Below are 72,089 nucleotides of genomic sequence, written 5' to 3'. Positions count from 1 at the left end.
TCTTATAATTGTGGTTTTTTTTAATGTAATACTTTTTACTATACTATGTTAGTCACCATACAGTACATCCCTAGTTTTTGATGTAAAGTTCCATGATTCATTACTTGCGTATAACACCCAGTGCACCATGCAATACGTGCCCTCCTTAATACCCATCATCAGCTTATCCCATTCCCCCACCCCCCGTCTCCTCTGAAGCCCTCAGTTTTTTTCTCAGAGTCCATAGTCTGTCATGGTTCATTCTCTCTTCTGTTTACCCCCCCTTTCTTCTTCCCTTTTTCTCCTACTTCTTATGTTCCATAAATGAGTGAAACCATATGATAATTGTTTTTCTCTGTTTGACTTATTTCGCTTAGAATTGTGTTTTAAAATCTGTTTCAGGCATCTTACTTATGTCTGTATTGGTAAATCTCTGTGTGCTATTTCTTCCTATTCTTTTTTGGGAATGAATTTCTGTTTCTTGTCATTTCATCTAAGCAGCTGTTTTGTGTGTATATGATTATTAGGAAAGACTATTATATTTCAGCTCCTGAGAGTAATGGCTATAGAAGAGGTCCATAAATAAAAGCAGAGGGGTTCTATATGCATTCTACTGTTATTTTTTGGCTGCTGCTACCTTCAGATCAATCTTCTGTGGAGTTTCTCCTTGCCTGCCTCAGTGGGTGTCTCTATCTTGTACACTGTGACAAGTTTTAACTGGGTGTGTTTTGGTCTGCTTGTTAAAGGAAGGCAAATCATAAAGAAAGTAAGAGAAGGAAGGAAGGAAGGAAGGAAGGAAGGAAGGAAGGAAGGAAGGAAGGAAGGAAGGAAGGAAGGAAGGAGAGAGAGAAAGAAAGAAAGAAAAAAAGAAAGAAAGAAAGAAAGAAAGGAAGAAAGAAGAAAGAAAAGAAAGAAACTAGATCCTGTTTCCCCTAGAGCTGAAGCTTTTCAGTACTCTGTGATCAGCAGACTTGGTAATTCTGGGTGGTATCTGCTAATCTTCTGGAGGCAGGGCCTGCCACACTGATTTTTAGGTGTACTTGCCCTGGGGGAGATGCACCTGAAGGACTTTGGGAGGTGGGCCTTGGTGCAAGCAGTTCAGGTCTGCACTGGGGGGCGGGCACGCTGTGTTACTCACTGATGTTGATCCATGCTGATGGGCAGGGAGAGGAAAGAAATTGCAGTACCCTGCTCTCTCATCCCCAGAGGGGAGTTCACTCCCAACACTCTTCAGAAAATGCTGACAGAAGAGCAAAGAATCATCCCTCTTGTGTCTCCAACTTCTGTCAGTCCCCTGCCTTTCCACTGTCTGTGTCTGAGCTATCTGTCTGTCATATGGTGCAGCACTCCCATGTTTTATCTCAGACACATAACTGAGATTCAAAACTCCAGATTTAAAGACCTGCCCATGTGGCATGGACCTGTTCTGCTCCTCTGTGGGAGGGTCTCATCATGCTTTTGCCATTTGCAGTTTCTCCCAGAAAAGTGGTTGTATGACCACACAGCACTTTGGGGTTTATGGTAAAGCACAACAAAAAGCCAGAACCACGTTTTGCTGTCCTCAGCCCATGTCCCTGTCCTTGTGCTAATGAACAGGGCAGCACATTGGCATCACCAGTTCTTTTGTCCTGAGTCAGGCCATGCCACCACTCCCATATACACTACAACAAGGGAAATTGCTTCTCCCCCAAGCAACCCTGTAGATCCTCCCACCATACTGCCCAATCTCAGGTCTCTGCCCTCCTCCCCACAGGTCCACTGCTAGGCCCACCAGGCATGATCCGTAGCAAAGACTTTTAACACTTCAGACTCTGCTCTCCACTGCTCATAATAACTTGTGGTAGTCATCCCCTATCCTTTTCCCAGTCAATTGTTTTGGGGAAGATTTTTTCTTGTGCATCTGTTGCTTCTCTCTCTCCCTTCCTCTCACTTTTCTCTCCGTACTCAGGGTGCCTCCCTCTGCATTACCTGCAGTTCTTTTCTCCGCAAAATCAACCCTTCATAAATCCTACCTTCCATGAGGTGGTCATTTCTCTATTTTTGATGTACAGTTTTTTTCTCTCAGTTCTCAGATTGATTTCTTGGTGTTCAGAATGATATGATATATATCTAGCTGTGTTCCAAGGACAAGGCAAGCTTAGGGTTCCCCTATTCTCTGCCATCTTAAATCCTCCCTGATCTTCTAATTTTTAATTATAGCAGAATTTCAGGAATTTCAGCATAGTGAGATTGTATTGTCTGTGTATCTGGAGGATACATCTGGAATAGTTAATTTTTGCAAATTATTTTTGTCATGAATTTCTCCTTTGGCTGAATTTTTCCACATTTTCTAAATCTTATTCTACAGTACAGTATAATGTTAGTGGAAAGATGCCTCACTATGCTACATGGATTTTTTCCTTAGCATTTACCTATGTCCTCTAGCTAAAATCCACCAGTAAAAAAAATCAATAATTAAATGGATTGATATATTTCTAACTGTGATAAAGGAAAAAACACATTTTAGGGAACTTTGGAGTGTCTGAGTGAGGGGGTATCAGAGGTGACTAGAGTGAGAACATTTTTACTTAATTATTGTTGTAATGGCTACATTTATTTTTCATTATTACTATTTATTTTTATTGTTATTTTTGTAATGGAGTGAGAGTTTTTAGTTGGTCATTGTGATGAACTATGATAGAAAACATTTCAAGATCACTTTTCCCTCATTAGTTCTTCAAAGGCCCCCAAATTGCTGAGGAAATTTTTCTTGCTGTTACTTTGAGGAGGGTGAAATATGTCTGTATTTTGGTTTCTCAAGATTCCTTTCTCAGCCAACAGGCATCCGATAGACATAATCTAATTTCCACTAATATGTATTCTCTTTTGCAGGCAGCATTCCAGAAGAGTCCTTTCCCATGGACCATATTCTAGTCTTCAGAAAACATGAGATCTTCACTCTGAAAAACTAAGTACACCAGTCATGCAATGCAGCACTCCTGCATCACACTACAGAGTAGCTGCTGGCCCTTCTCTCACTCTCAACATCCCAGGCAGAAGGTGAACATAGGTCCACTGTGTTCTTTAGATTTCATGGGATAGGTTAACTAAGCTTTATTTTTTCCCCCATAAGTTTAAAGTGAGGAACAGGCAAACATACCATGCCCCAATTTTCCGGTACAGTATCTTGGAATGCACCTACAGATCTTTCCTGAAGCCTCCATGTTCTCTCTTGACTTATTACATATACCATGCCCGTAAGCAGGTAGATTCATGTAATCCGATTAGGCCACCTCCTTTAAAATAACCTATGACGATGGGGTTGGTATTCATTTGGAATAGTTCACCTATTATTATTATCATCATCATTACTATTACTATTATTATTATTGCTCAAGGATTTCATTTGAACCTTTCTTTACTTATATTTTAATTATTTTATTATAATACACCCAAATGGTCTGTTGGTGGCACAAAGAAAATCCATTTCAACTCAGCCTGTCATGTTGCTTCAGCTACTTACCTTTGCAAACTACTTTAAAACCATTCTGACCCAAACTCATCTGAGCCCTGTAGGTGTTCCTCTACTTTATCACCCAGGACCACTCTTTCTGCATTTCACATGTTGTCTTTAATCAAATTATTTCCAACTATGCATGTGGTAAATTCCATCTTTATGCATCACTTTCTCAGCGAGAGTTTTTCTGATAGCTAGATTTAAGAGAACCCACTCATTATCATTCTCTATCTCGATACCTTGATCATTTCCCACTCAACATTTTGAAACTAGAAATTGTCAGCTTTTACCAGTTTATTGCCAGTGCCAGATACACAGTTCCAGTTACAAATACACAATCTACAGTATTGTAGATAATGGATATCTAGAACACATCTATACAGTGCCAAATAATCATTTGTTGAATAGATCAATAAATGGCAGTGTTCTATTAAATTAAGTTGGAGATTATGGTCATTATAACTGCAAAACAGCACTGAGGTGAAAAGGTAAGGAAATGAATGTCTGGAAGAGATATTCACTTGAAGATTTTTTTTAGACTGAACAGTAAGTAAGTCCAGGTATAGAGCTCTATTGTCAAAGCAATCATGCTCCTCTAGGTTTAGGCACTATCAATTGGGACCCAGTCAATTTCCTGATGTTACAGAGTAGAACCCACACCCTCTTTCATTTCAAAACATGAATGAAGGAGAAGTCACACCTATCAGGGATCAACTGAGAATTAGCTTTCCTTTACCACTTGTAAAAGTAGATATTTCCTTTGGCTATTATATGTATGTCTTTTGGCCTGGAATTGTCAAATAAATTTTATAGCATGTAATTCAAATCAAATAATTCTTATTCATTAACATATAGACATAATGAGGACTAAAATGGTAAAAACATATAACTTATGGCATCAAAATGATTTTTAGATTTATTTGAAGGATGAAGTCCAGCATCCTGATCATTCAAAAATAAAAGATATATATATATATACACACACACACATATATATATATATATATGTATATATAGTCTTTATATATATATATAAAGTCTCAGCAGATTCACAATAGATCAGTTTTTCCTCAGTCACAAAGAAATCTTCTTCCTGGCTTGTCTAAATGACTGAAGGGCAGGATGGTCAGAGGGTTTCCATTTTGACCATTGTAGAGGGGACCAGGATAAAAGTATGGTCTCAAGGCCTCTGTGAAGCACTCTTTGTAGGTGTAGATGTGAGACCTGGTGGTCACATTATAAAAGGAGACCTTCCCAGCCTCATAGTCCAAGAAGATTCCAATAATCTTAGGAGGTTTCTCAACGTGGAGTACTACTGGTGGATTTGCAACAGCTTGGTAGTCATTACTTTTATTCAAGCACAGTGTCCAGAACCCGGTCTCTGGGGACACTGTGATTTCTCCTTGTCTGCAGACAGAATCTTTACAAATGCCTAAAGTCCATTCCATTTTATTATTCACACTCACTTCCCAGGAGTGTTTACCTTCAGAAAACATTTGCTGACCTAATACACAGACTAGGTTATCAAACCGCTGTGTACTTTTGGGTAGATCCTGCAAGATAACACCTCCTTTCACACTTTTGTTGTCTTCAGCAATTTGGAGATATGGATGAGCTGTGTCTGGATCCAAGGTAACATTTTCTACGGAAGAACATGTTGTCAGTCTTGGCTGTGATCACTAATAATCCACAACATTTAACACATTATACAAGTGACCCTCCTTTGTCTTGGATCTTTCTACAGCTTTCCTCAAATGAAGCTGCTCCTTTCCCTCATGTCATGCTTTTTATATCACCTCTATTTATCAACATACACACTTGATAACTTGATAATGAGCATTTGTTCAGAATGGAAAAAAAAATGGGTATCTAAACATCTAGATTTTTTTCTAGTCAAAATATTTTTTTGAATATGACCAATGTTACACTGAACACTTATTATGTCCCTAGTGCTGTTTGAAATACATTTATACATTTTTAATTTTAATAACAAATAGTCAAATGGAGAAGTATTTTTATTTTGTAGTTGAGACAACAAGATTTAGAGATGTTTGTCCAACTATAATTATTAATATCCATTAATGTTTGGATTCAGGTACAGACCTGATTTGATTTATGAACTGATGAAAAAATTGCATATATTTACTTCAAATCTGAATGTTTTTGACAATATTCATGATAAAATGGAAGTTTCAGAGGAAAAATAAAAGAGGTGTGTGTGTGTGTGTGTGTGTGTATTCTATGTGAGTTTGTGAGTGTGTTATAGTCTCCTTCTATAGTGACCCAGTATGCTGGCTAAAAGTAAGAATCCATATCCAAGTACTTCAGTCTCTAGTTACCTGCAAATCTCCGAGCAAATTCCAACCCTAAAATTAAAAGAAAAAAATTATAGTTTTGAAACCAAAACTTAGCAGTGAGTAAAACAGGAAAGAGATGAGTGGTCAAAAGGCAGGTACAGGAGTCAGGGCTAGAGGTGGCCATTTCCGTTGCTCATCTTCTCCCAGGATTTTTATCCTTTTTTTTTTACATTCATGAACTTTTATTTTTTATTTTGTTAGTCATAAGAGTTATCTCACAACATTTAAAAAATAATTATACATTTAATTTATAAAATACGTTATTCAGTCTACAGATATTGCAGCTTGCATTTCTTGGTTGTTGAGGTTCTGTAATACAAGTAAGTTGGAAACCATCAATTTTTATTGTAAAGCTCTTGGAACTCAGGCTGCATTTTTTTATCATAATATTTGTATTATATTATGTTATTCACCATACAGTACATCCTTGGTTTTTGATGTAAAGTTCAATGATTCATTAGCTGCGTATAACACCCAGTGCACCATGCAATACGTGCCCTCCTTACTACCCAACACCAGCCTATCCCATTCCCCCACCCCCATCCCCTCTGAAGCCCTCAGTTTGTTTTTGAATGAATGGGATGTAGTGAGAGTTTGCTTTGAAATATATTTACATTTCTATTCTCAGAGAGAAATATTACTTATCAAATTCTTCATGAAGCTTTCCCAAAAAGCAAAACAGGGAGAAATCCTTGTGAGAATGTGGCTAGGAGCTATTAACTAGACTCTTTTTCTAATATTTGCACATGTAAATCATTTGTGTTAAGAAAAAGACAATGGGTGGATTAAAGTTACAGGTTTGGAAAATAACGGTTTAAAGCCTTTTGGTTGCCATTGCTTTAGCATAATTCAAAGGATCATAATGCACATTTTTTTTGCCCAGAAATACCCACTCCCAGGTGTTTTCATTAAGCACATGGAATCCTGCAGACTGCACTAACAAAAAAAGTACATATTTAAGAAGGTAGCACTGAAAGCATCAGTGAGGTTTGGATATAATTTTTTGTTTCTCTAACACCTGAAGAATTAAAGACTAAATGGAGGGGCTCCTGCACAGTTAAGCATCCAACTCTTGGTTTTGCCTCAGATCAGGACCTCAGGGCCCTGATCTCAGGGTCTTGAGATCAAGCCCCACATCTGGCTCCACACTGAGTGTGGAGTCTGCTTGCATCTCTCTCTCCCTCTCCCTCTGCCCCAACCCTTCTAAAATAAATTTAAAAATCTTTTAAAAATTTAAGAAAATAACTAAACACAGTGACTTTTGCTATAATGTTTGTTTTAAAAACGCAAATTTGCCCCAATATGATTAACATATTAAGAAAGAATTTGAGTACATGGTGAATTTTGCAATTATGTGTCATTTTATATTATGAAAATCTTTACCCCACTGAATCTAGAGGTGTAGAAATACATAAAATATACAAACACACGCACACACAAATAAACACATATAGGCACACACCTCAGAAGGACAATGACATACACCCAACCACAACTGGTATTGCAATTTTCCTCATGGTCACTTCACTGTGACTATAAGCCACGACCCTCACCACACTGGTGCACAACTCCATGCCTTTCCTGTCTTTGGTTTTTTTCTATATTTCTTTGCTGCTCTTTTTCTCTCTTTGTTTCTAGTTTCTCTCATTATTATCTATTTATTTTATTCTCTTCCTTTGCACAAGATGCTGGGCATGGAGGTGGAGGTAGGGGAGGTACATGGACCCACATATAAACTTCAGGTCTCTTTCCTAGCAAAGTCCCATATTACTGTAGTGTGTAGGTATTTCCTAATAATTTAACAAGTATAAAATTCTATAACCATTTTGCCAGTGTTTCTTTTTTTAACCTTTCACCAAGAAAGTGTTTGACTACCTTGCCTGTAATGTTATGTTATGGACTGAATTTCCTTCTAGTAAATTATTACTTTAAAAGCCTAACACCTGGTGTAATCATATTAGGAAGTGTGGGCTTTGGAAAGTGATTTGGTCATAAAATATTGGTGTCCTCATGAAGAGGATTAGTGTTCTTATAAGGAGAGACATGAACACTTGTTCTTTTTCTCAGCTTTCTGCCATGTGAGAACACAGTGAGAATATGACCATCTGCAAACCAGAAAGTGGATTCTCAGATACCAGACCTGCTGGTGCCTCGACCTTGGATTTCCGAACTTCCAGAACTGTGAGGAAAAACAACAAAATGAAATGACATCATACAGAATGGCAGGAAATATTTGAAAGTCATGATAAAAGAGTTAATATCCAAAATATATAAAAAACATATTCAACTCAATAGCAAGAAGCAAACAGTCTGATTAAAAAGATGGGCAGAGGAAATGAGTACACTTGCACAGAGGATGTACAAATACCCAAAAGAACAACAGGCACATGAAAAGAACCAACATTATATATTCATGTGTGGTGTGTGTGTGTGTATATCTGTACATACATTATAAAGAATTATATATAATGTGCACAATTATATATATATATAATTATAATTAATTGTGTGTATTATATAATTATATATTATGTATATATTATTTATACTTATATATTTTTATATATAAGTTTATAATTATATATATTTGTATATATAATTTTATTATTATTCAGGCACTAAAAAAATGGAAATGGCTCTTGTGACCTCATGAATGGAGATGATATGTGAATGCATTATGATATGTGAAGTCAAAAAGAGAAAGAAAAATAATGTATGGTATCACATATATGTGAATTAAAAAAAAACTGAAGTAATAGAAACAGAATAGAATGGTTATTACTGGAAGGTTGGGATGGGGAGAACTGGGAAGATGGTAGCCAAAGAGTGAAAACTTACAGCTAGGATATGAATAAGTTCTGGAGATTTTTGCACAGCATTGTGATTGTAGTCAACACTAAAGCATTATCAACTTCAAAGTGGCTCAGAGGCTAGACCTTAATTGTTCTCACTCAACAAATGAATTATAATCATGCAATTTTAAGGAGGTGTTAGCTAATAAGGTGGTTATTATATTACAATATGTAAATGTATCAAATCAACATGTACGCCTTAAACTTACACAACGAAATATGTCATTTATATATCAATAAAAAACGTAAGGCAAATAAGCACTTATTTGCTTTTATTTATGTTATAAAGAACTATTTCAAAGTTGCTAAGAGATTAGATTTTTTTTTTAAAGATTTTATTTATTTATGTGACAGAGAGACAGCCAGTGAGAGAGGGAACACAAGCAGGGGGAGTGGGAGAGGAAGAAGCAGGCTCCCAGCGGAGGAGCCCGATGTGGGACTCGATCCCGGCAGGCCGGGATCACGCCCTGAGCCGAAGGCAGACGCTTTAACGACTGCGCTACCCAGGCGCCCCAAGAGATTAGATTTTTAATGTCCTCACTTCAGGGCTGCCTGGATGGCTCAGTTGGTAGTGTCCAACTCTTGATTTTGGCTGATGTCGTGATCTCAGGGTCCTGAGATGGAGCTCTGAGCTGGTGTCCAAGCTCAGTGGGGAGTTTGCTTGTGATTATCTCCCTCTGCCCTTCCCACACTCTGCCAGTCTCTCTCTCTCATATAAATAAATAAATAAATAAATAAATAAATAAATCTTTAAAAAATATGTCCTCACCACAAAAAAGAAATTATAATTATAAGAAGTGATACAGATATCAGAGGTATTAGCTAATGCTGGTAGAGCCAACATACTGGAATATAGAAACATCCCAAATAAAAATTAAAAATTTAAAGAAAAATAGAATTCTTATGTACATGAATTTTGCCAGATACATTACTTTGCATATTACGTTTAATATGTGTTCAATATAGTGTTCAAAATGTACTTATAATCATACATGACTTAAGAATATTTAGCATCCAGTTATCAACAGAGCTCTTTTTTTTCCTTTGTGAAAGTTTTGTATTTACTAGAAAATAAAGTTATTTGATTTTATTTATAGGTTTTTGTATTTATTTGACAGACAGAGAGCAAGAGAGCACAAACAGGACTCTGCAACAGAGGCAGACGGAGAAGCAATCTCCACTCTGAGCAGGAAGCTGGATGCTCGCCTCAATCCCAGGACTCCAGGATCACAATCTGAGCCAAGGTAGATGACTAACTGACTGAGACAACCAAATGCCCCTAAAGTTAATGAATTTTAAAGAAAGTCTACTATAAATATGCACATACATCATGAATTAACCTTCATCAAAATGGTGATTTTATTTTAAAATGAAAACAACAAAATACTGTTCTAAGAAAGTTCTAAGCATAATTGTTTATCATTTCAACACATTTAATTGTATAATGCAATCAAGATATATCATTTAATCTTCTCTAGCTGTTTCTGTATGAGCTACATACATTAGGACAAGAATATAGGTACTATAAGAGAAATCAGTTATGTAAAATGAAGAAGACATTTATATTGAAAGATATGGCAGAGTTTTAAGATATTACTTAATTTTTAATTTTTTTTAAGATTTATGAAACTGAAATTGTCATGCAGCTAAAGAAATAACATTTATGTCAATAGATAATACAACTATAAGCAAGAGATTCACGGCAGTCAAAAATATTTGTATGATTCCCTGAATTTCTTGCATAATATCCAAATTTCTGTTTCCTGGGCAACATTCAAAATTCATAGAATGGTAAACACTGCATTTCATAACCTTTGTCTACCCTACAGTCCTGACGGGATTTTCTGGAAGGGAATCAGCTGGATATTATCTCTAATCTGATGGAATCATGGGCTCACATCTGCCCAGTCTTTAGAGTCTCCTGTGCTTCCTGCTTTCCACATGCTACTGCTCTCTTTGACTGAAATGTCCTCTTCACTACCATGAGTCTCTTCTCTGTTGCCTCTTCTTCAGCAAATCCACAACCCAGGACTAAGGCCAATCTCACTGTTGTATGTGTTCCTGGTAACACTAACCCTCTTCCACAATGTTTGTGAGAATATTTATTTCCATTTATTATTTAAATGTGGAATGTGCACCTGTCCTGAGAGAGCAACTTCCAAAGTGAAAGAGAGTCATTTTTTCCCTCATTGTTTCCTAAGCACTGACTATGGACTAGGCAGTTAATAACCATAGACACAAAGAATGAGGGCCCTCACTGCATGGAGCACATGTCAGACTTGAGTTGCAGCCCTCACCAGCACTACCTGACATGTCTGGTTCTTCTGCATTTACGGCTAAAACTTTCCTTGTGTTATGACTACTTTACTTTTTGAAAAGTAGCAGGAAGATATTTTAGTTGTTTCTTAACGTTTTTAGATCATAAGTAGTGGGTCTGAATTTTGGCTTTTTTATAATACTGAAAGAGCATCAAGTGTGGCACATTCAAACACTGTTTCAGTCAAAAATAAATATCACTTACCATTCTCTTTTTCAGTTTTCTCTAATCAAGAAGTAAACAAAACAACAGTAAGTTAGAATGTGACCTCTTTCTTTAATAATGATTTTTTATTATGTTATGTTAGTCACCATACAGTACATCCCAAGTTTTTTATGTAAAGTTCCATGACTCATTGTTTGCGTATAACACCCAGGGCACCATGCAATATGTGCCCTCCTTACTACCCATCACCAGCCTATCCCGTTCCCCCACCCCTCCCCTCTAAAGCCCTCAGTTTGTTTCCCAGAGTCCATAGTCTTTCATGGTTCATTCCCCCTTCTGATTATCCCTACTCACAGAAAATCTGTCCCAGAACTGGGTCCCATTTCACAACAAAGACCCTGAGACCAAAGACTTGATGATCCAGTGTATATCTCTGACACAGAGAGAGACACTTATTTTCTGAATAATTAATAATAATCAATAACAAAATAACAATCTAAAAATGCACACATTGACTTGTAAATGTGTTTATAGAAATAAAACAGGATATTTAAAAGGGAATCTTTTGGATGATGTCTGCAAGTTGAAAAAACAGGTGCCAAAGACCTGCCAATTCCATTCAGTTTTCTGAGAATAGGAGGTAGCCTGAAACTGGCCTTCCTTCAGATCCCTATTTTATCACAAGAACATTCACAATTCCTGGAAGATGATGAAACGAAATGAAACACAAACAAAGAAAAATATACTTCCTAAGGATTTCCTCAGAGGGAGGGTTTGCTTTAGCTAACCTTGCATTAGTGAGGTGGTTTCTTTAACCTGTTCACCTCAAGCAATAGAGCCTTTCTGTGAACAACCATAAACACATACAATGTGTCTCTTGAGTGTTAGAAACAGAGTGGTAGTTTCCTCATCCACAACATAAAATGCTCCAAACCACAGGTTGTTTAGTCCGACAGTCCTGGAGACATCACACATCATCTGAACCTATTGCTGATTTGTCCTGCAGATTGAAATCTCCATGGCTGCAGACGTAGAGTCCATGAGAAGGCCCATGGTTTTTACCCTCCAGCACATCAGCATAACTCACTGTGTTGAGTAATTCAGGTAAGAGTCAGAAGTGGCCTCACAGGGCCTTTCTTGAGAAGTTTCTTAAGTAGATAGTATAGTATGGTTCATGAACTGGACCAAATTCATTTAAATAAGGACATTTTCTAAATAGCTATTTATTAAACATTTGATCTGAGAAACTATACAACACACAGCTCTATGTGCCTCCATCACTGATTTATAGAATAACCTGGGAATCATCACGTGTATGCAGGAAGCAACCACATTTAATCTCACTATTAGCCTTTCAAATGAAATTCCCAGAATTGTTTTTTCCATATAGGTTTTGAGAATGAAATTGTCCAGGCCAAACAACGACCCTCGCCCCTCCTTATCTCACCTCCCGTGAAGCTTCTAGTTCCTCAAGGGAAAAGAGCTGAAGATGGAGCAGAGTGTACGTTGTGGACAGCAACGAGAAAAACTTGTCTCCCATGAGCATCCTCTGTGTGTTCAGATGCTGTAATGTTCACTCTTTCTTCTGGGGAGGATTTTGGGAGATTCCTCAAGGTCCTCCCTCCCAATTCCCAACCTACTTATATCCTTTCATGGGGAATGAGTACTTGGTAAGTCTCTTAGGAACTCCTTCCTCCCCATGATATTCCTGAGGTCTCATAGAGCATCCCCCAAGTCTCAGAAAAGTCCAGTTCTAAGCAATCATCACCTTGCCTTACTCATGGCTCAGAGAAATACGGAAAAAGACATAAGATTCCGAACAATAACAAAAGCAGTGAGTAGAAGAGATTAATTATGACAGAAGGAATTCTGTGACAATTAGGTGTTATGTGATCTTTAAATCTAGACCAGGACAGAAAACAGATCTCATGTTCTTTTTTCCTACATAATCTAGAAAAATAATGAGCAAAACAAACAGACAAAGAAGAATGCAAAAATAAGCACCAGTTTTTCCACCCAACAGGTACTGGTGGACTGGCCACACTTAGCTCTGTACTGATCAGGCTACCGACTCTGAGGAAAGAGGGACACATTGCCCTGAGCAGTTCCATGCACAGAACACCATGCAAAGCAATAATGAGGGGATGCATGTCTGTGGGTTCCCATAGGGTACTCAGATCCCTGTCTGAACTAGTGAGGGTTCACCAGGTTCTCACAGGGAAAGTGGACAAATTAGGAAAGGGCCACAGAAAGGATATATTTCAGGAATAGAGAGAGACTCATGCAAATGAACAGAAATCAAATTACTATAAAAATATTCCCCTCAGTAACAATGTCAAGAGTTAAAAAATAAAATAAAAAGAAACATACATGGATACAGCTTATGAAAGCATACCTATGGTATATTTCAACAATTAAACATACCATATGACAAAATGTAAAACCTTCAAAGAACCAAAATCTCTTGTTGATATATTTGGCTGGCATATATAATATAAATGAACATCAATTATTCTTTAATAATGAAGAATATACGAATCAGGGGAAAAAAAACTAGGAGAAAACCTTGATTTGCATTTTAAAAGTAATAGCAGATAAAATCATAAAGAATATCTCTTTATTTTACTGTTTAAAATTAAATCATCTACTGAACAAAGGAAATGTTTTTCAAAAAGATGCCATAACGAGACTGTTTTAAAAGGTAAATTGGTTGTACTACTGTAAGCATAATGTGTCAAAAGTAAACTGACAAATAATCATATATAGGGAGACCATTTACAAGAATTGATAGTTTCTGATGTGGAAATCAAATGCCTATATAATTTTCAAAGGTCTAATGTATTTTTCTAGGGTATCTTCACCTCTAAAATACACACTAAAACCTATTATGTGTATCTGCAGTTAAGTCTTCTGTGTAAAAAAAAAGGAAGAATAATTATTCAACAAAGTACCTGAGGAGGAATGTCTAGAGAAGCCCAGTCTACTCTGTTCTTTCAAGCTCTGACTTGGTAAAATATTTGCCAAACTAGGTGAACAGAAGTGATCGATAAGAGACACAGGGAAGCACGTGTCATGAAAAATGCCCATAATTCCATCATCTACAGTCTCCATTCCTCAGGAGCTAAGTCAGTCCCTGCAGATCCATATGATGATTGTGTGGAGATCATCCCAGGAAAATCCCCTGAGTTTACACTGATTACATTTTGTGTGTGTCTGAAATGCAAGAGACTGGCACAGGATCTTTCAGCCTTTGGAAGGGAGAGGCTTCCAGAGCGAGGAAGAACCCGATGCAGCCAGTCTGGCTTCATTGCTCACCCAAGAAAGGTAAATTTGAAAGTTTCGTCGTTCTTAATATGTTTCCACTTCATTAGCTGAAGTGTGGTATAATGGCATTCTTCATGGTATGGCCCCTGGCACAGCAGCTGCAGCATTACGAACGGGGACCTTGTGAGAAATGCCAACACTAGAGCCCGACTGGGAAGCGTGGAGTCAAATTCTGCGGTGTGTGCCGGCATTCTGTGCCCTCCATGTGATTCTGATGCGTCCTTGGGTTTGAGATCATTTGCAGTAAGTGGCCTGGATAAATCACATCATGAACAGAATGGAACAGGGTTTCTGCCCTAGATCTCTGAAAGTGACAAGACACAGCTACTCCCTCAGGATGTGGCTAAAACAGTGCTCCTAAGGAAAAACAGTTCTTTACTTGAATTCTCACCTATGTCTCTCACTGTTAAACATGGATAGGGTTAGTTCTACGGGAACTTTAAGGGCATGCACAATTCCTGCAATCTTCTCTTTCAGATCCCTGTTTGTTCAGGCACACCTTGACTCCGTGACTTTCTCCTCCAAATGGAAGCATGAGTTTCTACGAGGTAGAGGTCAACCAACTCGAGGAACCTGGTTGACTCAGTTGGTGAGGTATCTGCCTTCAGCTCAGGTCATGATCTGGGAGTCCTGAGACCAAGCCCTGAGTCAGCCAGCCTGTTCAGGGGAGCATCAACTTCTCCCTCTCCCTTGACTAATCATAGGTCTTGAGACCATGAGAAAGCATTGAAACATTATGATGTGGAAATCAAGTGCTCATAAGATTCTCCTAGACCAAATACACTTTTTGTGATAAATTCCCAATGAAATCTTAAACAAATACTACTCACCTTTCTTTGCAGGTGGGACATCTGTGTAAAAAGAAAATATGAAAAAAAAATTTGAGCAAAGCAACAGTGGAGCAAAGACTTGAGTAGCAGACTTCACTCAACGCTTTCAAGCTCTGACTCGGTAAAATATTACCCCAGTAGGAGAAAGGAAGGGATAGAAAACAGAGACAAGAATGCAGGTCTGGAGTAATCATCTCCAACGGATGATTTTTAAGAGATTCCAGAGTCCCATGAAATATGCTCATCAATCCAAAATCTACATTCGCCTGTTTTCAAAGCCCAAGTCACACCATGCAGATCCATCTGAGGATAGTGTGGATATCATCCTCGGATATTCCCTATTTTCTCTCAGATTATACATGGGGAGTGAGCTCCAAGAGATTAGGAGGGGATCACTGAGCCTTTGGATTGAGGAGGCATCCTGTGTGATGAAGAGCCTGAAGAATTTCCTCAGGCTTCATTCCTTATCCCAAGATATGAACATTCTAGTGCTTAGTAGTTCTTAGTAGGTGTCCAAATCATTAATTCAAATGTGATAGAGCGGCATACTTCATGGTGTGGCTCCTGGCACCACAGCATCAGCTTTGATACCAGGGGACCTTGCCCAAATGTAAATGGGTGAGCCCAACTCACGGGTGTGGAATCAGAAATTCTGGAGTAGTTCTTAGCATGTTTCCAAATCACAAATTTTGGAAAAAAGAAGAACAGCAAGAGGAAGACTGCACTTCAGGCCTTCCTTTGCAGTTTACAAGTAATATTAGGAAAACTCTTAAAGGAATATCTAAATACTTCATTGGGCCCTTAAATATTCAAATACCTGAGGGGGCCTGGGTGGCTCAGTGAGTTAAAGTTTTGGATTCCTCTTTTGGGTCAGGTCTTCATCTCAGAGTCATGGGCTCCAGGCCCTCATGGGTCTCCATGCTCAGTGTGGAGTCTACTTTTCCCTCTCCCTCTGCTTATCGCCCCCCTCAAGCTCTCTCTTTTCTCTCTCTCTCTCTCTCTCTCTCTCAATACAATAAAAGAATTCTTGTAAAGAATATAAAGCAACTAATAATTCAAGAAATAATCGAATAACGACGTGATGCTGTGACTAATTTAAAATTCATATAGTTTATACAATCTACAATACATAGTGTTACAAAAGGACAACACGGAGTTGAAACCGCCAACTATTCATATAGAGGGAGGCAATTTTAAAGAATTGCTGGTTTAAGTTGTGGCAATCTATTGCTTATATGATTTTCATAGATCCAAGATACTATTCTAAAAAAAATTTCCCCTCTAAGATATATACAACAAATACCACTTACCTTTCTCTGCAGTTGGGACTTCTGTATAAAAACAAAATGGATATTATGAAGACTTCGACAATGCCTGCGTGATTAAATGTCTTGAGAAGCAGATTTTACTCTGTTCTTTCAGGCTCTGACTTGGTGTAATAGATAGCTACTTGGCAAAAAATAGAGACAGAGAGGAGAGACGGGGACGGAGATCTGGTGGTCAGCATCTCAAATGAATGATTTCTAAAGAGCTTCCAGAGTGTCATGAAAAATGCCCATAATTCCATCATCTGCAGTCACCTTTCCTCAGGAGCTAAGTCAGTTCCTGCAGATCCATCTGATGATTGTGTGGAGATCATCCTAGGAAATTCCCCTCAGTTTACCCCGATTACATGTTGTGTGTGTCTGAAATGCAAGAGACTGGCACAGGATCTCTGAGCCTTTGGAAGGGAGAGGCATCCGGAATGAGGAAGAACCCGAAGCAGCCAGTTAGGCTTCATTGCTCAACCCAAGAAAGGTAAATTTGAAAGTTTCGTCGTTCTTAATATGTTTCCACTTCATTAGCTGAAGTTTGGTATAGTGGCATTCTTCATGGTATGGCTCCTGGCACAGCAGCATCAGCATTACGAACGGGGACCTTGTGAGAAATGCCAACACTAGAGCCCGACTGAGAAGTGTGGAGTCAAATTCTGCGGTGTGTGCCGGCATTCTGTGCCCTCCATGTGATTCTGATGCTTCCTTGGGTTTGAGATCATTTGCTCTAGGTGGCCTGGATAAATCACTTCATGAACAGAATGGAACAGGGTTTCTGCCCTAGATCTCTGAAAATGACAAGACACAGCTACTTCCTCAGGTTGCAGCTAGAGCAGTGCCCATATATAAAAACACTTCTCTAGCCTTTCCTTAGGTTCTCACCCTAGTCTCTCACTTTTAGACATCGATAAGGTTAGTTCTATTGGAACGTTCCAAGTATGCGGACCCAGCAAAGTTCTCTTTTTGATCCATCTTTGTGCAGGCACTCCTTGAATGTTTTATGTTCTCCTCTAAATGGAAGCATTAGCTTCTGGGTGTTAGAAGTCAACCAACTCGGGGGCCTGGTTGACTAGGTTGGTTAAATATCTTTGTCAGCTCATTTCATGATCCTGGGGTCCTGGAAATCAGCCCTGAGTCAGGCTCCCTGTTCAGAGGATAGTCAGCTTCTGCCTCTCCTTCTACCCCACCCCCAGTCTCTCTCCTCATACTCTCTCTCTAATAGAAATACATAAATGTCATAAAAATAGCCAAATATTGATGTTGATACCTTCAGGTGGCATCTTCATATAGAAACTACAACTTATCATTTACTATCATTTAATAAGAACGAATTTAGGAATTAGAAGAAAACCAAGAGAAAGATTGCACTTCAGGTGTTTCTTTGTATTGTACAAGAGTCGAAAAAAATCATAAAGGAATCTCTGAATATTTTATTTCAGCCTTACAGATTACAATATCTCAGGGTGCCTGGGTGGCTCAGTCAATTAACGTTCTGGATTCTTTTTTTTTTTTTTTTTTTTTTTTTTTTGGCTCAGGTCTTCCTGTCAGAGTCATGGGTCACAGCCTCTCATTGGGCTCCATGCTCATTGTGGAGTCTACTTGTCCCTCTCCCTCTGCTCATCACCCCACTCAAGCTCTCGCTCTCTCAGTTAAATAAAGAAATTCTTTTTAAAAAGAGAAAGCAACTAATAATCAAGAAAATAATTGAATAATGCTGCCAACCTGTGGGAAATCCAAAACGCGTTTTGGTTACACAACTATAATTTGTAATGTTTCAAAAGGACATCATTGTTTCAATTCTTAGCTAATCATATATAGGGAGACCATTTAAAAGAATTGGTGGTTTAAGATGTGGAAGTCCATTGGTTATAAGGTTTTCATAGATCAAATATACTTTACTATGGTAACTTTCCCCTCTAAAGTATAAACAATTACCACTTACCTTTCTCTGCAGCTGGGACTTCTGTATAAAAACAAAATATATATTGTGAAGAAATCAACAAAGCCTGTGTGGATGAATGTCTTGAGAAGCAGACTTTACTCAAATCTTTCAAGCTCTGACTTGGTGTAATATTACGCGAGTTTGGGAAAATTAGAGACAGAGAGGAGAGACAAGGACACAGGCCTGGTGCACATCATCTCAAATGGATGATGTTGAAGGGATTCCAGAGTATCATGAAATATGCCCACAACTCCATCATCTACAGTCTCCTTTCCTCAAGAACTAAGTCAGATGCTGCAGATCCATCTGATGATTGTGTGGAACTCATCCTAGGAACCTCCCCCGAGTTCACCCAGATTCCATGTTGTGTGCATCTGAGCTGCAAGACACTGGGGCAGGACAATGAGCCTTTGCAAGCTAGAGGCATCCAGAGTGAGGAATTACCTGAAGCAGCCAATCAGGCTTCACTGCTCATCCCAAGAAATGTCAAGTTGCAAGTTTACTCACTCTTCATATGTTTCCAAATCATCTGTTCCAATGTGACAGAGCAGCATTGTTCATGGTGTGGGTCCAGGCACAGCAGCCTCAGCATTTCTAATGGGGGGCTTTGTGAAAAGTGCCAATACTGGAGCCCCACTCAGAAGTGTGGAATCAGAAATTCTGCAGTGTGTGCCAGCAGTATGTGCCCTCCATGTGATTCTGAGGCATGCTTAGTTTTGGGATCATTTCCTCTAAGTGACTCTGGCAAATCACTTAATGAGCAGAATGGAACAGGGTTTCTGCCCTAGATCGCTGAAAACGACCAGACACAGCTAGTCCCCCAGAATGTGGCTAGAGAGGTGCTCATATATCAAAAACAGTACACTAGCTTTTCCTTAAGTTCTCACCCAAGTCTCTCACTTTTAGACATGGATATGGTCAGTTCTACAGGAATGCTCCAAGTATGCAGACCCAGCAAACTTCTCTTTTTGATCCATGTTTGTGCAGGCACTCCTTGAATCTGTGACATTCTCCTCTAAATGGAAGCATGAGCTTGTCCGAGGTAGAAGTCAACCAACTTGGGGAACTTGGTTAGCCTAGTTGGTTAAGCATCTGCCTTCAGCTCAGTTCATGATCCTGGAGTCCTGGGATGAAGCCCTAAGTCAAGCTGCCTGTGCAGTGGGGAGTCGGCTTCCCCCTCTTCCTCTGCACATCCCCTTCATGTTCTCTCTCTCTCTCTTCCTCACTCTCCCTCTTTCATAAATAAATAAATAAATAAATAAATAAATAAATAAATAAACTTTAAAGAAAAGAAATAAATCAACTCACCATACTTCTTCCTCAATGATTCTAAAAAATAAACAAAACAGAACAAAAACAAATGAAAATGAATTCATTAATGGACTCACTAGAGTGTGTTTGAGCTGTTTTGGCTCATGAGAGAATGGTCTATTAATCCAATTTGACAAGGTCAGGTTTTCAGACAGAAAACACAAAACAAAAAAATGTATGGGTCAGTTATAAATCTCATCCCTGAGATAATCTGAGTGAAAGAGAATGAAAGAGAAATGACACACAGAAAAACGACTGAATAAAAAATATATTAAATGACTACAGTTTGTGACTATAAAACCAAAGACAAAGCAATAAATAAAAAGCAGAGAATGAAACTTAAACTTTATTTTTTTTTTTTCTGGCCAAGTGTCACTGAGGGCCTTGTACTAATTATCAATGTTTAGGCAATTGAAGAGATCACTAATGGTAAGAGAGTTGAGGAGCTCCTGGTACTAGAGGATGGAATTTCATTACCATCTCAGTGAACAAAGTCAATGTATCCAGTTCCATAGGCCAGAAAGAGAGAGCTTCTGCTTGTACTTCCTTCTCCCTTACCTCCTCATGGAGACTTCTTGATTCTCGCTCCATCATAGGTTCCCACCACCTCATCACCCTCCTGAGTCTTTCTCAACTATTGGGGAAGTCTGCTTACTGCTCTCCCAATGCCCACTCTTGCACACGTAAATGGATTCTCTAATGCAGTCTTTTTAAAATGCTAATCATATCATCTCATTAGGTTTAATTTCCTCCTCATTCAAAATTCCTCAGTACTCCCACCACTCCTAGGACTGATACTAAATTCTAAAAGCGACAGGTTGTTTATGGTCTGCCTTCTGTCTACATCCTCAGTCATATTTTCTCCTCACTCTTTACAACGTGTTTCGTTAATTTTGTTTTTCTTGTTTCAGGGTGAGGGACGTTAGGGAAACTATAGGTGCTTTTTATTTACCTACATATTGTCATTTTAAAGCACAATTTCTTTTCTATAAAACAGTTTCATAAATAAATCTTGGTTGTTGGTGATGATGATAATGATGATAATGACATATTTTCCTGTCAGGGTATGTCCCACATGACTAACCCACCTTCCTTAAAATATAGATAAATGCTTTCCTTCTTCCACAGGTAATAATTTTTAATTTTTTGAGTAAGAGAAATGTTGTTTGTTGGCATTCTTTGTCAGATGAATTCAAGTTTTTCTTTACTCCAAGGAAGTATTAATTCAATTCTAGAAAAATGAGTTGAGAAGAATGATTTGAAACATAATAATTTTATGTGCAGTGGTTTTCAGGTTTGGATTAATCTGAGGTAAATTCTGATGTCAATCACAAGAGGTTTGTGTTATATGGACCCACTCGGAGTACTTTCACCTTGGATCAACAGCTTTCCTTATATAAGAAAGTTTATCACAAAGAAAATCTAAATCCAAATATGATTTCAAAATGAGATGAAGCAAGGACAGCATTTCAAACACTATCCTGTATGTCTCCAGGCCAAGAACCGCAGTCAGAATGATACCACAGATTCTACACAGCAGTTTTCTTTCTAATTAATGAAACCATTAGGCTTATATTAGAACTAAATAATATGTACGATTGGTGGCATTGAAGACTAACCATGAATAGTAAGTAAGCATGTATAGACTTCTTAGACTTGTTTATTGAGATGAGTGTATAGTTCAGAACAGATTCCACCTAGCTTTTCTTTTTCTTTTTTCCCCCCGCTAACCATATAATCTATTTTCTATCTTCAAGAAAATGATGTTTTTGAAATGAAAATCTTGTCACTGTACCTCTTTTTTTGTGCAACATTTCCAAGATTTCTTCATTTTCATGGATAATATTCAAAATCCTGTTTCCTGGGTCACATGCAAAATTCCTAGAATGTTAAGGAGACACTGCACTTCCCAGCCTTTGCCTGCCTTACAGTCCCGATGGGATTTTCTAGACAAGAGGCAGCTGAATTTTATGTCTCCTCTGATGGAATCATGGCTCAAATCCCCCCAGACTGGAGTGCCTTTTATGATTCCTCCTTTCCACATGCTACTGCTCTCTTTGACCGAACTGTCCTCTTCACTACCACTAGTCTCATCTCTGTTGCCGCTTCTTCAGCAAATCCACAACCCAGGACTAAGGCCAATCTCACTGTTGCATCTGTTCCTGGCATCGTGAACCCTCTTCCATAACACATATGAGAATATTTGTTTCCATTTATCATTTCAATGTGGAATGTGCACCTGTCCTGAGAGAGCAACTTCCAAAGTGAAAGAGAGTTCTTTTTTTTTTTTTTCTCTATGTTTCCTAAGCACTGACTATGTACTAGGCAGTTACTTACCATAGACACAAAGAATGAGGGCCCTCACTGCATGGAGCACATGTCACACCTGACTTCCAGCCCTCATCTGCCCTAGCTGATGCATCTGGTTCTTCTTCATTTATGGCTAAAACTTTCCCTGTGTTATGACTACTTTACTTTTTAAAAAGTGGCAGTAAGATATTTTAGTTGTTTCTTTTTTTTCTTTTTTTATAATAATTTTTATTATATGATGTTAGTCACCATACAGTACATCCCTGGTTTTTGATGTAAAGTTCCATGACTCATTGCTTGCGTATAACACCCAGTGCTCCATGCAATACGTGCCCTCCTTACTACCCATCACCAGTCTATCCCATTCCCCTTCCCCCTCCCCTCTGAAGCCCTGAGTTTGTTTCCCAGAGTCCATAGTCTGTCATGCTTCATTCCCCCTTCTGTTTACCCCCCACTTCATTCTTCCCTTTCTTCTCCTACCGATCTCCCAGCTATTTCTTATGTTCCATAAATGAGTGAAATCGTATGATAATTGTTTTTAGATCATAAGCGGGGTGTCAGGATTTTGGCTTTTTTATAATGTTGACAGAAACAAGTGTGGGAAATTTCAGTCAGAAATAAGTATAACCTTTTTAAAGTCTTTGCATTCCAAATCCTTTTGCTGTGTCTTACTTTTTTTTTTCCATTTCCCATGTTTAAAATAAGTAGCTACTAAGTTAACTAGTTACCCTTACTTCTGGAAATAATGAATTGAGATAACTACACACATATTTATCCATGTTATTTAAATAATGCAACAATATTATCTATTAGCAATACCTAAATTATGGATTTTATTAACATTTAAGACCATAGGTGGTCACACTACTGATGATGACTGACATCTGAAGTACTTTGAGCTTGTTTACTTCAGCACCTAAAAATGTGATTTCATGCAGAGGCCAAATTACAAAGGGGTAGAGTTAAGTAACAGACCTACCTTTCAGATGTAGTTACATTTTGGAAATATACATATTCAAACAGAAGTGCCTCATTTTAGAAATAAGTAGTGCTTATTGTACTGGCACATTACACTGGTGTCTTTTTTAAATACTCAGTACATTCTAGTAGCTAGCTCTTTCAACTGGTTTCATATAATGCAGGGGTCATCAGATTTTCTGTAAAAACCACATAGTAAATATTTGCAGGCCACATGTGTCTCTGCTGCATATTCTTTTTTGATTAGTTTTTTTTTGTATTTCTTTTATTATATTATGTTAGTCACCATACAGTACATCCCTGGTTTTTTATCTAAAGTTCGATGATTCATTAGCTGCGCATAACACCCAATGCAACTTCAAAAATGTTCAAAAACCATGTTTAGTTTGAAGCTGTACAAAAAGCCAGCAGTTGCATTCGGTCAACAGGCCATTGTTTGCTGAGCACTGGGATAGTGAATTCATATTTTTATGTATGAGTAAGCCCTGATGTTCAGCTATGTTTTATTTATATCATAATATGGTTGATTACTGGAGATCAGATTCTGTAAGTCCTTTTTGAACTCTAACAGATATTTTAAGATCATGATCTTCACAGTATTCTTTCAACACACATTTTGTAAAAAGGACTTGTAATGTAAATAATGTGTTTGTGCTATAAGAGTAACGTATTTCAAAATGTTGTCTCATAAAAACTTATATTTTGTCTGAAAAATATAAATAAATATCATTTACCATTCTCTTTTTCTTTATAGTCTATATAAAGAAATAAACAAAACCACAGTATGTTAGAATGTGTCCTCTTATCCCTACTCACAGAACTGGGTCCCATTTGACAACAGAAACCCTGAGACCAGAGACTTGATGATCTAGTCTATATCTCTGACACAGAGAGAGACACTTATTTTCTGATTAATAATAATAGTGAAACATAACTCAATCTAAAAAATACAATTTGACTTATAAATGTGTTTATTTGGAAACATAATAGGATATTTAAAAAGGGTATCTTTTGGATGAGGGCTGAAAATTAAGAAAGTAGATGCCAATGACCTACAAATGCTATCCATTCCCCACGGGGTACGGGAAAGTCTGAAATTTTTCTTCCTTCAGATCCTCATTTTATCACAAGATTATTTACAGTACCTGGAAGCTGATAAGAAACTGGTAAAAAATAAATAAATAAATAAATAAATAAATAAACAAACAAACAAATAAATAAATAAAAAGAAAGAAAGAAAGAAAGAAAAGAAAGAAGAAAAGGAAGGGAAACAAAATGAAAGGAAAGGGAAAGAAGGAAAGGAAAGAAAAGAGAAGAAAACACACTACTGACAAAGGGAAGATTTCCTCAGATGAAGGATTTGCTTTACCTGACCTTGCATTAATTAGAGTCAATGAGAAGGCCCGTGGTTTTTACCCAACCGTATCATAATAACTCACTGTTTTGAGTTCTTCAGATAAGAGTCAGCAAATGTCCTCACAAGGTCTTTCCTGAGAAGTTTTTAAGTAGATAATAATGTAGTATGTTTCATGGACAGTGCCAAATTCATTTAATAAGTACATTTTCAAAACATCTGTTTATTAAACTTTTTACCAAATGAGACTATAAGACACACCGTTATATGTGCCTTTATGACTGGTTTAAAGAATAATCTGGAAATCATTAAGTTTACACAAGAAGCAACCTCATTCAATCTCACTATTATCCTTTTCAATAAACTTCCCAGAATTTTTTCTTTCCATTCAGATTTTGAGTATTAAATTGTCCCAGGCCATACAATGCCCCTTTCCCCTCCTTCTCTCACCTCCCATGAAGCTTCTAGTTCCTCAAGGGAAAAGAGCTGAAGTGGAGCATTGTGTGTGCTTGTGGACAGGAAAGAGAAAAACTTGTCCCACATGAGGGTCATCTGTCTGTTTCGATGCTATAATGCTCACACTTTCTTTTGGGGAGGATTTTGGGAGATTCCTCAAGGTCCTCCCTCCCAATTCCCAACCTATTTATACCCTTTCATGGGGTATGAGTACTTAGTAACTCTCTTAGGAACTCCTCCCTCCCCATGGTTCTCCTGAGGTCTCATAGAGCCTAGTCCGAGGTCTCCGGCAAGTCCATTTCTAAGCAGCTCCAGACCAAGATTCTTCACCATGCCTTACTCGTGCCTCAGAGCAGTATAGCCAAAGACACGAGGCTCAGAAGAATATAAGATGAAGCCAATATAAGAGATTATGACATAAGAGATTAATTATGACATAAGTGACTCTGTGAGAATTAGTTGTTATGTGATCATTAAAAGCTAGACCCGGGAAGAAAACAGAGCTCATATTCTGTTTTCCCACATAATCTAGAAAAATAAGGAGCAAAACAAACAGACAATGAAAAATTCATAAATAAAAATCATTTTTCCACCCAACGGGTATTTGTGTACTGGCCACTCTTAGCTCCCCTCTAATCAGGATAGTGACTCTCAGCAAAGAAGGACACAGAGCCCTGGCCAGTCACATGTGCTGAGCGCCATGCAAAGCAATAATGAGGGGATGCATGGGTGTGGGTTCCCATAGACTACTCAGTGAGGTTTCACCAGGTCCCCACAGGGAAAGCAGAGTTAATTAGTCAATGATCACAGAAATGAAATATTTCAGAGATAGAGAAAAGCAAGTGCAAATGCATAGAGATCAAATTACTCTAAAAATATTCTTCTAAGTAACAAGGTCAAGAGTTAAAAACCAAAATCAAAACAAATAAACAAAAGCATATGGATACAGTATATCAAAGCTTATGCATATTATATTTTAACAATTAAACATATCATAGAGAAACATGTAAAGCCTTAAAAGAGCCAGGTTTTGGGACACCTGGGTGGTGCAGCCAATTAAGCAAGGAACTCGGGGTTTTGGTTCAGGTCATGATCTCAACGTCAGGAGATCAAACCTCATGTCAGGTTTTGTGTTTCCTGGTGATTGTCTCTCCACCTGTCCCTCCCACCACTCTCTCTCACACCCATTCTCTAAAATAAATAAATATATATATTTTAAAACCTAGCCAGATATTGATGTTGATATATTTGTTTAGCATCTTATAATCTAAAATACAAATTAACATTAATTATTATTAAGTAATAGAGAATATAGGACTTAGAAAAAAATGAAGAGAGAAATTCAGAAATTAATTCATATTCTGAAACTAAGAGCAGATAAAATCCTAAATAAATATTTGATTATTTGAGCTTTAAAAATTAAATCATCTAATAAAGAAGGGAAATATTTTACAAAGCTGCAATGTTTTGTTTCCCTCTCTGATTTCTTCTGATTCACCAAACTGAGGGCTACAAGAGGGAGGTGGGTGGGGGGATGGGATAACCGGGTGATAGGCATTAAGGAGGGCAATTGTGATGAACAGTGGGGTATTATACACAAGTAATAAATCATTGAACACTATATAAAAAGTAAAAATGGATTCTAAGTTGGCTAATCAAAAATAATTTTAAAAAATGCTGCAATGGTGTGATTATTTTAAAATGAAAATTAGATTTCCTATCTATAATATTACAAAAGTACAACATAGGTTCAACTGATAACTACTCATATAGAGGGAGATTTTAAGAATTGATAATTTATGACCAGAAATCAATTGATCATATAATTTTAGTAGATCAAGTATAATTTTCATTGATAATTGTAGTCTAAAATATAAACATTTACCACTTACCTTTCTCTGTAGTTAGGATTTCTGTGTAAAAATAAAATAGAGAATAAAGAATTCAACAAAGTATGTGTGGAAGAATTTCTAAAGAAGGAAAATTTACTCAAATCTTTCAAGCTCTGACTTGGTAAAATATTAGCCAAATAGAGGAAAATAAAAAAGAAGAGAGACAAGGAAGCAGGTCTGGTGGACATCATCTCAGATGGATGATTTCTAAGAGACTCCAGAGTATCATGAAATACGCCCATAATTCCATCGTCTACGGTCTCCTCACTTCAAGAACTAAGTCAGTCCATGCAGATGCTTCTGATGATTGTGTGGAGCTCATCCTAGGAACCTCCCCCAAGTTCACCCAGATTGCATATTGCATGTGTCTGAGCTTCAAGAGACTGGCACAGGATCTCTGAGCCTTTGGAAAGGTGGAGGCATCCAGAGTCAGCAGTAACCTGAAATAGCCAGTCGGGCTTTATTGCTCATCCTAAGAAATGTAAATTTGAACGTTTAGAAGGGGCCTAGTCATTCTTAATGTTTCCAAATCATCAGTTCAAATGTGACAGAGCAGCATTGTTCATGGTGTGGCTCCTGGCACAGCAGCATCAGCATTTCTAATGGGCAACCTTGTTGAAATGCCAATACAGGAGCCCAACTCAGAAGTATGGAATCAGAAATTCTTGAGTGTGCCAGCAATATGTGCCCTCCATGTGATTCAATGCATGCTTGGGTTTGAGAGTATTTGCTCTGTCTGGTCCGTAGAAAGAACATAATGAACAGAATGGAACAGTGTTTCTGCCCTATATCTCTGAAACTGACAAAACACAGCTTCTCCCTCTGGATGTGGCTAGACCAGTGCTCATATGTACAGAATATTTCCCTAACCTTTAGTTAAGCTCTCACCTAAGTCTCTCTATTTTCAAATGGGTAAGTTGAGTTCTGTGGGAACTATCCCCATATACACAATTCCTGCAGTCTTGTCTTTCTGATCCATATTTGTGCAGGCACACCTTGAATCTGTGACCTTATCCTCTAAATGAGAAAATAATATGCTCTGAGTTAGAAGTAAACCAACTAAGGGGACCTAGTTGGGGAGTCTCCATCTTCCTCTGCCTCTATTCCTCCCCCACTCATATTCTCTATCTCTCTCTATGTCTTGCTGTCTGTCCCTGTCCAAAATAAATAAATAGATAGATAATAGATGATAGATAGATGATAGATAGATAATAGATAGATAAATAAATAATATTTAAGAAAGACTAAAACAACTCACCATACTTCTTCCTGAATGATTCTAAAAAAAAAAAAAAGAACAAAATAGATGAAAATGAATTTATTAGTAAGATTCCTCTAGGGATTGTTTGAGCTCTCTTTCAGACAGATTAAAAAAGAAATGCTTATATATCTATTGGTCATTTAAAAATGTAACCCCTGAGATAATCTCAGAGAAAGGGAAAGAAGAAAAAGGACACACAGGAAAATGACTGAGTCAAAAACATTTTATGTAAAACTACAATTGTGACTATAAAACCAAAGACAAAGCAATAATTTAAAAATAGAGATTGAAGTTTAAATCTTTCACTCTGGTTTTTGTTTGTTTGCATGTTTGTTTTGGTCAAGAGTCACTGAGGCCTTGCTACTAATTATCAAAAGTTTAGGCAATTGAAGAGATCACTAACGCTAAGAGAGTTGAGGAATTCCTGGTACTAGAGGATGGTATTTTATTACCATCTCAGTGAACAAAGTCAATGCATCCCGTTACACAGGCCAGAAAAAGGGACGTTTTCTTTATACTTCCTTCCCATTCACCTCCCACTTCACCCTCCAACTTCAGTTCCTCATTGAGGCTTCTTGATTCTAGCTGCATCATAGTTCCCCACCATCTTCATTCCTTCTTGGGTCTTTCTCAACTACGGTGGAAGTCCCTTAGGTGTCCCAGTGCCCACTCTTGCACACATCAGTGTATTCACCAATGCAGTCTTTTTAAAATGCTTATCTTATCATCTTATTAGGGGAAATTCCCTTTCACTCAAAATTCCTCAATTCCTTCCACCACTCATAGGACCTATGCTAAATCCTAAAGGTTACAGGTTGTCTATGATCTGCCTTCTGTCTACATCCTCAGTCTTATTTTCTCCTCACTCTTTACATCACGTTTCTTTACTTCTGTTATTCTTGTTTCAATGTTAGGGGCTTTAGGGAAACTATAAGTGCTTTGTATTTACCGATGTGTTGTCATTTTAAAGCACAATTTCCTTTTTTTATAAAACAGTTTGATAAATAAATGTAGTTGTTGGTGATGATGATAATGATGATAAATGACACATTTTCCTGTCAGGATATGTCCCACATGACTAACCCACCTTCCTTAAAATATAGATAAACACTTTCCTTCTTTCATGGGTAAATGTTTTTATTTTTATTTTTTTAGTAAGGGAAATGTTTGTTGGCATTCTTTGTTAGATGAATTCAAGTTTTTCTTTACTCCAAAGAAGTATTAATTCAATTCTGGGAAAATTGGTTGAGAAGAATTATTAGAAATAAAATAACTTTATGTGCAGGGTCTTTCAGGTTTGGGTTAATCTGGGGTAAATTCTGACTTCAATCAGAATAAGTTTATGTTATATGGACCCACTCAGAGTACTTTCACCTTAGATAAATAGCTTTCCTTATATGGGAAAGTTTGTCACAAAGAAAATCTAAATCCAAATATGATTCCAAAATGAAATGAAGCAGGGACAGCATTGCAAACACTGTCCTGTGGGTCTCTAGGCCTAGAACCGCAGAGTCCAAAAGAAACCACAGATCTACACGGCATTTTTCTTTCTAATTAATGAAACCATTAGGCTTATATAATAACTAAATAATATGTGTAATTGGTGGCATTGAAGACTAACCATGAAATAGTAAACAAGTAAGCATGTATAGACGTATTAGACTTGTTTATTTGGAGCTGAGTGTATAGCTCAGAACAGATTCTGCCTAGATTTTCTTTTTCTTTTTTTTTCTTTTTCTTTTTCTTTTTCTTATTTTTCCCTGCTAACCATATAATCTGTTCTCTACCTTCAAGAGAATGACATTTTTTAAAAGAAAATCTTGTCACTGAACCTCTTTTTACACAACATTGCTATGATTTCCTCATTGTTTTGGATAATATTCAAAAGTCTGTTTCCTGGATCACATTCAAAATTCCTAGAATGGTAAGAAGATACTGCATTTCCTAGCCTTTGCCTGCCTTACAGCCCTGATGGGATTTCCTGGAACAGAGTCAGCTGAATATGATGTCTCCTCTGATGGAATCATGGGCTCACCTCCACCAAGATTTTAGTGTCTCTTGTGCTTCCTGCTTTCCACATGCTAGTGCTCTCTTTGACCCACCTGTCCTCTTCACTACCACTAGTCTCATCTCTGTGGCTGCTTCTTCAGCAAATCCACAACCCGGGACTAAGGCCATCATCACTGCTGTATGTCTTCCTGGCATCGTGAACCCTCTTCCATAACACTTATGAGAATATTTGTTTCCATTTACAATTTAAATGTGGAATGTGCACCTGTTCTGAGAGAACAACTTCCAAAGTGAAAGAGAGTGTTTTTTTTCCTCATTGTTTCCTTTATTTTTTATTTCATGTTTTTTTTATTATATTATGTTAGTCACCATACAGTACATCCCCGGTTTCCGATGTAAAGTTCGATGATTCATTAGTTGCGTATAACACCCAGTGCACCATGCAATATGTGCCCTCCTTAGTACCCATCACCAGTCTATCCCATTCCCCCAACCCCCTCCCCTCTGAAGCCCTCAGTTTGTTTCTCATAGTCCCTAGTCTGTCATGGTTCATTCCCCCTTCTGATTACCCCCCTTTCTTTATCCCTTTCTTCACCTACTGATCTTCCTTGTTCTTATGTTCCATAGATGAGAGAAATCATATGATAGTTGTCTTTCTCTGCTTGACTTATTTCACTTAGCATTATCTCCTCTAGTGCCATCCATGTTGCAGCAAATGTTGAGAACTCATTCTTTCTGATAGCTGAGTAATATTCCATTGTATATATGGACCACAACTTCTTAATCCAGTCATCCGCTGAAGGGCATCTCAGCTCCTTCCATGCTTTGGCTATTATGGACAATGCTGCTATGAACACCAGGGTGCATATGGTCCTTCTCTTCACTACATCTGTATCTTTGGGGTAAATACCCAGTAGTGCAATGGATGGATCATAGGGTAGCTCAATTTTTAACTTTTTAAGGGACCTCCACACTGTTTTCCAGAGTGGCTGTACCAACTTGCATTCCCACCAACAATGTAGAAGGGATCCTCTTTCTCCACATCCTCTCCAACAATTGTTGTTTCTTGCCTTGTCTATTTTTGCCATTTTAACTGGCATAAGGTGGTATCTTAGTGTGCTTTTGATTTGAATTTCCCTGATGGCTAATGATTTTGAACATTTTTCATGTGTCTGTTAGCCATTTGTATGTCTTCATTGGAAAAGTGTCTGTACATATCCTCTGCCCATTTTTTTATTTGTTTATTTGTTTCTTGGGTATTGAGTTTGAGAAGTTTTTTTGTAGATCTTGGATACCAGTCTTTTATCTGCAGTGTCATTTGCAAATATATTCTCCCATCCCATGGGCTGCTTCTTAGTGTTTTTGACTGTTTCCTTGGCTGTGCAGAAGCTTTTTATCTTGATGAAGTCCCACAACTTCATTTCATCTTTTGTTTCTCTTGCCTTTGGGGATGTGTAATGGAAAAGGTTGCTGTGGCCGATGTTGTAGAGGTTGCTGCCTATGTTCTCCTCTAGGATTTTGATGGATTCCTGTCTCACATCGAGGTCTTTCATCCATTTGGAGTTTATCTTTGTGTATGGTGTGAGAGAGTGGTGGTCAAGTTTCATTCTTTTGCATGTAGCTGTCCAATTTTCCCAGCACCATTTATTGAAGAGACTGTCTTTTTCCCACCGGATGTTTTTTCCTGCTTTATCAAAGATTGGCTGCCCAAAGAGCCAAGGGTCCATTTCTGGGTTCTCTATTCTGTTCCATTGGTCTATGTGTCTGTTTTTGTGCCAGTACCATGCTGTCTTTGTGATCACAGCTTTGTAGTACAGCTCGAAATCCGGCTTTGTGTTGCCCCCAGCTTTGTTTTTCCTTTTCAACAGTTCCTTGGAGATTCGGGCTTTTTCTGGTTCCATACAAATTTAAGGACTATTTGTACCGGTTCTTTGAAAAATGTCATTGGTATTTTGATCGGGATAGCATTGAAAGTGTAGATTGCTCTGGGTAGCATGGACATTGTTTCCTAAGCACAGACTATGGGCTAGGCAGTTATTTATTATAGACACAAAGAATGACTGCCCTCACTGCCTGTAGCAAATATCATTCCTGAGTTCCAGCCCTCACAAGCCCTAGCTGACACATCTGGTTCTTCTTCATTTACGGCTACAATTTTACCTGTCATATGACTACTTATATTTACATTTTAAAAAGTAGCAGAAATATATTTTAGTTGTTTCTAAATAATGTTAGGTCATAAATGGGGTGTGTGGATTTGGGCTTGTTTATAATAATGAAACAACATCACATGTGGCATGTTCAAACACTGCTTCAGTCAAAGAGAAACATCACTTACAATTGTCTTTTTCTGTTTTCTCTGAATAAAGAAATAAACAAAGCAAGAGTATGTTAGAATGTGTCCTCTTATCCCTGTTCATGGGCATCCTGTCCCAGAACTTATTACCATTTGACAAAAGAGACCCTGAGACCAAAGACTTGATAATCTAGTATATGTCTCTGACACAGAGAGAGGCACTTACTTTCCGATTAATGACAATAATAAAATATAACTCAATATGAAAAAATACAATTTGACGTGTGAATGTGTTTATATGGAAATATAACAGTATATTAAAAAGGTTTCTTTTAATGAGGATCAAAAGTTGAGAAAATAGACCTATAAATTATACCCATTCTCCTCAGGATATGGGACCTATAAATTATACCCATTCTCCTCAGGATATGGGAAAGACTGAAACAGGCCATCCTTCTTATCTTTATAGTATCACAAGATTATTTGCAATACCTGGAAGCTGATAAAAAGAAACTGGTAAAAAATAAAAAAATAAAAATAAAAACAAAAATAAATAAATCTACTGAGGAAGCAAGCATTTCCTCAGAGGGAGGGTTTGCTTTGACTCAACTTCCATTACTAAGGTGGTGTCTTTAGTATATCCAACTCAAGCAATAGATCCTTTCGTTGAACAAACATAAACTCTTAAGATGTGTCTCTTGGAGTTTTAGTGATAGAGAAGTAGTTTCCTGATCCACAGCATAAAATGCTCCAAACCACAGGTTGTTTAGTCCTTCAGTCTTGGAGACCTCCCACACATATCTGATATTAATCCGAAACTATTGCAGATTTGTCCTGCAGAATGAACCTCCACGGTTGCAGACTTAGACTCAATTAGAATTTCCATGGTTTTTACCCACATCATAATAACTCACTGTTTTCAGTATTTCGATAAGAGTCAGCAAATGTCCTTGAAAGGACTTACTTGAGATGTTTCTTAAGAAGATAATACTATGGTATGTTTCATTGAAATAAGTACATTTTCAAAATAGCTACTTATTATTCATTTGACCAAACGTGAATGTAAGACTCAGAGTTATACATGCTTTTGTGACTGGTTTATAGAATAACTTGAAAATCATTATGTTCATGCAAGAAGCAACCTCATTCAATCTCACTATAAGCCTTTCCGATAAACTTCTCAGATTTTTTTTTTTCTGTACAGGTTTTGAATATTAAACTGTCCAGGCCAAGCAATGTCCCTTGCCCCTCCTTCTCTCACGTCCCATGAAGCTTCTAGTTCTTCAAGGGAAAAGAGCTGAGGTGGAGCAGAGTGTGTGTTTGTGGACAGGAAGAAAAAGGTGTCTCAGATGAGGGTCATCTGTGTGTTTTGATGCTGTAATGCTCACACTTTCCTTTGGGGGGGATTTTGGGAGATTCCTCAAGGTCCTCCCTCCCAATTCCCAAACTATTTATACCCTTTCATGGAGTACGAATACTGGTAAGTCTCTTAGGAACTCCTCCTTCCCTGTGATTCTCCTGAGGTCTCATAGAGCCCAGTCCAAAGTTCATGTCTAGGCAGCTCCAGACCAAGATTCTTCAGCATACCTTACTTGTGCCTCAGAGCAGTATAGCCAAAGACATAAGGCTCAGAATAATATAAGATGAAGTCAATATAAGAGATTAATTATGACATAAGTGACTCTGTGAGAATTAGTTGTTATGTGATCATTAAAAGCTAGACCCGGGAAGAAAACAGAGCTCATATTCTGTTTTCCCACATAATCTAGAAAAATAAGGAGCAAAACAGATAATGAAAAATTCATAAATAATGCTCAGTGAGATTTCACCAGGTCCCCACAGGGAAAGCAGAGTTAATTAGGCAATGATCACAGAAATGAAATATTTCAGGGATAGAGAAAAGCAAGTGCAAATACATAGAGATAAAATTACTCTAAAAATATTCTTCTAAGTAACAAGGTCAAGAGTTAAAAATCAATCAAAACAAACAAACAAAAGCATATGGATACAGTATATCAAAGCTTATGCATATTACATTTTAACAATTAAATGTAACAGACTATTGTATACTTGGTTAAACAACCTATATTTTATAATGTTACAAAAGGACAACATAGTTTCAATGGATAAGTAATCATATATAGGGAGATCATTTAAAAGATTTGATAGTTCATGATGTAGAAATCAATTGCTAATATGATTTTCATACATCAGATATATTTTTCTATAACTTCCCCTCCAAAATACACACAAATACTACTCACCTTTCTCTGTAGTTAGGAGTTCTGTGTAAAAACAAAAGATATAATAAAGAATTCAACAAAGTATGTTTGGAAGAATTTCTAGAGAAGCACGCTTAACTGAAATCTTTCCAGCTCTGACTTGGTAAAATGTTAGCCAACCAGGAGAAAATAAGAGAGAAGAGAGAAAAGGAAATAGATGATTTCAAAGAGATTTCAGATATCATGAAACATGCCCACAATTCCATCATCTACTGTCTCTTTTCTTCAAGAACTAAGTCAGTCCATACAGATCCATGTGATAATTATGTGGAACTCATCATATTTATTCCCCAAAATTCATCCAGATTACACATGGAGTCTGAGCTTCAAGAATTTTGTCCGAATCAGTGAACCTTTGGAAGGGGGAGGCATCAAGAGTCAGAAATGAACTGAAACAGCCACTCAGCCTTCATTGCTCATCCCAAGAAATTCTGGGCATTGAAAGACAAAATTTTTTCCTGGACACTTGATAAGGGGCATACTCTGATGATAATACAAATACGAATTCATACCTTTGAAACTGCTATGCAGCATGTGATGAAAAATTTTAAAATTTGAAGGAAGCAGAGTAAGTGCAAAAGAATCCTCCAGACATGGAGAAGCTTCAAAAATGCAGAAGAGAAAAAAGGACTCTCCAAGTGCATTTCACACAAGCTTCGTTTTCTCACTCCCAATATAAGTAGGTTAGCCAGTTAAACCCACACGCGAACTAACAAACAATGAGTAAGAATAGCTAACATTTGTACATATTTTGATAGTGGCCCAGGCTGTGCTCTGCACTGAAGTGTAGCACCATGTGCCTTTTCAGGATTTCTGGTGGATTTAATATAGACCTTCATTTAGTACTTTTTCCAGGTTTTAACCAGCTTCTCCTCTCTGTAGGATCAAAGCAATATTTGCAAACTTAAAGGGATTATAGACATATTGATTCAACAGAATTCCTGGACACTTGAACAACCTAAGTAAGATAAGGAAAGAAATACACAATCCCAAATCCCAAATTGGCATTTATTTCCTCATATCTTTATAGACTTTTTTTTTCTCTTAAATCGTTCCTTCACAAATACCTGACCTTTTATATTGTTATCAATGCATTAAAAACACAGGGAAGTAATGGATGACTTACCATATTCTTCCTTGAGTTTACCTTTAAGAGAAATATACAAGGAAGTTAGAGAGTGAAACTAAAAATTCTGACAGTTTATTCCTTATAATAGATGTGAGTTGGAAATTATTTTGTGCGTGTGAGCCGAGTGTTGTGCAGCTGGAAAACAAATAGAAGTTCCACCCACACAGAGATTCTTGACAGACTTTGAGATCTAGTAGCATGACTGTGACCCTCCACACTGCTCTAGAGCACAGCATGGCTTGTTGGGAGAGTACTTCGTAGTTCTGAGCTGCCCTACATTAAAATATCCCCAAAGGACAACACTAACAAGTGTTAGCCATATTCTTTTAAATGAGTTCAAACTGCTTGAATAATAATCACTCTAAACATTATTAATTACAGATATAGTAATTGGAGAAGGTCATTCAAAGATAATGAAAATAAAGCATATATTTCCAAAATCAGATATTTATGTGAATGGGAGTATGAAATTTTAATATCTTAAACCGTCATTCACCCCACAAGAATTTCATTTTCTTAATTGAAGAATTATTGACTTGATAAGTTGTATTAGCTTCAGGTATACAACATAGTGATTCAATATTTATATATTTTATGAAATCATCAGCAAAATACATCTAGTTATTTTCTATCACCATACAAAGTTGATACGGTGCTAGCAATTATATACCTATGCTGCACATTACATACACATGTCTTATTTATTTTGTAACTGGAAGATTGTACCTTTTAATCCCCTTTACCTATTTCATCTATTTCCCAACCACACACCCACTAACAACCATCAGTTTGTTCTCTGTATCTATAAAGAGTTTCTGTTTTGTTTTGTTTTTCAGTTTTGATTTTTATACTCCACATGTAAGTGAAATTATATGGTAGTTGGCTTTCTTCATCTGACTTATTTCACGTAGCATAGTAACATCTAGCTATACCTATTTTGTCTCAAATGGCAAGATCTTTTTTTTTAATGGCTAAGTAACATCCCATTATATATATGTGCATGTATATGATACATATATACACACACATACATACATTGGATATTTATGTTATTTCCATGTCTTGGCTATGTGTATAGTGATATGATAAACAGAAGAAGGCATATGCCTTTTTGATTTAGTGTTTTCAATTTCTTCAGATAAATATCTAGTACTGGAATGACTGGATAATATGGTAATTCTATTTTTATTTTTTTGAGGAAACTCCAAACTGTTTTCAATAACGGCTGCACCAATTTATATTCCCGCCAACAGTTCACAGTGCTCCCTTTCCACATTTTCAACAACATTTGTTATATCCTGTCTATTTGATAATTGTCTTTGTGATAGGTGTGAGATGATAGCTTATTATGATTTTGATATATGTCCCTTTAATTGCTAGTGATATCTAACATCTTTTCCTGTGAATTTTGGCCATCTGTATGCCTTTTTTTTTTTTATATGTCTAGTCTGGTTATGCCCATTTTTTAAATTAGGTTGGTTGAAGTTTTGGTACTGAATTGTATGAGTTGGTTAATTCCCTTATTAGATGTCGTATGTAAATATCTATTCTCATTCAGTAGGTTGCCTTTTCATTTTGTTAATGGTTTCCTTTGCTGTGCAAAAGCTTTTTAGTTTGAAGTAGTCCTATTAGTTTAATTTTGCTTTTCTTGTCTTTGCCTCATTTAACAGATTCAAATAAATATTGCTAAGACTGATATCAAAGTACTTACTATATTTCCTCTAAGAGTTTTATGGTTTGGATCTTACATTTAATCAAATATTACTCTTTTGCAAGTATCCACTTAGTTTTCTCAACACCATTTACTGAAGGAACATTTTCCCCATTGTATATTCTTGTGTCTTTTTGTCATAGAATAATCCAACATGTAAGTGTGGAGTTGTTTGTAGGCTTTCTATTCTGTTGTACTGATCTCTTTATGTGTCTACTTTTTGTTTAGGTTGTTTACTGCAGCTGTATTGATATAAAACTAATATTTGTGTTTTGATCAGGCTTCTGAATTTGGTCATTTGTTATTTCTATTAATTTTCTTGTGGATTTTTTTTCCTACATAGGGGATCATTTCATCTGTGAATAGAGTTGGTTTTACTTTTTCTTTTCCTGTTTGGATGTCTTTTGTTTCTTTTTCTTGTCTAATTGCCCTGGATAGAACTTTTAGGACAATGTTGGATAACAGTGGTGAAATAAGCAAACTTGTCTTGCTCCTGACTTTACAGAGAAAGCTTTTAGTTTTCCCATTAGGTATAGTGTAAGATTTGGATTTTTCATAAGTTCCCTTTCTTATGTTGAGGCCATTTCCTTATACTCCTTTTTTAATGGTTTTAACATGAAAGAGTGATAGATTTTTTTTAAATGTCTTTTCTGTCATTTGAGATGATCGTGTAGGTTTCTACCTTTATTCCACTATTACATTGGTTGATTTTCTTATGCTGAAACACTCTTGTATTCCTGGGAAAAGCCCACTACTTGGTCATGGTACACAGTTATTTTGATATGCTGTTTAATATGCTGTTGGATTTAGTTTGGTTGTATTTGGTCAAAAAGTATTTGCCTTAATATTCTTAAGGATCCTAGTGTGTGTCAGGCTTTGGTATCAGGGTAATTTTTACCTCATAAAATGAGTCATGAAATGTTCTGACCTCTTCTACTTTTTCGAAGATTCATGAAGTATGGTTGTTAATTATTTAAATATTTGGAAGAATTCACCACTAAAGCCCCGTGGCCCTGAACATTCCCAGTTTGGGAAGGTTTATGTTTACATTTTATTGGTCTGTTGTGATTTTATAGTTTATTTTGAGTTAGTTTAGATAATTTTTCTTTGTAGAAATTTGTTCAATATATTCAAATTTTTCATTTACGATTTAAGATACTTGTTCCTTCTTTTTTTCTTCTCAGTCTAACCAATGCTTCTAAATATTTTTTATCTTTTTAATATACCAATATTTAAAATACTGTTGTTTTTCTATTCTTTATTATTTCCTTTCTTCCCTTAGCTTTTCATTTAGTTTTTTTTTTAATTTTCTTACACTTCTTAAGGTATAATTTTATTTATCTGAGGTTTTTCTTCTTTTTTTGATGAAGGTGTTTACAACTATAAATTTTTCTCTGACCACTATGTCATGGTATCCCATAAACCTGTTATGTTGTGGGTTTTTTGTTTCTTTGTTTGTTTTTCATCCATCTCTGTTTTATAAATTCCATCATATTTTTTTTCAATTCTGTGTTTGTTGTTTAATTTTTATTTTCTAAATTTCCCAATTGATATTTGAAAAGTCATACTATGACTTCAACCCTTTAAAATTAGAACTCGTTTTGTGACCTAACATATAGATTATCCTGGACAATTTTCCATGTGCACTTAAAAAAAGTGTTAATCCTATTATTGGTGGTGAAGTCTTTAATATATGTTTGCTGGCTTTAATTACTGTATACTATTGTTCAAATGCTCTATTTCCTTATTTATATTCTATCTGTTTCATCTACTATTGAAACTAGTATATTGAAGTCTCCAATTGTTATTGCAGAATTGCCTGTTTCTCCCTTTAATTTTGTTATTTTTTTTATATTTTGGGGCTCTGTTTTACTATATATATAGTAGTTTATATAATATAAATATATATATATTTATATTTATAATATATGTATTTCTATACCTCTTATTGAATTAATTCTTTTCTCACTATATAATGCCCTTCTTTGTATCTTTAAACACTTTCTGACTTAAAGTCTATTTTGTGTGAAATTAGTATACCCACCCCAGCTTTTCTGGGGGACACTATTTGCATGGAATGTCTTTTTCCACCTTCTCCCTTTCAAACTATTTGTGTATCATACCTAAAGTAAATATCTTCCAGACAGTGGATAGCTGAATTATGTTTACTATTCAGTTTTTATTCTAGAGTAGTTAACATACAGTGTTACATTAGTTTTAGGTGTACAATATTGGGATTCAATAATTCTATACATTGAGCAGTGCTCATCATGATTCGTGTACTCCTTAATCCTGATAACCTATTTAACCCATCCTTGCAACCACCTCTCCTTTGGTAACCATCAATTTATTCTCTATAGTTAAGAATAAGTTTCTTGGTTTCTCTCTCTCTCTCTCTCTCTTTCCCCCACATATGATCATTTGTTTTGTTTCTTAATTTCCAGATATGAGTGAGATCATATAGTATTTTTTTTCTGACTGACTTGTATCATTTAGTATAATCCTTTCTAGTTCTATCCATGTTTTTGTAAATGGCAAGATTTCATTCTTTTTTATAATATATATATATATAGATAGATGACAGATAGATAGATGATAGATAGATAGATACAGATACATATTACATTTCCTTCTTTATCTATCCATCTATTGATGGACACTTGGGCTGCTTCTATATTTGACCATTGTTAGTAATGTTGCAATAAATAAAGGTCATATAACAACCTATAAATATACAGTCAATTAAATTTTAACCAAAGAGGAAAGAATATACAATGGGAAAAAGAAAGTATCTTCAAAAAATGGTGTTGGGAAAACTGGATAGCTACGTGTAAAACAATGAAATTAGACCACTTTCTTACAATATACAAATACAATATACAAAAAATAAATTCAAAATGGATTAAAGATCTAAATGTGAGAACTGAAACTATAAAAGCCCTAGAAGAGAACACAGGCAGGAATTTCTCTATCAGCTCTAGTTACGTGTTTTAGATATGTCTCCTCAAGCAAGGGAAATAAAAACAAAAATAAACTATTCAGACTATATCAAAATGAAAAGCTTCTGCACAGTGAAGCAAACAATCATGAAAACAAAAAGGTAACCTAATGAATAGGAAAAGATATTTGCAAATGACATATCTGATGAAGCATTACTATCTGATACATATATAAAACTTACACAACTCAACACCCAAAAAGCAAATAGTTCAATTTGGAAAATGGGCAGAAGATACGAGCAGACATTTCTCCAAAGAAGACATCACAATGGCCAAAAAACACATGAAAAGATGATCCACTTAACTCAAAATCAATGGAATGAATAACAAAACTTCAGTGAGTTATCACCTCACACCTATCAGAATTGTTAAAATCAAAAAGACAAGAAAGAGCAAGTGTTGGCTAGGATGTGAAGAAAAAGGAACTTTCTTGCACTGTTCGTGGCATTATGTTTTATTAAAGCCCTTCTGTCAGTCTGTCTTTGGATTGGAGGATTTAATCCATTTAAAGTAATTAGTGCTAAAGACTTTTGCCATTTTGCTATGTGTTTTCTCTATGTCTTACATATTTTCTGTTTCTCCTTTCCTCCTTTTCTGCCTGTTTAGTGTTTATTTGATTTTTGTAGGATTCCTATTTTTTGTTGTTTTTCTCATTTTCTTCCGTCCATACATTTTAAAAATATTTTCATAGTGCTTTCCATAGACACTGCATTTGACACCTGAAATTTATCAAATATCTTAAATTTGTAGCAACCTAACTTTAATAAGATATAAAACTTTCTTCCTATCCAGCTCCATTCTTCCAAACTTTATGTTCTTGCTTTCATAAATTACCTCTTTATCATTTTTATAATAATATGCTTTCCTTAAAATATAATTATCATATTGTGCCCAATAACCTAGATTTATATATTTTTTGCATTTGTCTAAGTCCCATAAAAAATAAAAAGTGGATCTACCAATAAAATACACAATAGTAATGTTTTCTTTTTATTTCCCAATACATTTATATCTACCAGAAATTGCTATTTCTTTCAACTACTACCCATTGTTCTTTCACTTTCACTTTAAAAACTACTTTTAATATTTCTTCTAAAGTAGGTCTAGGCATAATGAGTTCCCTCCACTTTTGCTTAAGTGGGAATGGCTCAGTTTCTCCTTCAATCTGAAGGATATTTTTGCTAGACATATAATTCTTCGGTGGCAGTTAAAAGAAATCTTTCAGCTCTTTAGACATATCATCCAGTATACTATCATCTTTCTGACCTCAATGATTTACAAGGAAAAGATCAGTATAATCTTTCTGAATATAGCTTGTAAATACAAAGTAAATCTTCCCTTGCAGCTTTCAAAATTTTCTCTTTCTTGGGCTTTCAAACGTTTGATTAAATGTGCTTGAGTTGGGTTTCTTCATGTTTATTTGGAGTTTTTACACTCCTTGAATTAGGTTCATGTCTTTCATCAAATTGAGAAGTTTGTCATTATTTCTCTAAATAACTGTTCAATCTTTTAAATAGATTGATACATAGATGAATAGATAGATACATAGATAAAGAATTGGCTAATAAGATTATGAAAATTGAAAAGTTCCACAATCTGCTATCTGGAAGATTAATGTCACAAAAAGACAGTTGTTTAGCTCCACTCCAAACTCAAAGGGTTGACAACCATGGGAGCCAATGATGTAAGTCTCTGTTCAAGCCCAAATGCCTGACAACAGAAGGAACTATGATGTAAATGATAAATGAAATAAAGATTTTGTTTATCCATTTGAGAGTACAAAGGCCCAAGAATCAGGAGCTTCTACATACAAGAGCAGGAGAAGATGGATATTCAAGCTTAGAAAGTAAGCTTATTTGTCCCTGGCCTTTTGTTCTATGCAGGCCATTATGGGTTGGATAATGTTCACCCACATTGATGAAGGTGATTGTCTTCACTCAGATTATCCATTCAAATGTTCATCTCTTCCAGAGACACTCCCATAGACTCACCCAAAAATAATACTCTATGAACTACCAGGGCATTTTTTAACCCTAGCCGGGATACATAAGATTAGCCATCAGAACTCAACCCATGGTCAACTTGGCATCTGTACTCATCTCCTTAAAGCAAACTGAATCCCCAAATAAAGCTAACAATAAGGTCATAATTCAACCTAACATTATACAACTATCATGTATACAACCCAAAACAAATGAATCCCTTCCCCATAACAAGATGCAAAGTTCATGAATGATGTTTGCTCTTCTCCTAATATCCTGTAATTTAAATCCTATGTAATATTAATATGTAATATTAACAATACTTAAATACTGATATAGAGTCAATACATCTTATGTCACATGATGAGGAAATAGCAAAGAAAGAAAAAATGTATTTTCTTAAATACATGCATATATGCACAAAAACATATTAATGACAAAATAAAGAGGAAATATTCATGGCAATAACCATCTTCATTTGTGTAATGTTTATGTAACATTGTTGTAGCTGGTACTTACAATTACCTTCTTCTACTACATATTCTGTATTCCCTTCGTTTTCAACAAGGGTCTCAGCTGATCGTCATTCCTTGCCTATTGGGTGACCCAAAACCTCATTTCTGATGGGTCTGGGCCATAAGTAGTCCTGCTTGAATAGTAGCCCTGCTTAAATTCGGCTCTTTTAGTTTTCCATTGACCTTAATCAAAAGGCTCAGTAATACTAAGTGACAACCAAAGGGATTTACTGTTTTCCAAATGTATTCTTTACCTCCATTGTAGCATCACAGTCCAATTTACCCTGATAGTCAAGATCAATCACCCCAGCCAACACTGTTTTATTTTTGTTTTGTTTTGTTTCATTTTTTGATTGTTTTGTTTTTTCTTGTTGACTCAGACACATAAGGAGTCTCAAGTTGTCAGGTGGCATTTCTTTTAAAGATTTTATTTATCCATTTGAGAGAGAGAGAGAGAGACAGGTATCCATTTGAGAGAGAGAGAGAGAGAGAGAGGTCAAACAGGGGGAGGGGCAGAGGGAGAAGCAGGCTCCCTACTGAGCAGGAAGCCCAACAAAAGGGCTCAATCCCAGGACCCCAAGATCATGACCTGAACTGAAGGCAGATGCTTAACTGACTGAGCCACCCAGGTGCCCCAGCAGGAGACATTCTTAACTTCCAGCTTAGTGGAATTATTATTGTATCCCCAATAGAAATGTTCCTCCCTCTGGTACAAAGATCTCTAGGTCAACAAAGCACAAAGTCATGAGAATGAAAAGTGAAAGTTTGCTTATGGTTCACCATAGGTTAACATGAATGCTGCCACTCCAATTTCCACCACTTTGGTTCATGGATTTATGAATCATATCAGAAAAACAGCTCTGTGCATTGCTAAATCAGAGCCTACAAAGTCTTCAGAAAAATTTTGTTCCACTCCTGTGAGTATTGCCACCTTCTTGGTACTGTATCCAATTATCTAAATGTTACTCAGGGGTGCCTGGCTGACTCAGTCAGAAGAGCGTGCAACTCTTGATCTTGTGGTCATGAGTTCAGTCCCCACATTAGGTGTAGAGATTACTTAAATAAATAAACTTAAACAAAATAAAGATTGTCACATTTCCCTTCTGTGCAATATCACACTGGTCCATAACATTGATGACGTGGTAACTAGACATAATGAGAAAGACATAAAAACTATTCTATAGTTATGGATAAGACAAGGAGTTGGAAAATTTTTTACTAAAATTCAGAATCTTTCTGGAAATTTCTCAGTGTTCAGTGGGCGGGGACTGATATTTCTTCTAAAGTAAATGGTGAGTTGTTGTATCTGGACCCTCCTACAACCAAGAAAGAAGCACAACACACAGTGGGCCCTTTTAAATTTGGTAGATAATACATTCCCCATTTGAGTGTGTATTTCCTCTTATTTACATATTAAAAAATCTGCTTGTTTTGTGTGGGACCCAGAACTATATTCTGGTTGTTATGCAAGGTGCTTTGCCAGTACTCTGGTGGGACACAGTGACACTTTTGCTCTCCTGGATTTAGTGTAGGTTTAGAACCTCTGTGCGATAGCCCTAAAAGGTCTGATTCTTTCCTTTTCCATTTATGGCAAAAGTCTTAGATCACTTTGGGAAAGGCTGTGGGAAAGTTTGACAGTATCAATTTTCAGTATTATACTGGGGTTCATTCTCAAGGGAACCCAAATTGTCCTTATTTAAGGACTTCTGGTCTGTAAACTTTCTCAAATTCAGAAATTGACTGAGTGACTATGGCACTATCTTTTTATGATTTAACTTAGATTTTTGTTTACTTGACCTAGAACTTTTCTGCTTACATAAAGCAAGGAAGAATTCAGTAAAGTTACTATTGGTTTTACTTATAGGAACATCATGATTAAAATTGCCAACACCATAGGTCTGCAGGAGTCAGACTGTTCTACTTGCTCCATTATAGTAGCCACACCTACTTTGCCTTCGCTTGACCCTTGCCACCCTGGGGTCTAAATGCTCCCACTGCATTTAACATTTTCAAGTAAATGACTGCAATTACCACTATGAATTGTGATGTACAAAAAAGAGTGATCACAAAACTCTTCAAACATGCCCATAAAGTGGCTCTTCTTACACACTTACTATTCACAGTTGTGGTGTAAGCTATGTCTTCTTGACCCCCTTTATGGGTGATGGCAAGTTCATTCTAACATTTTAATCTCCCTGAACTATTGAACTCCTTCCTTCATATCAAAGAGAGGCATGTCTGGCATATCCAATTCACTCACATTTTTTTGGTCTATGTTTCATCCAACTGAACAAAGTGCTTTCTGCCCTTTTGAGTTGCAACATTAAATGCAGACTCTCATATCAATAAATTTGGTTTGTTCATATCAACAAATTTGACCTGATCCAATATTATGTTCCTTCATCAATTATTCCACACCCTCTAAATATCTTTTCCCACTCACATTACACAAAATTTTGCTTGTATGAATTAGAAAATTCAAGGGGTTCCTTGGGAGAGTATCATGACTTCCCATGGGGTACAATTTGTACATCACCTTTAGGGCTCTGGTGGGACTTAAATTAAATTAGAGGTCAAAAAGCAAAGAGGCATGATACGTCTTGAGGAGAATCAGCATTATCTTGTAAAGCAATGTACTCAGATGATGCCATTATTATACCCTTAAGCAATACAGTTATCCCCCTCAGATGGAGGTGGAAGGTAGGTGCCACTGAGGGTGGGGATGCTACTGCCCCTGGGGTTGTGAAGGACATTTCTGTTGTGGTTAGGCAGTGCAAGTCTACTGGAAGTGAGAAGGGCAAGTATGCTGGGGATGAGGAAATTTTTTCTACTGGTAAAAAAGTTTAATCAGAATTTAGGAGTCAAATGTTCCTAGATTCACCAAATTCTCCCCACACACCTCCTTCCAACTTATAGAATCCTATTTTCCCCTTATCATTGTTGTCACTTTAACAGTAAATGTCCTTGAATTTGGGGAATTCAACTTCTGTTGTAATTCTCCCTGTCACAAGACAAGGTTCTGGGTTTGATTTTTTTCTGCAGCTACAGGAAATAAGGGACTCCTTCAAGGCACATATACACATTCTTAGGTCATTTATGTGGCACTTGACTGGGAATTCTAGTCCCTTAGGTTGTCCTTTTCCTTCATCACTTTTCCAGCAACAGTGAACAACCAGCAACATCATTACATTGTTTTGAAAAACATCATATACAGTCATCCAAATACTTGTTTCTAATAAGTGCTTGATTAGGAATATCCAAGACAGATATTTTGCATATTTCTATAAACAGTTTAAACCATGAACTATCAGTGCTATCTTTAATACTTGAAGTAAAGCCATTAATCTTTAAATCTAATCAGAACCAACACATTCTTAAAATTCTTCCTCTATAGATCCGCTCTTAGTGACAAAATCTGTATTACTTCAGGTTCTCCTAGGAAACAGAACCAATAGGTTATAGATTGATAGATGATAGATTATATATGTATCTATATCTACATCTATCTGTAAAGAGAGAGGGGGAGGGAGAGAAAGAGAAAGTTAATACTGAGGGATTGGCTTATGTAGTTATGGATCCTGAGAACATCAAATAGGCCATTTTTAAGTTGGAGACCCAGAAAAGACCATTGTGTAGTTCGTTCCACTCAAAATCTAAAGGCCTAAGAACAATGACAGCCAGTCATTCAATATTAGTCTTAGTGTGAAGGGCAGATAAGTGGGTAGGCCAATGGTGTAAATCCTGGTCTGACTTCAAAGGACTGAAAGTGAGGAGCATCAATATCTAAGTGTAGGAGTTTAATGACCCAGGTCAGATGGAGAGTAAATTCACTCTTGTTTTTTGTTTTGTTGTTGTTGCTGTTGCTGTTTTTGTTGTTGTTGGCATCAATGGGTTGAATGATGCCTGCCTATATTGGTAAGGGTTATTTTCTTTACTTATTCCATTAATTTAAATTGAAAAAACTTTCAGAAACACTCCCACAGACACCCCAAGAAATATTTTACCAGATATCTGTGCATAATTTAGCTTATTGAAGTTCAGACATAAAATTTACCAATACAGTGTTCAAAAAATCCCTTACATTCTTTTCACTTTTCTCTGTTATTTCTGCTCTTGAGATTTAATAGTTACAATGGTCATACATTCAAGTTCACTATTTCTTCCACGTACTCACAATGTTTTTGAGTACTCAGAAACTCAATATTTTTAAGTTTTTAACAGTACTCTAGTACTGTCAAAGTTTAGTTATTGTATTTTACTGCTCCACAAGTTTTGTTTCATTATTTTTATAATTTTAGTATTTTTTATTAACCTTGTCATTTTGTTCATACAACTTTCCCGGTTTCTTTGCTTGTTTTGCTTGTTTGTTTGTTTTTGTTTTTGTTTTTGTTTGGTTTTGGTAAGTCAAAGGATGGCTTTTTTCCAGGATTTTTTTTAACTTACTGTGTTTCCTCAAATGGGCCATATGTTTCTCTCTCTTTATAGGGCTTGTAGTTGTTTTGGTCATGTTTGAAAACTGAACATTTAAATTATATAATGTTGTAATTCTGTATACCATCTTCTTTCATTTCCCCAGATGGTGTTTTTTGCTGTTTGTTGATGTTGTTGTTTTGTTGTTAATACGGAGGGCTGTAGTAGTCCATTTGTCTAGTTAATTTCCAAAATTATCTTTACAAAGATTGTCCTTTGTCATGTATGGTTGATGAAGTCCCTGTTCCTTAACTTGTGTTCACCTTGTCATTTAGACAGAGATTTACTTGCATACTGGGAACTAAACATATAATAAAAACAAAACAGAAAAAAAGAGCAAAGAAACAAAAAAGAAAGGCAAACATCTTTCCTAATATTTGCTGATTGGTTTTGTGCCATAACTCTCTATTAACACTTAGGCAGGCTTTCACTGAGCCTAGAGAATAGCTGAAGATGAAACACTAGGGTTTCCTTGAGTTTTTCCTGAATGAGTCTTGTTTTTGACGTGCATATAGCTGTTTTAGAATGTCTTAGTTTCCCCAAAAAACTGTCCCCAGATTTTACCTTGAGAAGTCTATTGTTTGCTTTCACTATCAAGCTTTTCCCAGTCCTCTAAGAGTTGTTAGTTCAGGTTGTAGTGCTTTTGAGCAATGCTAGCTGCTCTTTTATTCTCAGTTCTAAATCAAGCAAAACCAAGACAACATCTTACATCAGTCTGTCATGTAACTGATACACAACTTAGAATAGATATACACAATAATGTATTAATTATGTCTGCTCCACTCCCTTCAAATTCAGGGAAATGGGCTCCACACTTCTAATACACACTGCTGCTTCTTCAAAACCAAGACACTTCCAACAGCAGAGACAGAGTAAGTCAAGGGCAACTAAAATTGCCACAAAATCCTCCTACCATTGGAAGAGTCTTTTGCTTGATTCAGTCTGCTTACTTGCTGTAACTTTTTGTTATCATTCAGAGGTCTGACAAAGTGGATTTCATCACTTCTACATTTTTGTTTTGATATTTCTGTATGGAAATGAAAGCTGAGGGTTGCCTCTCTGTCATTTTGCTATAGTTACTCTGGAAAATAGCTTTCAAATAATATATTTGCTTTCACAAGGGTTAATGCTAATTTTTTAGAGGGTAGGATACAATGTGAAATAAAGATTAACATTGATCAAACACAGTAATTCTAAGTCTGTTGCTTCACATTACATTTATTTAATTTTTAAAGGGTTGATTTATTTATTTTAGAGACAGAGAGACAGAGAAAGAGAACATGAGCAGAGGAGGGACAGAGGAAGATGGAGGGAATCTCAGTCAAACTTCTTGCTGACCATGGAGCCCGACTCAGGGCTCAATTCCACATCCCTGAGATCACAACATGAGCTGAATCCAAGAGTCAGATGCTCTACAGACTGAGCCACCCATCTACCCTGATTCACATTATCTTTATATGTCAATACCTTGATTGAGAGGTATATATATGCACTGAGCCCCTAGAAGATAGGTAATTACTAATAAAAATTAATAAAACTCATTTTATTTTCTCAAATACACTGAAGTCATACCTGCATTGCAACTGCCATGTTTTTAATATATAGGTATCTTGATGCATGACATTTTCTCAATAAATACATACCAAATAAATGAATTATTGTGTATCCATTAGTAAGAGTGTACAGGTTCATTGGTTAATCAGTCTTACAACATATTGTACAGTTATAGGTTTAATTTAGTTTTAGGGTTAAGAAATATAAAAGTAGACCCAGAGCAATCTGTTTTAAGAAAAATGATGCTTTGAACAAGTTTAAATATACATTACTAATAATAAACTGTGTAGCTATTTGAATAATTTCCCCCCTAGAGATAGCTCAGTCTAACAACTGAATTAAATATAATGAAAATAACATAAAAGGAAAATACCAAAAAATTTTTTATATTAGTCTTGTCGAAAATGGTGGTGCAGGAGGACCCTGAACTCAATTTTGCCATGGACACATCAAATCTATACACCAAATTCATAGAACAAGTCTTGTTGAAAAAGAACTGATGGCTGACTGAAAAGCTTCTACACAAGAAAAGACAGAAAACACATAGAGAATGGCAAGAAAGATGAAGACATATATAGAGGGAATCTTGAACACAATGCTGTAAATCACCATGGGGAATGATAGTATTGAGGGTTTTGAGCAGATTTTGCTGTAGTTTGAAAGGTAACTAATGGAACCAGCCCTACAATCCTAAAAAAAATAATGGAGGAGCTACTGGAACTCCCTCCAGGTTGGAGGGGCTGGTGAGCAGCAGTGTTTGTCACCCACCCCTCATCTTAATACTGCATATAGGAACATGGGCTAGAAAACAGGTGGCTTGGTCCTGCAGCCCACAGACCCCTAACCCATGCCAGCCCCAGACATTCTGGGGCACATAAACGTGCCACAGTTTAACAGGCCGACTAGAATAGAGAATATCCAGGACTGCAACTCCACCAAAACACAGGAATTTCTCCGACTCTCTCTATGTTAGAGGGGCTGGTAAACACTGTGATATACGCTATCCTCCACTCTGATAGCACAGATGGGAGCAGGGTTTGAGCATCACACACTACCTGCTGCCTCTGTGATCACTGGGCTTAAGCATACAAAAATACCAAATGCTCTTGGGCAGAAACACACACACAAAAAAATAATAATAAAAACAACAACAACAACAACTCTGTTGTTGAAAAGAGCAATTAGGAATTGGAGAGGAGGGAAGATAGTGGCAGAGTAGGAGGACCCTAGGCTTCTTGCATCCTTGAACACAACTAGATAAACATCAAATCATCGTAAATACCCCAGAAACCAATCTGAAATCTAACAGAATTAAAAACCCATGATTAGAGGGAGAGAAAAGACCACATCAAGAAGCTAGAAAGTGCAAAGACGTGAATTAGGGGAGCAACAGATCATGGATGCTACAAAAGAGATAAACTGTGGTCATGGTGAAGGATAAGAGAGAGAGGAGCACATAGACACAGGGGAATGCACAAGGAGAACATTTCCCCCAAAGCAATTGGATTAGAAAATGAAAGCAGCTGAATTGTCTGAGTTCTTGCAACAACTGTAGCTGAAACTCTGGAGTTTTAAAGGTCAGCAAGCTTAGTTGGGATGGAAGCCTAAGGGCACTGCCTTACTCCTTGGCAGAAGCCAAGGAAAAATCCTGGGGGCTGAAGGTTGGAAACACGACTTGAAGAACAACTGGAGCACATAGTGGGGACATTATTCACTCACCTCAGTCTGCATCCCTGAAAGGTAGCATTCACAGAGACCCTCTCCAGGAACCAAGGAGCTGGCTGATGCCATTTCCCTCACCCATGCCTCATCATAAACACGGAACCACCTACAGGAAGCAACTCAGTGCCAGCACTGGCTACTAACTTGTTTACACCAAGCCCCACACCCCTGCACTATGGTGGGATTACCTTTCTCAGTCAAACTTGCCTCATTCCCACTGTGGTTGTCCCCACCCTCAGAAGACAAGCACAAATCCTTGCCTTTGCTATATCTCCCAAGCACAGAGTTCTGCAGGGCCTCAGTTCTCATGTAAGTGATGTCAGGTCTCATTTCACAAGCAGTCCAGAGAACATCTGGTTAAAACTCACCCCATGTAGGCCAGGAAGCAAATACTGCTACCAGCAGGCAAGGGGAGCTTCTTTAGATAATTGGTCTGAAGGATAATCCAGCTACAACACAATGGCAGAACACATGCACACACATCAGAGACACTGCCTAAAATTCCAGGCCCAGAACAGTACACCAATAATTCTTCATAACGCTATTAGTTTCAAGAGCAGGAGACATATCTGAGTTTTCTAACACAAAGGAGAAGGCAGGTAATTATACAATATGCAAGGATGGAAGAATTATACTAAATTAAGAACACATAAGGCCATGATCAGAGATATAAGCCAAACACATATAAATAACATGGTCAATAGCAAAATTTAAAGCAATATTCATAAGGCTACTCACTTAGCCTGAGAAAAGAATGGAAGACATCTGAGAGACCCTTACCACAGAGATAAAAGAGTTAAAAAGGAATCAATCAGAAATGAATGGGATAGACTGGTGATGGGTAGTAAGGAGGGCACGTTTTTGGTGAACTGGATGTTATACAGAACTAATGAATCATCAAACTTTGCATCAGAAACCAGGGATGTACTGTATGGTGACTAACATAATATAATAAAAAGACATTAAAAAAAACTAATAAAGTAAATTTATAATCAAGAAAAAAAAAAAGAAATGAATGCAATAAATGAGATTGGAAACAGGCTTGATGCAAAGAAGAAAAGTCTGCAAGAAACAGAGAAATGAATTAGTGACCAAGAAGACAAAATTATGGAAAATAATGAAGTTAAAAAAAGGAGTGAGAGAAGAAATATGGAACACAAGAACAGACTTAGGGAGCTCAGGGACTTCATCAAATGTAATAATCTTTGTATTATAGAAATCCCAGAGATGAAGAGAGAGATAAAGGAGCAGAAATTTTATTTGAAAAAATAATAGCTGTAAAATTCCCTAATCTGAGGAAGGAAACAGACATCCATACCCAGGAGGCACAGACAACTCTCAACAAAATCAACAAAGTCAAGCCAAAACCAAGACATATTTTAATTAAATTGGCCATGTATAGTGACAAAAAAGACCTTAATATACAAGGGAAGACCCGTATGCTAGCTGTAGATCTCTCCACAGAAACTTGGCAAACCAGAAGATAGGGTATGATACAATCAAAATGCTGAATGGGAAAAATCTGAAGCCCAGAATACTCTATCCAGCAAGGCTATCATTAAGAATAGAAAGACAAGTAAATAGTCTCCCATACAAACAAACACTAAAGGAGTTCATGACACAAAACTGCCCTGAAAGAAATACCAGGGAGGACTCTTTGAGTGGAAAGGAAAGACCAAAATGACGAAGGCAAAAAGGAGCAGAGAAAATCACTCAAAATAATGATAAATCAAATAATAAAATGGCAATAAATACATATCTATCAAAAATTATTTTGAATGTAGATAGACCAAATGCTCCAATCAAAAGACATAGGGTGTCAGAAAGGATAAAAAGGAAGACCCATCTATATGTATATCATAATGAATGGGATAATCCAGCAACAACATCTAATAATTTTAATTATTTATGCATATAACATGGGAGCACCCAAATAGATAAAATAAGTAAAAACAAACATAAAGGAACTCATTAGTAATTGGAGTCCAGAGTCTCCCATGGTTTGTCTCCCACTCTGATTTCTTAGATCTAAATAAGAAAATTTGATAAGGGGAATCACTGAATAAAAAGATGTAGAATATGACAACATATAGATATAAAAAGTAGAAGATGAAAGAAAAATGAAGTTGTTTTAAAATGTATTTGAAATTAAATGATCATCACTTATTTTAAACTGCTATATACTTAATATGCTATGTTTTAACCTCATGGTAACCATAACTGAAAACTTATGATAGAAACACAAAAATATAAAGAAATAGCCAAAAATAACATTAAAGAAAGTAGTCAATAATGAAGAAAGAGAGCAAGAGAAGAAACTAAGGATTATAAATCAAACAGAAAACAAATTAAAAAAACTACAATAATTTTGTATCCAATCAATAAAAATTTTAAATGTAAATGTTCAAAATGTTTCAATCATAAGTTGTAAGACGATAGAATGGATTAAAAAAAAGACCTTTTATATACTGCTACACGATACTTACTTTAGACCTAAAGGCAGGTAAAGATTAAAAGTGAGGGAATGAAAAATAATTTACCATGCAAATGGAAGTAAGAGAAAAAATGGGGTTGCAATACTGATATCATACAAAATGAACTTTAAAACAAAGAAGTAAGAACCAAAGAAGGGCACTACATAATGATAAAGGGATGAATCCAACAAGAGGATATAAGACTGGTATCCAAGATCTACAAAGAATTTCTCAAACTCAATACACGAGTAATCAAATCAAAAAATGGGCAGAAAATATGAACAGACACTTTTCCAATGAAGACATACAAATGGCTAACAGACAGATGAAAAAATGTGCGAAATCATTAGCCATCAGGGAAATTCAAATCAAAACCACATTGAGATACTACCTTATGCCAGTTAGAATAGCAAAAATAGATAAGGCAGAAAAAAACAAATGTTGGAGAGGATGTGGAGAAAGGGGATCCCTCTTACACTGTTGGTGGGAATGCAAGTTAGTACAGCCACTTTGGAAAACAGTGTGGAGGTCCCTTAAAAAGTTAAAAATTGAGCTACCCTATGATCCAGCCATTGCACTCTTGGGTATCTACCCCAAAGAGACAGACGTAGTGAAGAGAAGGGTCATATGCACCCCAATGTTCATAGCAGCATTGTCCACAATAGCTCAAGTGTGGAAGGAGACAAGATGCCCTTCAACAGATGACTGGATTAAGAAGATGTGGACCATTTATACAATGGAATGTTACTCAGCCATCAGAAAGAATGATTTCTCAACATTTGCAGCAACTTGGACGGGACTGGAGGAGATTATGCTAAGTGAAATACGTCAAGCAGAGAAAAACAATCATCATATGCTTTCACTCATTGATGGAACATAAGAAATAGGAAGATTGGTAGGAGAAGGAAGGGAAGAATAGAGGGGGGCTAAACAGTAGGCGGAATGAACCATGAGAGACTGTGGACTCTGGGAAACAAAGTGAGGGCTTCAGAGGGGAGGTGGGTGGGGGAATGGGATAAGCCAGGGATGGGTATTAAGGAGGGCACATATTGCATGGAGCACTGGGTGTTATACGCAAATAATGAATCATGTAACACTGCATTAGAAACTAGGGATATACTGTATGGTGACTAACATAACATAATAAGAATTATTATTAAAAGAATTATATATATCTATGCATTCAATATTGGAGCACCTAAATACATAAACCAAATACTACCAAATGTAAAAGAAGACATTGATAGTAATACAATAATAGTATGGGATATTAGTACTCCACCTACCTTAATGGGTAGACCAGCCAGACAGAAAATCCATAAGGAATAAATGTCTTTCAATGACACTTTAAACCAGATACGAGATTTATGCATGGCATTCTATCCCAAAATAATGGAGCAAATATTCTTTACAAATGCACAAAGAACATTCTCCAGGATAGATTACATTTAAAGACAAAATTAACCAAACCAAACCAAAACAAAACAACAAACTCTCAATAAATTTCAGAATATTGTGATTATATTAAGCATCTTTTCCAACAAAAACAGTATGAAATTAAAAATCAATTGTAAGAAAAACTGGAAGAAAACACAAGCATGAGGAGGCTAATCAACATGCTACTACATAACAAATGGGCCACCAAAGAAATCAAACAGGAAATAAGAACATAGACAGAGGCAAGTGAAAATAAAAATACAGCTCTCCAAAATATTTGGGATGCAGCAAACGGAGTTTTAAGAAAAAAAAAATATATATATATAGTTACAGATGTCTGCATGAAGAATCAAGAAATCTCTAATAAACAATCTAAACTTTCACCTACGGGCACCTGGGTGGCTTAGTTGTTAAGTGTCTGCCTTCAGCTCAGGGCATGATCCCAGGGTCCTGGGATCGAGCTCCGCATCGGGCTCCCTGCTCTGCTGGGAGCTTACTTCTTCCTCTTCCCCTCCCCCTGCTTGTGTTCCCTCTCTTGCTGGCCATCTCTCTCTCTCTCTCAAATAAATAAAATCTTAAAAAAACAAAACAAAAAAAAAAACTTTCACCTGAAGAACTAGAAAGAGAATAAACAAAGCCCAAAGTTATTAGAAAGAAGAAAATAATAAAATTCAGTGTAGAAATAAATAAAATAGAGACAGATAAATAGAAAAGATCAATGAAACCAATGAAATCTGTGTCTTTGAACATCTAAACAATATGAATAAAACTTTAGGCACATAAATAATATGAAAGAGGACCCAAATAAATGATACCTAAATTGAAAGAGGAAAAGTAGAAACCAATGCCACAGAAATAAAGGGATTAATAGGCCCTGATGAAAAAACAGACATCAACAATTTGAACAAATTAGAAGACATGGTGAAATTCCTAGATATATGCAATTTTCCAAAACTGAATCAGAAATAGGAAGTCTGACCAGTCCAATTCCAGGTAACAATAGTGAATTGGTAACCAAAAATCTCTTGACATTAAAATATATATATATATAAAATAAGGACCAGATTGATCGACAGGTGAATTCCACCAAAAATTTAAGTTAATACTGATTCTCTTCAAACTATTCCAAAAAGTATGAGGGAGGAAACCTTCCAAATACATTCCTTGAGGCCAGCTTTTCCTTGATACTAAAACCAGGCACTAAAGCAAAACCAAACCAAACAAAAACAGGTCAATATTCCTGATGAACATAGATGCAAATTTGCAAGAAAATATTAGCACACCACATTCAACACTACTTTAAAAAGATCGTTCATCATGATCAAGTGTGTTTCTTTGGGGAACGCAAGGATGGCTCGGGATCCACAAATCAATCAACATGATACACCACAATAATAGAATAAAGGATAAAAAATATATAATCATCTCCATAGATGCAGAAAATACCAGTTGACATAATTTTATATTTTTCATGATAAAAACTCACAACAAAACGATTTAGAGGGAACATACCCCAATGTAATAAATGTCATATATGACAAATCCGCAGTTAACATCATACTTAATGGGGAAAAATTGAGAGCTTTTCCTCTAAGAACAGGAACAGGAGAAAGATGTCCACTCTGTCACTTTCATTCAAAATAGTACTGGAGATCCTAACCATACCAATCAGACAATGCAAAGAAACAAATGCATCCAAATCAGTAAGGACAAAATAAAACTAACTTTTTGCAGAAGACGTAATACTATACATAGAAAACCCTAAAGACCCCAGTGAGAAACTCTTAGAAGTAATAAATGAATTCAGTAAAGGTGCATGATACAAAATTAATATAAAGAATAATTTGCTTTTCTATACACTAATAATGAAGTAGCAGAAAATTAAGTTTAAAAAATCCCATTTAGTGGGGGATTGGGATGGCTGGTGATGTGTACTAAGGAGGGCACATATTGCATGGTGCACTGGGTGTTATACACAAATAATGAATCATGGAACATGGCATCAAAAACTGGAGATGTACGTATGATGACTAATATAACAAAATAAAAATTAGTTAAAAATAATAATAAATAAAATTAAAAATCACATTTATTTTTTTAAATAATAATATTTTTTTATTATATTATGATACATGGGCGGGACTGGAGGATATAAAAAATCCCTTTTAAATTGCACCAAAAAATAAAATATCTGGGATTAAACTTCACCAAGGAAGTAGATGACCTCTAATCTGAAAATTATAAAATATCAATTAAAGGAATTTAGATGACAAAAACAAATAGAAAGTTACTCCATGCTGCTAGATTGGAAGAATTTATACTGTTAAAATATCCATACTACCCAAATCAAGCTACAAATTCAATGTAAACCTTATCAAAATACCAATAGCAGTTTTCTCATAACTAAAACAAATAATTGTAAAATGTATATGGAACCACAAAAGGCCTTGAATATCGAAAGCAATGTTGAGAAAGAAAAATAACGCTGGATATGTCACAATCCCACGTTTCAAAATATACCACAATGGCATAATAATTAAAACAGTATGTTACTGGCACAGAAAATAGACACACAGAAAATGGAATTAAATAGATACACCAGATATAAACCCATGCTTATATGGTCAATTAATCAATGACAAAGGAGGCAAGCATATACAGTGGGAGAATAAATCCTCTTCAGTAAAAGGTCCCTGGTAAACTAGATAACTACATGCACAAGAATGAAACTGACCCACTACCTTACATCATACACAGAAATAAAAATGGTTTAAAGACCTAAATCTGCTATCTGAACCCGTAAAGCTACTGGAAGAAAACACAGGCAACAATCTCTGTGACATTCTTTTTGTCGTCTTCTTCTTCTTCTTCTTCTTCTTCTTCTTCTTCTTCTTCTTCTTCATAATAAATGTTATTTTTATTTGTTCATTGAGAGAGAGAAAAAGAGGGAGAGAGCATGAGCAGGGAAGAAGTAGAGGGAGAGAAATGGAGAGAATGTCAAGCAGATTCTGTGCTAAACACAGAGCCTGACATAAGGCTCAATCCCTGACCCTGATATTATGACCTGAGGTGAAATAGAGTATGACACTTAACCAACTGAGCCACCCAGGTTCCCCTCTTTGACATTATTCTCAACAACATACTCATGTGTTTATCTGTGGAGGCAAGGGGAAAAAAAAACATACAAAAACTGAACTATAGACTGCACCAAATAAAAAACCTTTGCCCTGGGGTAGCTAGGAGGCTCAGTCGGTTAAGCATCAGGCTCTTGATTTGGGCTCAGTTCATGATCTCACAGTAGTGAGATTGATCCCTGTGAGAGGCTCTGTGTTCAGCACAGGGTCTGCTTCAGATTCTCTCCCTCTGCCTCCTGCTCACTGTCTCTTTCTCTCTCTCAAATAAATAAATAAATAAATAAATAAATAAATAAAATCTTTAAAAAATATTTTTTTAAAAGCCTTTGCACAATAAAGGAAATTATCAACAGAACAAAAAAGTGAACTACTTACTGGGAGAAGATATCTGTAAGTGATATCTGGTAAGACCTTAATATCCAATATATATACAACATACAACTCAAAACCAAAACCAAAAGAAAAACAAAACAGTAATTCATTTAAAAATGGGCAGAGGACCTGATTAGACAATTCTCAAAAAAGTTATCCAGATGGCCAACAGAAGCATGCCAGATGGTCAACATAGTTTATCGCCAGTGAAACGCAAATCAAAACCAAGAGGTGTCATCTGACACCTGTCACAATGGCTAGTATCAGAAAGACAAAAAACACTAAGTGTTAGCAAGGATGTGGAGAAAAGAGAACTCTCACAAACTGTGGTGGGAATCTAAATTAGTGCAGCCACTATGGAAAATAGCAAGGGATTTATTTAGGAAATTAAAAAGAGAAATACTGTACAATCCAGTAATTCCACTACTGGGTGTTTACCCTCCAAAAACGGAAACATTAATTCAAAAACATATGTATTCCATTATGTTTATTGCAGTATTATTTACAATATCCAAGATATGGAAGGAACCTAAGTGTCCTTGCATGGATGGATGACTAAATAATATGTGGCATATATACACAGATAAACAATGGACTGTTATTCAGCCAAAGAAAGAATGAGATCGTGGTTTTGGCAACAACATGGATGAACCTGGAGGGTATTATGGTAAGTGAGATGTCAGACAAAAACAAAAACCATATGGTTGCACTTGTATATGGAATGTCAAAAAGAAAACAAATAAAACAGAATCCAATCCATAAACACAGAGAACACACTGGTGGTTGCAGGAGTGGGGGTAAAGAGGTGTAAGGGAGAGGGAAGTACAGATTTCCAGTCATGAAATGAATAAATCATGTGGATGAAAGGCACAAAATAGGGAATATAGTCTCTGCTATTAGAATACTTGTGTAGTGAATTGTGGTAGCTACATTTTGGAAAAAAAGCATAATGTATGGAGTTTGTTGAATCTCTATGTTGTACACCTGAAAGTAATGTAATATTGTTTGCCAGCTATACTTTTTATTAAGTTTTTCATTTTAATGCCAGTATAATCAACAGTCGTTTTTTTAATTGAAATTTACTTGTTTTAATCTTTCAATTAAAGTAAACTATTATTGGTTGAACTGGTGAATTGATAATAAGCAATGACATCAGAGTTGAAAATTTAGGTAAATTTTCCAAATAATTAGCCACCTAGTCCATTTTTTTAAACAATACCCAATAAGGTCCTTATGTTTTGATATACTATGCTCTAGCTGATAAATAAATTTTCTGCCTTGAAAAACATATTTCCCACAGTTTTAGAAAAACTATCTTTTTCCTATTGATCAAGTAGACAGTATTGGGCATTTTGAGAAATGTCTATGTTGTACATGAATTTAGGGGTATGAAGTGTATCATTCGCATGAACTCGTAGGTGATGAGACTAGAACTTCAACACAATGCTATGCATCTCTCACTCTCTGGGATTTTTTGTAGTAGTAGTTGTTGTTTATTTCCTTGTTTAGTTTTACCTTTGATTACTGTAGTGATTCTTTTCAAAATAAGTTGAGATAAGTCATGTTGCAGGAAAGTAGCCCTTAAGAAAGTGGAAACTCAATTAATGGAGAACAAAAGTAACCAGAAATACATCTTAGTTCTACAGGAATAGCTACGTAAGGCTGTCTACAGCACTGACATTGATTCTGAGGAGAGCATTTGCTTAAAGATCTTGGACACATTGAAAAGTGAGGCACAGAAGTGCCACAGGCTGTGGGTAGCCAGTCCTGCTTAGAGAAAAGTAATCAAGTTAAAGAACAGAGAAACAGGCTCTCTCATGAGATATTTTTCCCCCCTATGGACTGAAGAAAGGCAGTCAAAGGTATTCATGGCCTGGGTAAAAACCTTAATTTGTTAATATCTTCTTGCTTATGCTCATGAAGAAATGTTCTGAATATTGCTCTAGCCTGCATCCCCTCCTCCTCCCAAAAAACCAAATACCAGCATTCTGATACCAGAAAATGCCATTCTAATGCTAAACTAAGACTTCAGTTAACAAATGATGCCACAGAGAATTTGGTTATCCCTGGGTGCAGAAACAAGCATATAAACAGAGAAATAAGCTAGTTTCTAAACCCTCAAATTTAAGTGCCAGATCACAAACCAAGTGTATTTTTTTCTTGAGAAATAATTGACCTTGACCAGACAACCTCTATTTTCTGACAAACATGCAGAGCCATGAGTTTGTACTTAGAATTATTTTTTGTTCAATTTTTCTTGTTCCCAATACTAAAAGCTAAAGACCTCTTACAAACCAGTTATTAATTTTGTGTTACTATCATTCTCTAATTTTTCCACAAATGAAAACAACCCCCCAGGTGTGTTTTGTTGTTGTTGTTGTTGTTGTTGTTGTTGTTGTTGTTTTCATTTACCTTTGGATTTTCTAGCACGCACAAGTAGAACAGAGATGGTTGCTCCGATGGCCAGGAGACGTAGGATAATGATCAACCACACTATCCAAGTAAAGTCCTCGAGGAGAAAGACATCTGAAAAATAGAGATTATCTCACTTAGTATCCAGCTTGGCATCAGTGACTTGGCTGCTGGGAACAAATCCCAAGATGTTTTCTCTTAGGAGACATTGCCAGGATTGGCATGGATTGTAAGCCTCACCCACCCCTCCCTGCAATCCTAAGGAATTCAGGAATGCTAAAGAAGCTTCTGTTTCCTTTCTTGTTCCTAATGCATGGAGACTCACAAGGTTTATTTTATAAACTATCACAATGCTTTAATATGCTGAAAACATACAAATAATGCATCAGACATCCATGTACCCACAATCAAGATTTAGCAAACATTAATATTACTATATTTGTGACAAATAATTCTCTCATAATAAATAAAAATCTACAATGCAATAAAGTATTTATTTTCATATTTTTTTCTAATGTTTCACCTTTGGTTCCCCAAACTGACTTTGCCATGCGTCCTTTCTATCCAATTATTTTCTACATAAACATATATGTGAGCTTGACAATATGCCAATGAGTGAGAGACATGTGGAGCCTCTCTAAAGATTAAAGGAGAAACTATGACATCTTAGATAATAAGCCAAATGGGATTCATGTTCTAGGTTCTAGAGACAAACTTTTATTTCAATTCAAAGTTTCTTATGAGATATCTGTCAGCTAGAAACTGAAATCAGTAAAGTTAACTATTGTTTTGATATCTTTCTGATTAATATTGCTATTTTAAAAGAGGTATCAAGGACACTTTTATTCAAAGACTACCTTCATTTAAGATCTCAACAAGATGTCTATGGAATTTTTAACTGGTGATCTGAAATACATAAATATAAAAAAGTATTTTATCTCTTACATTCAGATTTTCAAGAGCTTTATAATATTGCCCCAACTCATGATACCCTATTATATGTTTCAACTCATTTCTTCAGTATAAAAATATCAATTAAGAGACTGCTAATTTCCTCTATTCTTTGTTTTACTAAGGTTATTAAACAAAAATCCTCTATTCTGGTGTATGTGTCTGCTTCCGTCACATTTCCCAAACTCAAGTTCTCTTTCTAATTATCTTAAAACAATGTGATTTTCCAAACTAAAGTATTAGAGAAGTGACACTTTACTTGTTGATAAAAGGTCACAGAAATATTTACCTACTGTAGGAAAGCATTTTTTGGCTCCGTATTTTTCTAAGAAATAAGGACATCTTATTGCTAAGAAATAAGACATAGTATCCTCAGAAGTTTATTCTATCTGGGGAAATAGTGAAACATATAATCACAGTAATGCATGAGTAAAGAGGGCACTTAACACAGAATGGGTTGAAGACAGCTTCCTGCGAAGATAAGATGAAGTATTAAGGGACCAGTAGGAAACTCTTAATGTCAGGAAAATAGAACAAGTGTGTCAATAACAGCATACAAGGGGTATTGCATGGTTGAATATGTTTAGAGAATTAATGTGGTGTAGGAGGATTTGGAGACAAGGAATAGAGGGATAAAAAATGAAGTTGGATAAAAAGGAAATGAGAATCTTGTTGACAGGGTGAAATACTTCAAATAAAGACATTTGCATGTACATGGAGTTGGAGGAGATAATTTGGGCAAACTTTCTTTGAAAGATCACTTTGGGTAGGCATAAGGAGTATATTGGAGTGTCAAACTCTTCTCTGCGTGTATTAATTACATTAGTTAATAATCATAACAATTTTGTGAGATAGACACTAATATTACCCATATGCAACAGATGGGAAACTGAGCACAGAGAGCTCAATAGTTACCCAAAATCATGAAGCTGGGAAATAGCACTGCCAGGATTCAAATTCAATTAGATGGGAGAAAACACCAAGTTATGAAAAGTCGCTTTCCCTAGGCAGTGGGATCAGGAGAAGTTTAGGAGGAACTTTGAAAGATTTCTCAAAGTTATTTAGTGCCCTTTCAATGCTTTTGTGCATTCATATATTCATTTTTATAAAGTAGGACAATGACATTTCTATCAGAAAAAGAAATACAAAACAAGACCAAATATGAATTTTTACATGTTCTCCACATTAAGAATTAAAACTGGGTAAACTAGAACAGTCATAGGTCTTTGTCAGTAAGATCTTCTCAATTAGCAGGGATATCTCAAGATACGGACTGTGAAGGTAACTTACCTGCAATGGAAACATGCACATCTTTCTCCACATTGAGTATTAGGTTCCTTACAATACAGGACACTTTTTCTCTTGAACTTTTGTCCACTGTGACAGATGATTCCACATGAAACAGTCCATTTTCTTCCATTGTCTTTGTCTCAGAGACTGGCGTCAAGTGCAGTCCTTGATGGTCCCTCCATTGCAGCTCAGGCTTTGGATACCACCCCGTGGATGTGCAGGTCAACTTAATTTCTCTCCTATTACCAGTCTCAATGCAAATATGAGGAGCCATACCTGAGACTACAATAACCAAAGAGAGACAGAGAAATTATACTTCTCCAAGTGTTTGGTTGCCGTTTTACATTTTAATTAACTTCTGTGAAACTCAATTTTCTTATTTATAAAAGTGGAGGTTAGAAAATTAACTAGTTAAAAAGAACTTTGGAGAAAGCAAACCAGCTGTATCAACATTTAATAAGTACCCAAATGCCAAAAATATCTGTATTTTTTTCTTTTTACCTCTCTTCCCTTTGAAACATTACTGATTATTTTATCTGATGATTCTTGAAGTTGGGTAGAAAAACATTCATAAAACCACTTGCAACCTTTAAAGCTAAAGGCACACATCAATTGGTGGTTTTCTGTGGCACATTTCTAGTCATTTTCCAAATATCTTTTAATGCCTAATTCTAGAGATATTTTTAATAAGAACTTATGATATTGGGAATGCTACCAATATCAATGTGGTCCAAATGAACTAGGTACAGGTTGCTACTGAGCACCTGAAATATTGTTAGGAACTGAATTTCATATTTTTATCAATTAACTGTATATCGAGTACACTTAAATTTCAATGCAACATGTGGCTAGTAACTACCATTTTGGATAGATCACTTTGGGGAACAATATGTATTTTAACTGTGGATATGTCAGCCCAGGTTAAGAATTCATGTTCCACCACTCTCCCACTTATAATTAGGAGTAGCTTTGATATGCTGATGGTAGTGTTTGAAATGAAAATGGTGTGGTGCCTTCTAGAGTATTTCCCTCAAAGTGAAGAGATACACCTTTCCCTTCACTCTTTCTGCCTTCTCAAGGTCTGGAGCACACAGAGTGTCTGTGAGTCATCTTCAAAAGTGGATTATGTGGATGTGGCAAAACATCAAATTAAGAAATGTGGAACCACACAGTGTGCAGCCACTCTTCCAGTTCTGGGTTCCTTCTCCCTTTAACTCAGAGAAAAAAAAAAAAAGCTTTGGTTTAAGGCACTGTCTTTTGATGTTCAGTGGAGAGAAATGCAGCATTCCACACAGTATTATGCAGAGTAACTAAAAAGTCGATAACAACAACAACAACAACAAAAAAGATCAAATTTACTGGGATCAAATTATCTGAAAAGATATGTTCAAGTCCTAACCTTTAATAGCTGTCCCCTTATTTGGATACAATTTTGTACATGTAATTAGTAAAGAGGAAATTATACTAGTTTAAGGTGGGTCCTAATCCCAAGTGAATGTGGTCTATATAAACCAAAAGAAATTTGGACACAGATACACAGGAAAGTGGCCCTGTGAAGATGGAAGCAGAGAATGGAGAGATCCCAGCATAAACCACGGCATGCCTGGAGCTACCAGAAGCCAGAGAGGCATTCTCCTCAGATGCTTCCCTTGGACCATAACTCTGATGACACCTTTATTGTAGACAGTGGCCTCCAGAACTGTCAGAAGATACATTTCTGTTGTTTTCAGGCCATCCCATTTGTAGTAATTTGTTATGGCAGTCCTATTAACTTGATGAAGAAAAATTATCTAACGTCATATGATGTTGCACTGATGGCCAGACTCTGACAAACAGCAGGAGGAGGTGACTAGTCAATAGCTTGCTGCACCAGTTATGACCTCGCTGGCACAGTCGTGCCCTCCAGTGCAGGTACTGACAAATGTTACTCTCAGAATACAATACCTTTGAGAATCAGTAGAGCATCATGGTTACGAGGATAAGCTCTAGAGTCAATGGTTGCATTTGTCCTGGCACCAGTGTCCCGGTGTAACTAATGACCCAGTCTCTCTATACCTCTATTCCCTTTTTATAAAATGAGGATGAAAATTGCCCCAACCCATATCATGGGTGTAAAAATTACTCTATATAAACTGCTTATTGGGTTATAATAAATAAATATTATTCACCTTAAAGAGTTGATCAATTAAGAATACAAAGAAAAGATGATTTGCATTTTATGGGATCTTTCAATTTGAAAGGCCATCCCGTTACATTCCATGTATCCAAACTATTTTCTAAGAGTTGAAGGGACATGCAATTAGGAGTGGGTATTTTCTGAGACAAAATTGTATAAGTCAGTTTTTGTAGAAACACAATAAATGTTTCATTATTGTCTGATTTTCTGGAGAGAGAAATGTAATGTGGCACTTCAAGTTATGCCATTCTCTTTACCTTATTAAATGTTTTGGCTAAGGGTAAAATACATTGTGTGGGTCCAGCATCAATTAAAAATAGGAGTGGGAATTAGGGGTGGGTATGGATATTTTTAAAGGATTGAAACATGTAGTCCAAATGTTGCCTTAGTCATTAATTATGTAACTTGAATTATCGAATCAAGACTGAGGGGTCAAAGTGGAGAAAAGATAGCTAGCAGGAGAAGAAACCAGGTCACCATGATTCTCCTACTACTGTGGGTTTCTAATTAGCATACTTGAGGCCTGGGTGGTTTCTGACATAGCTCAGGCTGAGTTAAATGCATTCTTCATCCATTTTGAAACTCTGGGATTTTCATTGTCTTATGACCATGGCAAGGAGAGAAAAACTATATTGTCCATTCTTATAAAATTATGTCACCTAATATCAGAACCTTCAATTTATCTCTTAGAAAATATTTTGGTTAAGTTTGGTTAAAATTTCTTTGAACATTCTGGGCCTAGTAAAAAGTTGGGTGGAATTTATCACTATTATTTGTAATGTATGTCCACAGTGCAAATTAAGATCACCACAGGCTTTATCTTAGTTTTATTTTAAAACATTATGCTTTGGTAGCAAATACAACTTCCCTTGCACATATGATTTGGAAAAATCAATGAAGTGATGTATCAAATAACCTCATCTACAAGATACAGGAGATTGTAAAATAGATTCTAGAAAGTGTGTCAAGTAACCATTGTTGGAGCTGATAACAAACTCATGCTGAAACACAGTGTTAGAGTTAAGTGGCAATAACTTCAAGATAGGAAATGCATTCTTCTAAAGAAACTGGGGTAAAATGGAAGAATAGTGGAAAGTTATTTTCTATTTAGTGATAGGATAATTGTACAAAGCACAAGTAAGTCTAAGATAAAGAAAATTGAGATGACCCTGATAAAGACATATTATTCATTGAAGAAGCAACCCTAGCAACTGGATCTAAAATTCAAAGCCTTGATAAGGGTTTACCTAAGGTGTAGGAAATGGCTGTAGGACTTCTAGAAGTGGATGTCTAACACCTGGATTGATTCAGAAGTTACCACAGTGAAGTGAATGATCCCTGCTCTAAAGGCAAAACTCAGTGAATAGATGGACATAATTTCTCATTCATCCCTGTTAGTGCCTGGTTAAATGCCTCCATAGGAGTGACACTCGTTTGCATACAATGGAGACATGCAGCGAGGAATCCCAGTATACTTGCCTAAAGATGCAGATTTTCTTTAAACCCAGGAAGGAATCTCAGAAGGAGGCAACTATTCTCTCCCTGATGCTGCAGAACTATTAGGGGATGTATGGATCAAAGTGTCTGGTAACAAAAACATTGACTCACAAACGTATTTAAAATTTGCATGCAAGTCCCTTTGCAATAGCCCCCTTTAATTTATGAAGAATTATATAAGTACCCGCCCTTTATTATGTAATTGTGGACTAAGAATTACTTAGGGCATATGCAGAATTATCACTAAATAGGAGGCAGGAGCATTTGCAGACATGTCAGGGAGTTCTGGAGGAGAAGATTTTCCTGCCCTTGGGAGGAAGGTCAATATTGTTGGCCCCATCTGATGAACTGGGTTAGTTTCTCGTAATGTCCATTATAAAGGCTGTGATAGAGAAACTCATCTCTGGGCTCAATATAAGGCCCTACAGTGTTTATAGAGAAAATGCTGATTATGGTTCAGTGGATGGTTGAATTAGAATTCTTACCTAACATCCTGGCAGTACAGTTGTGTTGTTTTGTTTTGTTTGTTTTTTGTTTTTGTGGAAAATATCTAACAGGGAGTGAGATTTAAGGGGACAAATTATGCAGGGATCTGAATAAACAAGGATGTCATACCAAGAGTCAGCAATGCCACATCTGACTGGACTATTGCCAGAATGGGCAGCAGCAAGGTGTAGAAAACTCAGCCTGATAGCAGGCTGGTAGATTCTTTCTGCCTCTGCTTAGTTCCTTCTGTGTTTCTAAATAGAGACTAAGATACATTTCTGGGACTTTTCTGAGTAATACCTACTATAACCCCTGTTCTTTCTTTCCTTCAAAGTAATGTTGGCATAAAACAGTTGCAAATTTATTTTTACTACAGCCAGAGAATGTTGGGAAAGACTGATTAGATTAATTTTACATATTTACTTTTCTTGGCATTCCATCATGTTGTTTGTATAGATTTAGCCACCTTAATCCATCTGCAGGGGTACTTTAGACTCCTGATTAAAAAAAAAAAAGCAAACAAATAAACAGACAAACAAAAGAAAAAGTAAAACTAATACAATTTGTTTTTAGGAGTTTTCATTGCAGAGACTCACCTGTGACCAACACTTGGAATTTTGCCTCATTGTAGTATGTGGAGCTTTCAAAGTAGCATGCATACTCCCCTCCATCTGAAAGTTGGATTTGATGGATCCTTAGGGCAACATGCCCTTTGGTAATATTATCTTTCAGGAACTCTGTCCTCCCTTGGTACTCTAGCATCTGCTCCTCCGTATCATCCTGGGAAGTACTATAACGATGCACCAGGTCCAAAGGAACATTCCGGTACCATCTAACTTCCATGTTCTGAGCATCCATTGATGGGCTGAGCTGGCAGGACAACACAGCCTCTTCCCCAACCAAGGCAATGACCGGTTCTCTAGGTCCTATCACATGGAATTGTCCTGGAAGTAATTTTGAAATCAAGGGAATCATCACTGAGACTGTGACAGGCATGACTGTGACCATCTGATCAGTAAATAAGTAGACCAGGCTAACTGGCATAGTGACATGTGGTCAATTAATGAACAGATCTAAAGAACGAATACACAAATACACTGTTGATGAAAGAGATAGTAGAAGATATGATGCCAATGTGCAAAAGTCATATGGTCTTAACAAAAATTTAATTGGATTTTCCCTTTGCCTACAATTGGAATTCAAATTATATAAATCTCATTCTTTATGCTGTATATGCATTCTATTTGTTATAAAATATTATCATTTAAGATATGGGAATATTGAGTCAGTCAATAACTAATTATGGGGTCAGTGATTAATGAATTCAGTGAATGATAAATTCCCCCTAAATACTTAATGACAAAGGCACAAATGGAGAATTCTAATAGCAGCAACCAAATATTTCCTTGTTTTAAAATATATATTACCTAATATTATATAACTTATTATGAAATATAATGTAAAGTTTTAAAAATAAAGTTTTTGTGTTAAGAAAAAATACAACACTATTTATATATTTCCCATTTTAGAAAATAAGTGTAAGATCCTGTATACCACATAAATTTTCTAGAGTATTAAAATAGTATACGTGTAATGAGTAACCATTGGTTAAATACAAATCTTTAAAAATAAATAAATAAATTCTGCTTGGTTTATAACTTTTAAAGGGCTACATAATCTTTTGTTCCAGTATTGACATTCAACTATTTCTTTCTTAAGGATCTAGGGATATCAGTTTGAAATGTAAACAACAAGAATGGTAGCATTCTGTCTCTGTCACTGTACATATTTAACCTAGACTCACATGACTCCACGTTCTAACTGCTTGCTTGTCATGCATGTCAGGAAAGTTCTATTTTTCTTTCGGATAGAAGCAAATAATTAACACAGATAACCCCTCAATTACTAGATGAACTTAAAATCATGTGTAGCAAAAAGTACTGTCAAATTGTTTTATTTAAGGACACATTTTTTTGTTGTATATTTTGAGACATGCATGGAATGGGTTGAATCAGCTTGTCTGGAGAAGTGGGTGAGATTTCTTTCTCTCTTGTAATCTCACTGATTGAGTGTTACTTGATCAATTTCATTAGCAGATTGCTTACAATGGGCATTGCAGTCTGGCCTGTGCTTATTATTCATGATACAATTAATTTTTTTATTGAAGAATAATAGACATATCATATTGTATTAATTCCAGATGTACACTATAGTGATACATTTAAAAATGTTCATCAAGATCTATAGTTACCATCACCATGCAAAGTTGTTAAAATATTTTTGACTATATTCCCTATGCTGTATATTACATCCCCATGTTCTATTTTATAACTGGAAGATGGTACCTCCTAATCGCCTTCATTTGTCATCCATCCACCCATCTCCTGACCTCTGCCAACCATCAGTTTGTTCTCTGTATCTATGATTCTTCTTCTGGGTCATTTGTTCATTTGATTTGTTCAGATTTTAGATTCCACATATAAGTGAAATTATATGGTATTTGTGTTTTACTGTCCCACTTATATCTTTTAACACACTACCATCTAAGTCTATTCATGGTTTCACAAATGGCAAGATTTTATTCTTTCTTATGAATGAGTATCATACCATTGTGTGTGTGTGAGTGTGTGTATAACTTCTTTCTTTACCTATTAACCTATTCACAGATTAGGTTTTCTCCATATCCTGGCAATTAAAAAAAAATACTGCAATTAATTAGGTATGCGTGTGTCTTTTCAAATTAGTGTTTTTGTTTTTCAAATACTTAAAAGTAGACCCTGAATCATATATATGGTAGTTCTATTTCTTTTTTTTTTTATGAGAAACATCCATACTATTTTCCATATAATATGCAGCAATTTGCATTTCTAACTACAGTGCATATGGATTTCCTTTACTCCATATCCTCACCAACACTAGTTATTACTTGTCTTTTTGATACTACCTATTCTGACAGGTATGAGGTGGTGTGTCATTATGGTTTTGATTTGCATTTCCCTGATACTTAGTGAAACTTAACATCTTTTCATGTGCCTGTGGGACATCTGTATGTCTTTTTTGGAAAATGTCTATCTAGGTTCTCAGCACATTTTTTGATTCATATATTTTCTATGTTTTGAGTAGTATGAGTTTCTCATATATTTGTATGTGTTTGAGTCCATCATTAGATCTATCATTTGAGGATATCTTCTCCAGTTCAATAGGTTGCCTCTTTGTAGTATTAGATGTTTCTTTTACTGTGCAAAAACTTTTTAATATAGTGTGGTCTTATTTATTTATTTATTTATTTATTTATTTATTTATTTATTTTATTATGTTCATTTAGCCACCATATAATACAACATTAGTTTTTGATGTAGTGTTCAACATTAATTAGTTGAGTATAGCACCCAGTGCTATTTATTTATTTATTTATTTGTTTATTTATTTATTTATTTCTGATTTGTTATGCTAGGTAAAGTAGATGCATCCAAATATGTGATTAAGAATGATATCACCGGGGAGGGGGGCAAGAAAGCAGAAGAGTAAGGGACCTCACTTCATCAGGTCCCTGGAATTTAGCTGAATAGCTATGAAACCATTCTGAAAACCCACAAATTTAGACCGAGATGTAAGAAAATATATGTAGATATCTACAAGCAGAAAAATAACTGCCTTTTGCAAGTTGGGAGGTGTGGATTCATGAATCTGCAGGAGAATATCGGAAGATAAATGGAGGGATGAGGGAGCTTTCATAAGCTGGGTACTGACAAGTGATATAACACTGGATAGCTAAATCAGAACCCTTAGAAATATGCTCCAGCGAGAGACGTCCCTTTCTGAAAAGGGCTCAGAGGATGGAAAAGGCAGAATTGTAGGTGGGTCACACAGAAAGAACTGAGGTGCCTGAACTGATAAAGTGCACAAATGGTGGAGTGTTGAATCTGGTTACAGTTAGTGTTCCGAGGAGGGACTCTCAGCTTGGATTACCACAAACTGTGCCATACTGGGAGGGACACTGCTCTTTGCCTGAGGACCCAGAAAGAGACTGGAATGTGTGGGCCGTTTATCATACCCTGGTATGATACCCATTTCAATTAGATTCTTATTTTACAAGCTTATGTTTAAATCATTTTTTAAATTTTATTTTTTCACATCTACATTTTAAAGATACATGCTTCAGTCTAGTCTTTTTTTCTCTCTTATTTCATTTATGTTTTACATAAATATAAATATTTTCTTTGCAATTTTGGGATGTAGTGTCTTCTAACACAGAGACCAAAATTCAATCAAGAACAAGTGGACCACCCTGTTTTGTCCACCATGTGAGATTATAGTCTCTCTTACCCAAACTTTTCATATTTTTGTTGTAGTTTTCTTGTATTTGGACTTTGTGTGCTTCTATGAGGTGGCTTCTAACCACTTTGGATTTTTTGAAGGCTGTATTTTGCTTGGGTTGTGGTTGATATTTTGGATTGTGTTCATTCACTTACCCATTCTTCCATAGGCTGAATGACTGGAAGAAGGAACTCACAACAAAGAAAAGAACCAGAGGCAATATTCTCTGCCACAGAGCTAATAGGTATGGATATACGTAAGTTGTCAGAGTTGGAATTCAGGATAGCAATTATAAAGTTTATAGCAAGGCTTTAAAAAGCCTAAATGACAGTACAGAATCACTAAGGGAGGAAAAGAAATCTAATCAGATCCAAATTAAAAATGCTAGGAATGAGATGCAGTCTAACTTGGATGCTCTAACACTAGGGTCAATGAGGCAGAACAAAGAATAAGTGATCTAGAGGACAGGCTGATGGAAAGGAACTTGAGGAAAAAGGAGAAAGACAACTACTAGCCCCTGAAGAAGGCTTTGATAATTTAACAATGCCTTGAAACGAACCAAAGTCAGAATTATTGGAATTCCCAAGGGGATGAAGAGAGAGGGCTGTGAGGTATATTTCAGTTAATCATGGCTGAGAATGTCCCTAATCTGGGGAAGGAAACAGTCATTCATATCTAAGAGGAAGAGAGGATCCCTCCCAAAATTGATAAAAAAAGATCAACACACTGACATAAT

General features: G+C 36.2%; 2 protein-coding genes and 1 long non-coding RNA gene across 3 annotated transcripts; all 3 read right to left on the bottom strand.

The window, feature by feature from the left end:
- Positions 1-4,543: 4,543 nt before the first annotated feature.
- Positions 4,544-17,538, bottom strand: LOC130542772 (E3 ubiquitin-protein ligase TRIM39-like). Its single transcript, XM_057307278.1, has 6 exons — positions 17,529-17,538; positions 15,321-15,341; positions 11,206-11,226; positions 7,973-8,011; positions 5,815-5,841; positions 4,544-5,117 (listed from the first exon to the last, which is right to left on the bottom strand). The coding sequence occupies exons 1-6, from the start codon at positions 17,536-17,538 to the stop codon at positions 4,546-4,548; spliced, it is 690 nt and encodes a 229-aa protein (XP_057163261.1). The 3' UTR covers positions 4,544-4,545.
- A 10,596-nt stretch (positions 17,539-28,134) lies between these two features.
- Positions 28,135-60,744, bottom strand: LOC130542794 (uncharacterized). The gene is made up of 4 exons (XR_008957620.1): positions 60,637-60,744; positions 35,852-35,872; positions 34,708-34,728; positions 28,135-28,155 (listed from the first exon to the last, which is right to left on the bottom strand). It is a non-coding gene; the product is annotated as an uncharacterized LOC130542794 (long non-coding RNA).
- Positions 60,745-61,519: 775 nt separating this feature from the next.
- On the bottom strand, positions 61,520-68,080 carry LOC130542771 (butyrophilin subfamily 1 member A1-like). The gene is made up of 3 exons (XM_057307277.1): positions 67,633-68,080; positions 62,878-63,159; positions 61,520-61,542 (listed from the first exon to the last, which is right to left on the bottom strand). Exons 1-3 carry the CDS (start codon positions 68,078-68,080, stop codon positions 61,520-61,522), a joined length of 753 nt encoding a protein of 250 aa, XP_057163260.1.
- Positions 68,081-72,089: the final 4,009 nt, after the last annotated feature.

This window comes from Ursus arctos, unplaced genomic scaffold, assembly GCF_023065955.2.
Source record: "Ursus arctos isolate Adak ecotype North America unplaced genomic scaffold, UrsArc2.0 scaffold_5, whole genome shotgun sequence".
In the NCBI taxonomy this organism is placed as follows: domain Eukaryota; kingdom Metazoa; phylum Chordata; class Mammalia; order Carnivora; family Ursidae; genus Ursus; species Ursus arctos.
This window is presented reverse-complemented; position numbering and strand designations above follow the sequence as displayed.

What these genes read in the sequence shown, in the direction of transcription:
- LOC130542772 (XM_057307278.1), bottom strand. An exon ending in CAAGGTCGAGGCACCAGCAG is followed by an intron (nt 5,842 to 7,972) that starts GTCTGGTATCTG and finishes TTTTAATTTTAG; the next exon opens with GGTTGGAATTTGCTCGGAGA. An exon ending in ATTTGCTCGGAGATTTGCAG is followed by an intron (nt 5,118 to 5,814) that starts GTAACTAGAGAC and finishes GTTCTTCCGTAG; the next exon opens with AAAATGTTACCTTGGATCCA.
- LOC130542771 (XM_057307277.1), bottom strand. Translation starts at nt 68,080, where the DNA reads ATGCCAGTTAGCCTGGTCTACTTATTTACTGATCAGATGGTCACAGTC. An exon ending in ATTCCAAGTGTTGGTCACAG is followed by an intron (nt 63,160 to 67,632) that starts GTGAGTCTCTGC and finishes TGGTTATTGTAG; the next exon opens with TCTCAGGTATGGCTCCTCAT. An exon ending in TGTGCATGTTTCCATTGCAG is followed by an intron (nt 61,543 to 62,877) that starts GTAAGTTACCTT and finishes TATGTATTTCAG; the next exon opens with ATCACCAGTTAAAAATTCCA.